Here is a 72,089-nt window from a genome sequence, read left to right on the forward strand (position 1 = left end):
TTTTGGAACCATTGTCTAGTTACGACTATGATCTAAGAACCCCATCTTGTTGTAAGACGACAAAACTAGTTTTCGGTTAGGTTACGTAAATAAACTAGCAATGTTTCTTATGGATCTAAAGTATATACTATGTTAGTAAGCATCAAAAGACAATAAAAAATATTATTTTATTAACATAACTAAAAAAAGAATTCATTTTGTTCAATATTCTTTTTCTTTGTATCAAACAAATTAAGGCTAACAAATCTCCCCATTGACTTAAACTCTTCCAAATACTTCCCTAGATTCTTTAATCAATGCCCATATGTTTTATCTTATATATCTCTCTGATCTAGAGTTGCCTTATGACAAGTTAACTATTTCTAATATTAAACAAGTCCAAAGAATGTTGGAAACTTACTATAAGAAACCAACTTGGTGAACATATTGATATATTTGTTAAATGTTCCTACTTTCTTCATATCTATCATCTTTTCACAAATTTCCTAAATACACTAGTCAATGTCAGATAACCTAGATACATTACTCAATGCCAATATAATTGAGATGCATTAATATCATATGACTCAGATGCATTAGTCAATACCAGATTGATGAGATGCATTAGTCAATGTCGAGTTGGTCGAAATGTATTAGTCAATGTTAGATGACTCACATTAATTAGTCAATGCTAGATGACTCAAATCTTTTCAAGAAACTGGGAGTATAATATTTATCTATATGTGGTGTCATTTATCTCATCTCCATCTATTTCAGAATGTTGTAGTCATTTAGTTCATCTTCTTGACTAATTCAATTAAATTCCACAACCACGGCTCGATGTCCTTTTTTTTGTCCACGATATTATCCATCTTTCATCTGAGTAATTTGTGAACTGCTAATCCCTCCAAATAGTAGGCTACATAACTCACCTGGTCATCATTTTCCACGTGATGATTATCAAAGAATCTCGTAACCTTGGTTATCTAATCCCAGAGATTACTACTGCCAAAATGAGCAAATTTCATATTGAGTTGTTTTGTTATAGACCCACACTGAGTTCGATTAGACTGTCCCGAGAAACTTTCTTATAAAGGTTGTCAACAAAATTTCAGAAAAGTTAAGTCTTGGTCCACTTGAATATTGTTTCTTGATTTTTTTGCACTATTTTAACCGATATATGCGTTCTTGGACCTTCTTGTCATTTGTAATGAGAAAATTAATTCGATCTTTGATTTAACGAGAGTTATATTGTTTTGTTCAGATTCACCATGTTCTTACAAATTTAGCTAAGATTTGAAGTTTGTCTCAACTACTCATTTTCAATTTTCTTGAATCTTTGAGATATTTCATAAACATCTTTCCTCAAATCACGGTGCTTTTTTTAAATGTGTTCAATTGATTTAGAATTTTATCCGCACCCTTCTTTAAACTTATTGATCTTCTAATCATCATTAGAAAGAAATGGTCTAATACCAATTGTTGTGACCTGTTAAGAACGTAAAATTTAATCGTGACCCACTCTAATGGAATGTTTTTGGAACTAGCATAGTGGTTTAATATCATTATAATACGAGGAATACATCACAAACATTATGATACTCTGAGGACTATAATCATAGTTTAAAACTATGAGGACGCAATACAACGGAGAACGGCGGCGAGCACAGCAACAACGCTGGTTCGCGGAGCCTTGAAGGCTGGTCGTCGACAGGATGTGACAGGTAATCGCGAGGGTTGAAAGCCCTTCTAATAGCATCAATAGGCAGCAAGGAAGAAGATAGTTGAATTTAAGGTTCACTTTGGTTTCTGCAGTTGATAGTAGAAAAAACCCAGAACAAAAGACTATATTTTTAGTCTATTGTAGCCCTCCCTCCATCAATGGCTACAACAACCATTTTCTAGGAACCAGCTGAAGACGATTGAACAGAAACCCCTAAAATGACACCTAAAGCTCAGATACCATGTAGAATTTTGAAGAGAAGGGGACTTTCTTCATGTATTTTTTTATTCTTAGAAGCCTATCTCAAGTGATCATTCTCACTCAAGGCACCAATGCGCCACTTGACACACACCATTCCTGGTCAGGAGTCAGGACACTTCAATGGATACATGGGAAAGAGAGGATTATGTTAATGACTACACATAATGTCTCTTGGAAAGACAAATATGTGCATTGTAATTGAAATATGCTCACAATCACAATTTATAGAATAGTTAGCATGCAAAGTTTATTTGTATATCCAAAGTAATTAGTCATTGTGATTCTGGTTTCTCAATGATACCCTTTTCTTGTTGATTTTTACTCTGGTTCTTTACAAATCAATTCGTTTGCAGATAAAATGGTGTCCTGCTCCAGGCTGTAAGTATGCTGTAGAATTCGTTATTGGTAGTGAAAGCTATGATGTTACATGCCTTTGTTCACATAGATTCTGTTGGAATGTAAGTGGTGGCTTGTTGCTAATTAATAGTGTAAGATGCATGATTTCTAGATCCCATCTCTTGTGATTACCCAGTTGTTTTTTTATGTCCTTAAATTGCAGTGCACAGAAGAATCCCACCCTTCTGTAGACTGCAGCACTGTTGCAAATTGGTTTTCAAACGTTAATTATTATTTTAACAGTGTAAACTGGTAAGATTTTTATATTTTCTTGGTGCTGCTGGTTATCTTTTGTTGTTTATCTTGAGTTTGTTAAAACGTCTATGTCATTTTATTACCAACAGGATAACTCAAAATACCAAACCATGTCCCAAGTGTAAGGTCCCAATTGAGAAAAGTGTTGGGTGTATGCGCATAATGTGTAGGCCACCTTGCAACTTTATTTTTTGCTGGTATAGATTTCTTATCTCTATAGACATGTCCATCGTTGGATAAAGCACCATTTTAGGGATAATCTTGATATTTTTCTGTATTTTGTTCTTTATGCAGGACGTGTCTTGGGAAATGGTCAGACCATGAGAATGACCACGACATTGCTTGTAACAGTTATAAGAGAGACAAGCAAAGAGTAAATGTTTGCGATTTAATATCTATCTCATTGTGATTTAAATGTATATTTTTGGAATATGTTAATGATTCTGATGTTTACCTCTGCAACCTAATAGCATGATGACACAGTGAGGAAGCAGACACATGATAAATCATTGGAGATGTATAATCATTACCATGATCGCTGGGCAGCAAATTCAATGGTATAACTTTTGAATTTAAGTTGTGGTATCACACTGACATTTTAAGCGATTATTATTATTATGTTTCTCCTTATGTCAACTTCATGACATATGTCTAAAAGATTTTAATGATGGCAGTCGAGGAGGAAGGCTCTCGTTGATCTACATGAGTTGCACACTGTGAATGTAAGTCCACTTGAGCTGCTTATTCACGAGTTTATTTGTTATCATGGCTGATTTCAAGGCAGCTGTTCTTAATGTATCAAAATTTAATGTGGGATGTTGCTTAGGCCAACATTATATTTTTTTGGTTTCCCATAATTTCACGTTTGGTTTTGATGTTATTTCAATGATGTTATATAGTGTAAATGTTTAATCTTCTGCCTCCTCCTTTTATTAATAAGTAGCTGCAGTTTGATAGGGGTTACAAGAATCTCTCATATATGTTTTATTATATATGTTTTTATATTAGTGTAGCCCTAAACTAGAAAGGTAACTATTATCCTACTTATTTTGGAAAGATAAAAAACTAGAAAGGTAACTACTGTTATAATACACTGGAAGGATAAATACTGTTATTAATTTGCCGGCCACGTGTCGTTGTGTGATTGACCCTTCGGAACCTAGTCTCCATTCCTTACCAATACTCCCTCCTTCCAAAACCCTCGATGTTGAGTGTTGAAGAAAACACCATCTTCCTCTTTGAAAGACAATTCGGAAAATACCTTTCATTTATGTGCATCGTGTGGGGAAATAGTATACCTTTCATTTATGTGCATCGTGTGGGTAATAGTAAGATGAATCAGTCGAAATATCTAGTTAATCTCCAATAGTACAAGATGGAAAAATCGACTTCCAAGCAATGGAGCTTCTTCAGCCATTTGCTCGAAAGATGTATTGCTCCTCTGCACACTTTAGCACAAAAGAACTAGGTTGCTCTTCTGATGGCTTCCTATGTGAATTGTCGAGAACTCTTGAACATGCTGCAATGTTCAAAGAAAGATCATCAGAAATCTTGTCAACAAATGTAGTGACTCCAACAATTTAGCACAAAAGAACTAGGTTGCTCTTCTGATGGCTTCCCGTGTGAATTGGCAAGAACTCTTGAAGATGTTGCAATGTTCAAAGAAAGATCATCAGAATTATTGTCAACAAATGTTGTGAACTCCAATGGACATCTCCAATGGAATAGGGTATTTGGTACCTTTAAGTGCTTGTATTATGGAATTATGGAATAATACGAGAATCTAGAGCCAACAATTCATTTGATTCAACACACGCATCTTCATCTAGGGCGTTTCTTCTGTCATCGTTTCAAGATTGGTTCTTAATTACGTGGAAATAGAAATTTAGATTAATCCCGTTAACTCTTGAAAAGTCTCCGGAGCTCTTGAGTCTTGACAAGTACCACAACTTAACTTATTTACTATTATCAATATTGGCTATTTACCTTTTATGTATTTATATGGGTGTTTATCCTATCAAAGACATGAGAAAATAATTCCACAAACATTCCCCTTTCGTTCTTCATGATATCAGAGTAGTGTTATTGTTCTTGAGAAAAATCATACGTCCTTCTATACCTCCGCTAATAATTGGAGTAGGCATAAGTAGATGGTTCCAATAGTTTCATCTCCACAAAACAAATTCATCTAACATATTTCTTTCTTTCCAAACCAAACAGATCAAACATGCCCTCTTCCTTGTTGCTTTTGTTCACAACATCTCGGCCAAATAAATCCAATTGCCTTCGTATTTTCAACATGTTGGTCCAAGTTGGAAAATGAGAATCAGGTTGGCTCTTTTGAAGAACAAACTTCTCGCACCAAATTGGTCCTCATTAAGAACCTCCTTGCCACAATCCCAACATTCACTATGTCACTCTTCCCTATCCCTACATTGGTGGCCAGCAGGATGTACACATTCATTAAGAATTTCCTTTGGGGCAGCTCGAACTCTTATAAAATCACTCACTTGGTGATATGGGACTCAACGAAGTTTGACGTTGTTGACGGCGGACTCAGAATTAATGACTTCTCATTTTTCAACACTTGCGTAAGGATTGTCTCAGGATTCGCGCGTTCGCCTCAATCCGAAAAATTAGGCTTGTATGGGATGAAATTTTTTTAATCTTATTGGAATTTAAAATTCTTACGTTTGAACACATCTTTCATTTTTTTTAAATAGAAGTAGATATTTAAAAAAATACTATTAATTTGCTGGCCTTGTGTTGTCGTGTGAATACCTTTCATGACCTTTGTATCATTGATTATAATTGAATATCCTTTTCTGCAAAACAGCTTCAAAAGCTTATAGTAAAACAATCACAACCTGAGGCCCATCTGAAGTTCATCATAGATGCCTGGCAACAGGTACATTTCTTGCTCTATCATCTTTCTTTATACAAAGTTCAAAAAAATTAGTGCCCTGGCATAGCTGAGAAGCCTTTTCAGGCATTTGTGATTTAAAATGTTATAGTATGAAGCAAAAGTTAAGAGATCATTATGGTTCAATATTTAAATATGTTGATACTAGTTACTCTTAACTCAATCTTCTCCTTTCTTTCCTATCTGTGTTTATGCCGGTAGATAGTTGAATGTAGACGCATTCTTCAGTGGAGTTATATTTATGGATTCTACCTACCATATCGTGAACATGCTAAGAGGCGGTTCTTTGAGTACTTGCAAGGTATGTAGATTGATGACATATAATACAGTTTAACAGCTATACTTGCATTATTGTCTGTTTTATTAACAATCATATGGTATTTTTCTGCGCAGGTGAAGCTGAGTCTTGTCTCGAAAGGCTTCATCATTGTGCTGAACATGATATACAGATTTTTCTTAGAATTGTATGTCCTTCACCTCCACCTAATTTTAATGATTTCCGAGCTAAGCTTGCAGGATTAACAAGGTAACACAAGATAAAAAAATTATTTGTTCTTGCTTCTGTTTTGGCAGCTCCACCCCTCAACCTTATAATTTGATATTTTTACAGCATTACCCGGAATTACTTTGAGAACTTGGTTAAAGCACTAGAGAATAATTTGTCAGAAGTTAATCCTGAAAGTCAAGGGGATTGTAGCAAGAACACAGAAGACAGTGCAGGAGACAGCTAGCATAAGAGGTGAAAAAACTAGAGCTTTAAAGAATCGTGAAGCTGTCAAGATTCGATTAATCGTTGAACTTCAATTACATTCCAGATGTGCAATCATCGCCATTGTTGAAACTTGGATATTGATTTCTTTTCATATATAGTTTCAAATTTTCAATACCGGAGATTTGAATATTCCCTTCAAACGTTGGTTATACTTTTCGATGTTTCAAATTTTCGATGCAGAAGACTTGCATATTTCCTTCAAAAGTTCCTTAGCCTTTTGGATTTTGCAATCAGTCTAAACTTTAGAGGATTAATTTATATATTTAGTTTTAAAGAAAGGAGAATTTTAATTTTAATTTAACAAAAACAGGGCTTTACAATGTGAAGGAAACACAAGAGGTGACAAAAAATCAATCTTTAGTATCATGTTTGCATTCTCTCTTTATATTTGATTAATTTTAAATGTGTTTAATTTGGTTTATCAGTACTCTTATGACTATCATTCTTGTTGTTTGCATTATATTTTGATTAATAAGAGACCCACGAAGCATGACGATGAGAAATCTTGTCCTGACCACCAAGATGCTTGAGGGAATCATGATCCGTATATAAGACAAACTCCCGCTGAAATAAATAATGACGCCAGTGTTTGACTGCCTGGACAATAGCATAAAACTCAATATCATAGGTACTGAAACGAAGTTTAGCGCTAGACAGTTTCTCACTAAAATAAGCAACAGGACGCCCAGATTGGCTAAGTACAGCCCCAATACCCAATTTCGAAGCATCACAATGCAGTTCAAATGGCTGAGAAAAATCAGGAAGAACCAAAATAGGGGCTGAAGTGAGTCGGTGCTTGATCTCAACAAAGGCAGCCTCGGCATCATCCGTCCAGAAGAACTTAACCCCCTTCATACAATCAGTGATAGGAGCCGTAACACTGCTGAAGTGAGGAATAAAACGCCGATAGAAGGAAGCCAAGCCATGAAAACTGCGAACTTCAGTGATCGAAGAGGGGCGGGGCCACTGATTGACAGCCAGTACCTTACTCGGGTCCACTTTCAGGCCCTCCCGAGACACCACATAACCGAGGAACTGGGTAGAATCAGTAAGAAATGTGCACTTCGAGGAAGCAGCATAGAACTTGTCACGCCGGAGAACAGATAACACCTCACGAAGATGGGAGAGGTGTGCTACCTCGCTGTTACTGTAAATCAAGATGTCGTCGAAGTAAACGACTACAAACTTCCCAATGAAAGGGCGAAGAGCCTGGTTCATCACACGCATAAAGGTGCTAGGAGCATTCGACAGACCAAACGGCATAACCAGCCACTCATATAAGCCCTCACGAGTCTTAAAGGCAGTCTTCCACTCATCACCCAAGCGAATACGAATCTGATGGTATCCACTCTTGAGATCCAGTTTGCTAAACACAGAAGCACCACCCAACTGATCCAACAAGTCATCCAACCGGGGAATAGGAAACCGATAACGCACTATAATCTTGTTGATAGCACGACTATCAATGCACATACGCCAAGACCCATCCTTTTTTGGGGTAAGAAGGGCCGGGACAGCACAGGGACTAAGGCTCTCTCGAATGTGTCCCTTAGCCAGCAAGTCCTCCACATGTCTACGCAACTCTTCATGTTCTTTGGGACTCATGCGGTAATGAGGACGGTTGGGTAGGGCAGCACCTGGAACCAAGTCAATGTGATGCTGGATATCACGCAAAGGAGGCAAGGCACAAGGCAGATTCTCAAAAAAAACATCTGCAAACTCCTGTAACAGCGGCTGCACTGGAATAGGCACCTCAGAACTAGCACCACAGGTAATCAGCGAACAAAATAGAGCAAACACCATGCCAGATTCGACCATGGCGGTCTGAAAAGGACCCCGAGACAACAAGGTGGTAGGGGGGAACGCATGATGAGTGGGGGCAGCACCCTTCTTGGGCTGATTTGGCATCAACACAATCTTGGTACCATGAAATAAGAACGCGTAGGTATTAGCACGCCCATCATGTATAACAGAATGATCAAACTGCCAAGGGCGACCAAGTAAAAGGTGACAAGCATCCATAGGAACCACATCACAATATACAGCATCACGATAATGGGAACCAATGGAAAAATTAACAAGTACGCGCTTGGAAACTGTAACATCCGTACCTTGACTCAGCCAGGACAAGCGATAAGGCTTGGGGTGAGGTTCAAAGGACAAACCCAGCTTCGAAACTGCAACCTCAGAAATCACATTCTCACAACTCCCAACATCAATGATGAAGGTGCAAACTTTGCCACCGATGGTACAAGTGGAATGGAACAGATTATTGCGTAACCACTCGTTGTCAGGAGCACGAGGGGTTAAACATGATCGACGAATCACCAAAAGGGGGCCAACATCACCAGAAACATACTCCTCCGCTGCCTCATCATCATAAACATCATACACCGGGGCTGAATCTGAAGGAAGAGCAGAGTCAGGATCATCCACCTCAATAAAAAGACCACGATTGGTGGACTTTGGGTTGCGACACTCTGCTTGGTGATGGCCAACTTCACCACAATTGAAACAACGCAAGCCACCGGGACGTCCCTGCGGGGAGGCTGTAGTGCCGCGAGGGGGGGCTGGGGTGGGATGGGCCGCCTGGGAAGAAGAACCAATGCCACTAGTGGGGACAACCTGTTTTCCAAAGCTACCCGAACTGCGCCTGGCTAGCTGTTTCTCAGCCTGTGAAGCACGCTGATGTGCCTCAGAAACAGTCAAGGGATCAAACATATTCAAAATATCCTGCAACTGGAGGCGAAGGCCACCAATACAGCGAGAAACCAACTGGAGAGGGGACTCAGACAGGTCAACACGAGCCACAAAGGTGTAAAACTCAGTGGAATAGTCATCCACAGAACGAGAACCCTGACGAAGATTCTGGAACCGCTGGTACAGGTTACGTTCGTAATTATATGGTAGAAACGCAGCCCTAATATGCTTCCTGAATTTGTCCCAATTCGTGAGCTTTGCCTTACCATGACGAACACGTATCTGTTTCAACTACTGCCACCATGCTTGTGCACGATCATGTAAGCGGATCGTAACAAGGGGTACACGACGATCTGCAGGAACTTCTTTGAAATCCAGAATCTCTTCAACCTGAGAAAGCCAATCAATAAACTCTTCCAGTGGTAGACTACCATCGAACTTAGGGATGTCCACCCTGAAAGCCTGCTCCCAGCGATGATTCCGAAGACCACCGAGAGGGTTTTCATCTGTCACTGTAACATCATCTTCAGGGTGGTGCATGTGCATAGATGCATCCATCCGTTGCGTCAACCATTCAACCTGCCGCCTCAAATCGTCGTTATCACGGCGAAACTCAGCGTTTTCACGTCGCAACTCAGCAAGGTCACCATCATCAGCACCAGGGGTAGGGTTGCGCGGCTGTCTTCGGGGCGGCATACCTCAGGGTCGACTGGGCTCTGATACCAACTGATGCAGCGTGCGTGGCTAGGATGAACCTTTATCAAGATTCGTTGATTCTTACGAATACCGAAAGTTGATAGATATTGAGGAAACCTCGTTTTCTGATTAATAATCTTCCCATAACAAAGTGTTTTAAGATTCTTTAAATACTCAAACCCTAGCTTGCAAAAGAAATAAACAACTTTTAATAAATTGCAAAAAACACCCGAAACTAATAAAAATGCGATTTTGAACCCCTAAACGTCGTCAGATGGCCTTAAACCATCACACCTCATGGCAAAGCCATGACTTCTTCACAACACCACGTTTCCGCCCGAAAAAACACTAGGCAATCGTCGAAATCTGACACTTGCGAGATATTTTCGGATGCTGTAACTTTCGCATAAACGCCTCTTCGACTCGCACCGCATCAAATATCCATAGAGAATTTGTTCTTCATTCTCCTCTCTTTTTTTATCTTGTTTATGTATTATGTGGTTTTATTACTGGTTGATATGGTATTGATTTATTATCCTTAAACAACCTTTGACTAAGTGCATTCAGCATTGCCCTCGAGTATTGCCTCGATGCCATCTTCCACTCTACTTCGGTTGTCATCCTAGTTCGAAATTCCTCATAGCTAATCCTTCCATCCTATGTATTTATTTTTAATCATTTCCCGGCAAGGTCATACATAATTATAACTTATTTTTACCTTGTCTAGATCCACGTCGAAGATGATATCTCGAATGACCTCATCATTTATAGAAGAAACAAGATTGTCTTCTAACAATCCTTGTCTAAGTTCTTCAAATTCAATGTAACCGCTTCCATTCTTGTCAAAACACTTGAAAGCTAACTGAAGTTTTTCATATCATTATTATAAATTTTTTTATAAGTCATGTCAAGACTTTATAAACTTTTCTTTCTATTTATTTCATAAAATCATTTTGAAGACATTCGTTATTCAAATATTTATGAAAGTATTGTCAAAATATGACACGTTTCTTGATTTCAAAATTCAAATTTATAATATCAATTTGAGCACAAACTTAGAAAATACAAACAAGACATCTTCTTGTTATTTTATTTCTTTTTGTAAAGTTACGCAACTTTATCTTTTGTACATAACATATTTCTCTAACAATAAATTATCTTTTATTTATCATAATATACACAATTATTTTTGTTTTATTATCAATAAAATATTTTCCCCCAAATTCGTGTTGGTACCATTTTTTTTTTAAATCACACACATTTATATGATTTAAATTAATGATTTTTTAATCAAGAATTTGTCACACAATTCTTTTACAAATTTCTTTTTTTTATACTTATCATACAATGAATAAGATAACTATATTATAAATATTTAATTGTAGAAACCATAATTTCTATACAAGAGATTAGAATGTTTATTAATATATAAATCATTCTTTACATAATCTCTACATAATAAATTATAATATTTAATCAATTAAATATTTATTTCATTACATTATTTTTATAAAAGAAATTAGTATATTTAATCAAATAAATATTCACCATGTCACATTATTTCTACAAAAAAAATCATAATGTTTCAAGCATCTTTGGCCGAAGCCGCTTAAACATTTATTTTCGGTTGCACGTTTGCATCCAGTAATATTGACACGTTTGCCACATTATTCTCAAATCAAACAAGACTTTCCTTGTAATTATTTGATTTCAAAATTATCAAATTAAGTAAGTCTTAATGATGCATTGAACAATGTATATCAAATATATTATATTAAACCAAAATTAATATATCCATATATATATATATGATATTGTATATTATTAATTCTTTAATTTTAGTCCCCACGACAAAACAACTATAATATATATAGTCAATAACATAGAAACGTAATCAAATAAATAATATGTCATATATTATTAAACAAATATATATACAATTTCATTTATCAAGAAAAATACGTTTAAAAAATACATGATAATTAATTAGAATATTAATTATTATACTTAATTAGAATGTTGACCATTTATCTCTAATCAAATAAAAAACTAACTAATTATATAAATAAATATTCATGTCATCAATTATTCGTTTCTTAATTAATTAGATTACCTTTAACATTCTATAACAAATCTTTGTCAATCAAAGAACACATAATTTTTGACAAATTTCAAAATTATCTATTAAAATAAAATAGATAGAAAAGAAATCTTTATTTATATATGTATATAAATTTCTAGGTGATCATACTTATTATGAATGAACATGAATCATCCTATTATTAGTTAATATGCGTGATTTATATTAATAATCAAATTAAATATAACTACAAATATATTTCATGTCTTAATCGAAGCACTCACATTGCCATGTTTTGAACAATAATCGACGTGAAGTGAGTATGCACTCTCAAAACATATATGAGTAGATTATTCTCACCGAGACTAATTTCCATAGCCGTGTCTCTTTAAATGCATGATTAGAATAAGTTCTAACACAAACAACTTATTTAATCTCAAAAATTAAAATTTCTCAAAATATTAATGTCAATATTATTTTGACAAATTAAATTTCTACATAAGAAATCGTTAGGATACCCCATTCATTTCATAATTTCTACATAAGAAATTATAATGATTTCAACATTGATGATTAATGTCATTTAGACAAATCATATTTTATATATATATATATATATATATATATATATATTATAAAAATCATTATCAACCCATCAATCTCATAATTTTTACAGAAGAAAATTATAATGATTTTCACATCAAGACTCATGTCTGATTTCTATAAAGAAATCATTAACTACACCATTCATCTCCAACATCAATGAATATAGTCATTTACCGAGTCTGATTTATACCAAGACATCATTGACTACCCATTCAACTCATAATTTCTACACAAGAAATTGGAATGGTTTCAACATCAATGACTTTAACAAGTCTGGTTTCTACAAAGAAATCATTGACTATCTCATTCATCTCATAATTTTTACACAAGAAATTTGAATGATTTCAATATCAATGACGACTAAAGTCATTTTATCTAGTCTGATTTCTATAAAGAAATCATTGACTACCCCCATTCAACTCATAATTTCTACACAAGAAATTGGAATGATTTTTAACATCAATGATCACAACCCCCCATTCAACTCATAATTTCTACACAAAAAATTGGAATGATTTTTAACATCAATGACCACAGCCATTTTAGCAAATCTGATTTCTATAAAAGAAATCATCTCATCAGCTGGATTCAAACACATGACCTCCCTTTCGCCACGCACAATTGCGTCTGAACTTTGAACAACTACGCCAATGCACCTTTTTATCGTTGTATCACTTTTATGACCTTTTGTCTTTTTCCGGAGACAACTTATACTTCATATTTGACTAGATTCTGTCAACAAATGAATATATACACATTTAAAATGATAACTTAACATCATAATCAAAATGTAATATATAAGAATATATATACTTATATAAATAAATATATTATCTCTTCTTAATTATCATATTCTTATTAATTATCACGTTTAATTAATTTAAGAATGTATATATTTATAATTAATTATTATACAACTGAAACCATATGTTTCAATTATAATTAATTTTAAATAACACAATTAATTAATTTTATTAATTAAAACTTTTTTTCCATTTTGTATCCAATATATATAATATTATCTCAGCATTATATATATATATATATATATATATATATATATATATATATATATATATATATATATATATATATATATATATACCCTTTTTAAGTTTAGCGTCATTAAACAATAACCATTGTCAACTCTTTTTAAGGATTTAGATTCGGCTTCATCCTTCAAGCAGCGTTCATCATCTCTTTTGTAACATCACATCTCGTATTTCAGAAACATCAAAGACAACAAATTTCGATAGCGCAAACTACTAAATAGTTTAGCACAATGAGACTGTTTTAAGATTGCTAGATATCTTGTCTTGAAATAACAGAATATATATATAAAATGATATTACAAATAAATTAAAGAAATACAATATTACAAAGAACGAAATCACCAGATTGAGATGTTGATTCGAGGCATTTGTTAGACACATTTCCCTTAAAATAGTTTCATCGTCTCCCGTTTGTGCAGGAGCTTATCGTAGATGGCTGTCTCTCAGGGTACAACGAATCCAATAGTGATTCTGCACTAAAATCACTACTCGTCGAACTTGACCAGCGTGCCTGAACTATCACCGGGTTTCAACGGAAATATCGAGCAAAGAACTCGAAGAACAATCACAAAACAAGAAGAGGACTTTTGGAATTCTAGAGTGAGAAAATATAAGATGATTTAGTGATGTAAAATGAATAATTAATGAGTATATATGACTGAGAATTAAACTTTCAAATAAAACCATCCAAACGTTTATTAGCAATAAATATTGCTCATTCATTTATTAATTAATTCATAACTAATTAACATCAGTCTATACATTCATTTGCAGAAATGCAATGTTAGACCTTCAATGCTAGCTAATTGAAGAGTCCATATGTTAGCCAATAGGCCAATTAAAGCTAAATGTTATCATAACATTATGCTTTAATTTTCTAATTAGGCATTAAATATTAATTAAACAATTAATATTTAATTATAATTTGGATTAAATTCATCGTTAATTCACGTTTGAATTTGTGTGAATTTTATTTGATTTCATTCATTAATGGAATTGGCTTAATTCTAACATGTTATAATTATGTTATAAACAAAAATTGAAATGTATACCTTTCATGTGTTCTTCAATATTGCATGATTATCTAATTATTTCATTTGAATTTGATAATAAGATCATTTGCAAACATTTTGTCGAAATTAATTTTCAACGATCAACCTCAAAAAATATACCCAATTTTAATTTTAAAATTTTAGAAAATAGAGTTGTTGTTCTTGAGTTCTAACTCAAAAATGACGTACAACTGAATGATTATCTCAATCGTAATTTTAAACAAATTCCAAGAGATTTAATGCATGTTTGATCGAAATTAAAAAAATTCTAAAAAATCTCGAATTTCAATTTTAGAAATGGTGAAAAAATTGAGCGAGTTGATGTCAATAAGTTGTTTTCAGTTCTAACAAGCTTCAGGAAGCTTTCAATAAGGTTAAAATTTGAATTGAAAGCTTAAATCACAAAAATGATTTTTTTGGCAAAAAATTCGTTTTTCGTTGAAGATTTGACGACCCCTACACGAAGAATGATGATCCCATACCCAGGGTCGACCCTGGGGTAAGCCTGACAAACCTTCGGGCTAGGGCATCCCACTCCCCAGGGCAGCCCATTTGTTAAAAATATCAAAATATTTAGTTATATTTATTGTAATTTTAAACATAAATGGTTGTAGCTTAGTGGTTTAAGATATGCATTTAAAGTTTCAATGTGGTTATGAGTTTAAATCTCACCAAAAATGAATTTTTTTTATTAATTTTTAAAACTAGACTTAGGGAAAAAAAAGTTTATTGATTTTTTTCTACCGAGGCACCTCGGGATCGACTCTGCCCATACCATTATAGACATGCTCTAAATGGTTTTCAAAAGCCACCCATATGTTTGGTTTAGAGTTTGAGGATTCCAAACCCAAAACCTGCAGTTTTAACCTTAGAGAAGTTGAAGTCGAATTTCAACTCAGCCAAAACTCGACCTCCGACCCCTGAGTCATTTTCGTGTCGCGCTTGGTCCACTTGTGCCTCACTCTGCATTGACTGCAGACCATACGGCATTGACCCCGACCTAGACCGCATCCAAATCGCACCAAGAGTCGCTCCTGATCCGTGTCCAATAACCGACGTCATATTTTGCGCCCGGTCCAAGTGGCCTTTAGGCCTTTTGTTTTGTTTTTTATTTCCAATGTTTTAACATTTTAAAGACTCCAAATTATTTTTAAAAAATAAATATATATATATATAAATGCGTTTAAAATATTTTTAAAACAATAGAATTTTATTTATTTATTTAAGACTTGTTTGGATTTATTTTTTTAAATCTATATCTTTTAATCGATATTTTTAGGTGCATTTTTCTACATTCAATATTAAGTATTGACATTATTTTAATGCTTTAAAATTAAAATGTCAAACTTATATATATGTCAAAGATTTAGAAAAATAATTGGATATATGAAACATGAAATCCAAATTTTTAAATGGCTAAAATTTTATAAATTAGAGAGCATTCTTTAACACGCATAGAGGCATAACGTAAATGCTCTTTTTTGAATGTAACCAAACAATAAACTCAAAATTGATATCTAAATTTACGTTTGTAAACGTAAAATATTATATGTTTGTATACAGTAAACACTTATTTTTTACTCCTAAATTTTATAGTTTATATATTTTAATAAATCTCGATCTTATTATTTTTTAAAATTCATATACGAGCTTGTTACATGTATTCGTAAATAAATAATTATTTTTAGAGTCATCGTCATGTTTGGACTCCGAAAATAATTAATTTCGGACTATAACTAATATGATAGATAATAGATTAGATTTAAATAATTTAATCTATTTATTTATTTCGTAATTTTATTAAATAAATAATTATTTTTTAAGTCATTCTCGTGTTGATTGGACTCCAAAAAAATTTATTTTGAGTTGAATAAACCTAGATATATAAAATGAGTAATAAGTTCATATATATAAATTTTATGAAATTTTATTTTAGAAAATGAAAAAAAATAACAAAAGAAATGGAAAAAGGAGATGTAACCATTGAGAGGCGAACATTGGAATTCACCTAGATGGTAGAACACATCGCTACGTCTAGGAGACTTATTTTTCGCGTGCAACAAGTCATTTTTTTTGAGAATTTCAAACGATCATAACTTTTGATTTAGTATCAAATTGAAGCCACGTGACAGGTGAAACGTGTGAAATTCAAATATATGTTGAGTTATGGAGCTTACACTTTTTTTGGGGGGGAGGGGGGGAAACAACTTAGTGTAAATTCATTAAAAAAATATAAAAGAGGGAAAAAAAATACAAAAGTTTAGGATCAGATCTAGACAATTTCTAGATTTGACAATGAAACAATAATTGAATTACAGACAATAACAATAATCAATTAAAGCTTACAGCGTTTTACTTTTATTCTACTTGTGATTTTCTCAAACGAAATATCCCATATCTGGCAGAGCTTTCTATTCTCTTCATTCCTTTCGATTCCTCTCCAAGATTGAATGAGTGCATTTCCATCTGAAGTTATATCTCTCCAAATATCTTCAGCGGTTCTACTTCTTCCACTGTGAGTTCTTGAATTTCTCTATTTCCAGATATTGTAGATTACTGTTCCAAAATAGCATTTCAACATACTTACATAGAATGATCTTCCTTTTACTTTATTCTTCATCCACTCTTGGATTTCTTCCCATATTCTTGGAAAGTTGATGATGTTCATGTTTGCAGCATACATCCTCCAGATTTGTATTACAAAAGAGCATTCCCCAAATAAATGGTTTATGTTTTCCTCAACTCCCGAACATAGAACACAGTTGATATCAGGAATGTTTATGTATTTTCGAATTCTGTTTTTTGTTGTCAACCTTTTCCTATATACCAGCCAGAGAATAAACTGGTAACGAGGAATAATATTTGGAGACCATACCATACTTTGCCAATCTACCTCCTATCTTCTTGTTCTAACCATTTCCCATGCCTTTCCTATAATAAACTCCTCATTGCTTTCTATTTTCCAGGATATTTCATCATTACTTTCATTGAGTTGCTTCTACCTCATTAGGTTTATGATTCTATCACCTTCTGGAATACGCCTCAAAAGTGAATCACATTTACCTTCATAGACGTCTCTAAATGAGTACTTGATGTATTCTCTTCTAACTCTGTTTCCTTGCATTTCTTCTTTGAATATAATGAGAATATTATCCAGCCAAAGATCATGCCAGAATAGTAACCCTCTTCCATTTCCAATTGTTGTTTTCACCATTTGAAAGGCATATTTTCTTGTTTTTAGGATTTTCTTCAATGACCATGACATTCTTTCATTGATGCTTCGTGTCCAGATACTCTGTTCTTCTTTCATAAATCTTGTATGCACCCATTTGACTCATAGGGAGTCCGATTTTTGCTCCAACTCCCATAAGTTCTTGATGGTGAGGGCTTTGTTCCATTCAGCACAACTTTTTATTCCTAGTTCGCCTTCTTCTATGGGAGTACAAACATCCTCCCACTTGACTTTTTTTTCTCCTCTGCCTTGTATTCCCCAGATGTAGTCTCTCATGATTCTATCGAGTCCAGTCATTACTTTCTTTAGGATGACTATCTGTTGTGCCCAGTAGCTAATAATTCCAAAGATGACTCTTTTAACGAGCTCGATTCTACCTGCATAAGATAATTTTTTCGTAGTCCAACCCAAGAAAAAATTTCTAACCTTTTCTACTAGTTGTCTGAAGTGATTGTATCGAAGTTGTTTTGATGACAGAGGTACTCCAAGGTATTTTACTGGTAGTTCACCTTCCTTGATTCCCATAATATTGAATATGTTTTCTTTTCTTTCTTCATTAACCCCTCCATAGAAAGCCTGACTTTTGTCCTCATTGATGTATAGACCTGTAATACTCGAAAAGATTATTAGAGCTTCTTTGATTATACTAACAGATTCAACATCCTCATAAGCCACAAAAAATAGATCATCTACAAAACATATATGGGTTATTGCTTCTTCTTTGCAGTACGGGTGAAATTTGAAATGATGACTTCTCAAAAGCATTTTTAAAATGCATTCAACAATTTCCATTATTAAGACGAATAGGTAAGGAGATATAGGGTCTCCTTGCCTTACTCCCCTTTCACCCTTGAAAAACCTCCATGAATACCATTCACGCTCACAAGAAAGTGAGGAGTGGAAACACATTGCATAATCCAATCAATGAAAATAATTGGAAAACCTGCAGCAAGGAGGAATTCGTGGATTGATCCCCATCTGATCGAGTCAAAAGCTTTTTTAATGTCAATTTTGAAAGCCACACGCGGCGATATGTTTTTCTTGCCATATTCATTCAATAAGCTCTGCATGAGTAGGATGTTATGGGAAATAGAGCGTTTAGGAATAAATAATGATTGCCCTAATCCTACAAGCTTATCAATAACTGTTTTCAAACGTTGCGAAATAATTTTTGAAATAATTTTGTAATTAACATTGCAGCATGAAATAGGACGAAAGTCCTGAATTTTTTACGGAATTGAATTCTTAGGAATCAAATTCAACACTGTGACGTTCCATTGCTTCAACATTTTCCTGTTTTGGAAGAATTCTAAAACCCCTTCGCTTACATCTTTACCTACTATTTCTCAGTTTTCTTTGAATAAGTTCGCGTTGAAACCACCTGACCCTGGACTTTTATCCCCTTTCATCGAAAATACAGCTTTTTTGACTTCTTCCATACTGACTCTTGTAATCAATTGGTTACCACTTTCTTCACTGATTTTTCTTTGCACAATCTGTTGAAGCAATCTTTGGCTGTCCTCTATTATTGTGCTCATTTCTGTTCCAATCAGCTCTTTGTAGAAACTTATTGCTTCCTCATGAACTGCCTTTTGTCCCTATAAAACATTTCCATTTGAGTTTGTGAGCCTTAGGACCTGATTTCTAAAATTCTTTGATGAACATTTTTTATAGAAGAAAGAAGTATTCTTGTCTCCTAATGAAAGCCAATTTTCTCTAGATTTTTGCTTAGCAAAACTTTCCTCTTTAGAACAGAGGTCTCTGAATCGCGTAAGAGCCTCTTTTTCCTCTTCTCTATTATAAGGTAGATTTGGGGCTCTTAGTGCCTTGCTTTGTATTTCCTCTAGTTTTGTTTTGGCTTCCTCTACTCTTTTAGAAATCCCACTATATTTTTTCCGGTCTAACTTATTTAGTTTCCCTTTCAGTAATCTTAGTTTCTCACAAACTCTGAACATCTTTGTTCCATTAATTTTGATGTTCCAAGTTTCATTAAGAATTTCATTAAATTCTTCATCTTTCATCCAGAAGTTGAAGAACTTAAAGGGTCTTTTCTGTTTTTTCTCCTTCTCCCAAAAGAATTTCAAAGGGCAGTGATCAGATATACTTGGTTGCAAAACATGGATTTGGCTTCTTGGGTAAAACTCCACCCATTTTTCATTCACTAGGCCTCTATCAATTCTGTTATTTCTCATGTTGTCCGCCCCTCTTGTAGTTGACCATGAAAATAGATTACCTGAGGAAGATGGTTCAATGCAGCTTATGTCTCGAATGCATTCATTGAAATCCTGCATGTCTTGTGTTATGTCTGTCTCAGGCTCTCTTTCATTTCTTAATCTTGTAACGTTAAAATCTCCCATAATAACCCACGGTTTGTCGTCTGTAATTCTTCTTCTCAAATCATTCCAAAGTGTCTTCCTCTCTGTCTCAGAGTTGCTTACATAGACTACCGCAAAGAATATTTTTACCCTTGTCACCAGATTGATAACCTCTGTCAAAATAACTTGATTGCTTTCAAAAAATTTCTTGATTTCAACCCTTCTTTTATCCCATCCTACCCAGATTCTACTTTTAACCTCATCAGAGTTATGAATAAATTCTCATTCTTCTTTGAAGCAACCTTAGGCAACATTCTCTATTTGACTTTGTCTGACTTTTGTTTCAATAATTCCAAATACTGTGATTTCATTCATTTCTTTTATTCTTCTAACCTCTTTTCTTCTTATAGGGTCATTTAACCCTCTAATATTCCATGTCATTAAATTCATTAATGAAAAGAAGATGTTCCAACTTTACTTCCCCTTCCTTTACTTTTTCTTCCTTTCTGTTTTTCCCATATAGCACGGCTATAAGGAATTGTATTTTCTTTAATTTTCTTACCTTGCTGTTTTGGGAGCCTACACTTATAATAAACTCTACATTGTTAATTAGAGTTTATTGAGTTTGTATTTGGTTTTGGACTTGGGCCAGACCAAGAGTTATTTAGGTTTATTACCTGAATGTTTACCCTATAAATATGTGATTATTAAGGGTTTACATTGGGAAAACAAAATTCTAAAGAGATAAAGTGTGTGGCACAAACTATGTATTCCTTCTTCTTCTTCATAGTGAAATCTAGTGGCGGCTGAAGTGGACGTAGCTCAATTTGAGTGAACCATTATAAATCTTTGTCTTCTTTTGTTCTTCTTTTTGCGATTTTTTACAGATTGTTTCCAGCAGGTCGAATTTGGGAAATACAAATCCTAACAATATACCAGCGAATGAGAGCCATACAATTCTGATTTGTGCTCACAAATTTCTCTACATATAGAGTTTTCCTCAATTATCTAGGTTAAATATAGAATTGGCTCAATGTCTCTTTCTATAATTTATTTATTTAAAGAGTAGTTTATTTATTTACTTTAGAAATAAAAAAAGAGATTGATCAACATCCCCTCTCCAGGTTTCTAAAAACTAATTGTTTTTCTCCTTTAAAGCAAACAAGTTTGTTTCCTTGATTAGAGATTTAATTTTTAGGCTGGTTACTACTTATAACTTGTTTCTATAGTGTATGTGTTGTCTTAGGTCACTTATATATTTATATCTTACGTGTTAAGATTCGTAAGTGTGGAATGAATGTATGTTTTTTTTATTGAACGATGTTTGGTAAGTTTATGAACTTAGGAAAAAAGTTAAGGTTAACCCTTTCTTTCATTCAATGAACTCCCTTAGGAATAGGGGATGGGTCATTATTGGAGGCAAGTGAGACAGTCCAATTGAGAAACTTTCTTACATCGATAGCCTTCAGATCACCCTTGGTGGGACACTTTTCTCTTTAAAATTTGGTAATCAAGACCCTCAATTTATTTAAATTCGGTAGTTAAATTATTGATATATATTTTTTATTTATTTATAAATGTCACAAAAAAAATAAGTTAACGGCGTTTGAAATCGTTACTTCGTTTTTGTATAACTTTAACCATAATTAAATCTAAATTGTGAGATTTGAAAGAAGAAGTCTGGAATCTTTCGTTAAGGAATCTCAATTTGACAATTGGGCTTATAAAATTAAAAGATCGTGAACTATTATTTTAAGTAATTAGCTTATTTTGTGTCACAAGATCATCCTAACGCTTAATGAATTAAATAAACTTTGTCCAATTATGAAAAATGAGATATATCAATTATTTAATTGCTGGTAACTTATTTGTTGTCACACAATATTCTCAATTAAATTTTACCCAAATATCATAAGAATTGTGATTAAATAATAATTAATTAAGTTTTATTTTATATGACATTAATTTTTTTTATAAAAAAAAAGAAAATTAATCTTAGTTTTTTTTTAAAAAAAAATTAAAATAATATGGTCAAAATATGTTTATATATTTATAAATAATAAAGGAATGTTAATTTAAAACACAATTAAAAAAATGTTTTAAAAATAATGATTGGCTGAATTTTCATATTGAGAATCCTTATTAGGCCTCAATTGAGATTTTAAACCTCTTGTTTAAGTTTCATAATTTAGAGATTATGTTAAAGTTATACAAAACAAGATTTTATCTTAACAGTTTAAATATTGTTAACTTATTATTTATATAAACATTTATAAATAATTAAATAAAATATTAATATTCCTTAATTTAACTACTAAATTTTAGGGAATTAAAATGTTTTAACTACTTAATTTTAGAAAATTTGTAGTCAATAATTTTTGCGGAAATTTGGTAATTAAAGTAGTGATATTGATATTTTAGTTATTTATAAATATTACGTAATGATAATTTAATGACATTTGAAATCGTTAAGACCAAACATCATTTTGTATAATTTTAATAATAAAAAGTTTCACACTTTGAAATTTCAATTCACACCAAATAAAGAGTCCAAATTGAACTGTTAAGCCAATAATTAATAATAAAAAAAGTAAAATGTGAATTATGTTTCCCACTTGAACTAATTTCATATAATGATTTTTATTCTTTTCATTCTTTTACTAAAAGTTCATTTATCATATTTTTAACTATCCAAATCACTCAATTCGTTTGTTAATATATTGAAATATTTTTATTTTATTTATATAGCATCTAAGTTTTAAATAGAAAAAATATTATAATAATTGAACCAGCTAAAAAATAATTAAATTTTATTTAACAAAAAATATTTATTTTTCCCAAAAAAAAAGTAATTCTAAATAACTTAAAAAATCTCTTAATCATAACACCCATTACCCAACCAATAATCACAAATTACTTGACCCAAATATGGAAAATGATTTGAAATAGTAAGGCAGTTTGATTTGGAATTATTTAATTAATGAAGATTTTTTTTAGACAAGAAAAAAACGTTGTTTATGTTAAAAAAATAATTAATTATAATAAAAGTAAATATTATTATAAATATTAAATAAAATAAAATAAATATGATTTGAAAAAGTTAATAAAAAAATAAATTTTAAAAATAATTATTACAAAATAATACCAATATTTTTCAAATGTTAAAAATAACTTTCTTAATGTAAAAAAAGTTATTTTATAAGATTTACAAAATCTTTATTTAAATAATAATAAAAAAAAATAAGTAAATATATTGGTCCCACCACCAGCATGAATTTCATTAATGAATGTGATAATCTTTACCTATTTGAATACAAATAAATACAATTATAATATTAAATAAAATATAATAAATGTGATTTGAAAAAAAATAATAAAAAAAGATTAATTACAAAATAAGTAGAGTACCAATATTTTTCAAAGGGAAAAAAATAACTTTTGTTAGGTAAAAAGATTATTTAATAAGATTACCAAAATCTTATATTTAAAATAAATAAATAAATAAATAAATAAAACAATTAAGTAAATATATGGGTCCCACCAGCAACATGAATTTGATAATCTTTACTATTTTCGAGTCTTGTTTGTTTGGGCTTATTCATATCAACCATTTCAATCAAACTCACATTGTTTAAATCAAATCTCAGATAATCCAAATCAAACAAGTCTTAGACTACTAAAAATTGAGTCAGCATGAGATATGAGAAATGAAGAATCATTTTTCATATATCCCTTGTCTACAATTTCTTCTACCTCCCAAAACATTGAAGAAGCTATACTAGACAAATTTAGGGTTTTGATATTGATTGTTCTTTACAAATGGATTCCAATGACGATACCCATCATCATGATCAGTCACTTGATTCCTTTGGCGGCGACTCCGCTGAGCAGAACAACTTCGACCACCTCTATGACGATTTGATTGACAAATATATGACCCTGTCTCTTAGGCAGGAAGAGGTGAATTATATTGTGGTGATTGATCTGAAAACAGATCAAATGGTTTTCAAATAATTAATTCAAACTAATTACTCAATTTGTTTCAGAAAAATTATAATGTCATAGAAGAGGCAGATATTCGAATTCGTCAAGAGGAGGATATCACAACTCTCGCTACTATTCTTTCGATACCAAGAGCAGCTGCAAGTATCTTACTTCAATATTATCACTGGTAAAATGTTCAACGTTGATCCATTGCCTTATTTGAAAACTCTGTTTTCATTCTTCTAAAACTTTTAGTTGCATGCACAAGGATTTAATAAATATTTATTTGAACTGCCCAGGAGTGCCACCAATGTACATGACGCATGGTTTACTGATGAAAATAGTGTTCGCAAGGCTGTGGGCTTATTAGAAGAGCCAATTGTTGAATACCCAAATACTAATAAAGTAAGTTATGCATTATTTATGATCATTTTGTAACTTACAAATGTGTCATGAATGTTGGATATTTTGACAGGTAACTTGTGATATCTGTTTTGAGAGTTACCTTTTGCGACAATTTCGTTCAACTTTTTGTGGTCACCTTTTTTGTCGTACTTGTTGGAAAGGTTTGTTTTGATGTCTATACAAAGTATTGAACACGTAGACATTAATTGCGACATTAAACTGGGGCGCAATTAAATTTATTAGAAGAAAATCTTAATATGTTCTATCTTTACATTTGATTGTTTTATAGCTTACATCAAGGTTTCTATTGGTGATGGTGCTGGGTGCTTGATGTTGAGATGCCCCTATCCAACTTGTATAGCTGTTGTTGATCAAGATATGATAAACTCTTTGGCATTAAAAAAAGATAAAAAGAAGTATGCTCAATTCCTTGTCAGATCCTATGTTGAAGAGAACCCTAAGGTACTATTTTTTTTTTTTTTTTTTTTATGTTGTGATAAATATTTTCAATTGAAAAGTATTTGTAGAATTTTGATAAGTAAGAGATTTATTCATATAAATGATAACAGTTTATTAAAAATATAGATTTTGAACTTAGTTTATTACATAATTAATTAGTAGATTTTGTACTTAGTTTCAAAAAGATATTAAGGTCAACTACTCATAAACAACCACAATGCTAGATTTGTGGGTTGATATCAAATAAAAACATTAAGTAAATAATAGTTCGCAAACATCCCATCGCTAAAATAAATTCTCTAAGTTCAGGAAACTATTAGATGAACTCGTGATTTTGGAACCATTGTCTAGTTACGACTATGATCTAAGAATCCCATCTTGTTGTAAGACGACAAAACTAGTTTTCGGTTAGGTTACGTAAATAAACTAGCAATGTTTCTTATGGATCTAAAGCATATACTATGTTAGTAAGCATCAAAAGACAATGAAAAATATTATTTTATTAACATAACAAAAAAAAAAGAATTCATTTTGTTCAATATTCTTTTTCTTTGTATCAAACAAATTAAGGCTAACAAATCTCCCCATTGACTTAAACTCTTCCAAATACTTCCTAGATTCTTTAATCAATGCCCATATGTTTTATTTTATATATCACTCTGATCTAGAGTTGCCTTATGACAAGTTAACTATTTCTAATATTAAACAAGTCCAAAGAATGTTGGAAACTTACTATAAGAAACTAACTTGGTGAACATATTAATATATTTGTTAAATGTTCTTACTTTCTTCACATCTATCATCTTTTCACAAATTTCCTAAATACACTAGTCAATGTCAGATAACCTAGATACATTACTCAATGCCAATATAATTGTGATGCATTAATATCATATGACTCAGATGCATTAGTCAATACCAGATTGATGAGATGCATTAGTCAATGTCGAGTTGGTCGAAATGTATTAGTCAATGTTAGATGACTCACATTAATTAGTCAATGCTAGATGACTCAAATCTTTTCAAGAAACTAGGAGTATAATATTTATCTATATGTGGTGTCATTTATCTCATCTCCATCTATTTTAGAATGTTGTAGTCATTTAGTTCATCTTCTTGACTAATTCAATTAAATTCCACAACCACGGCTCGATGTCCTTTTTTTTGTCCACGATATTATCCATCTTTCATCTGAGTAATTTGTGAACTGCTAATCCCTCCAAATAGTAGGCTACATAACTCACCTGGTCATCATTTTCCACGTGATGATTATCAAAGAATCTCGTAACCTTGGTTATCTAATCCCAGAGATTACTACTGCCAAAATGAGAAAATTTCATATTGAGTTGTTTTGTTATAGACCCACACTGAGTTCGATTAGACTGTCCCAAGAAACTTTCTTATAAAGGTTGTCAACAAAATTTCAGAAAAGTTAAGTCTTGGTCCACTTGAATATTGTTTCTTGAATTTTTTGCACTATTTTAATCTATATATGCGTTCTTGGACCTTCTTGTCATTTGTAATGAAAAAATTAATTCGATCTAATTTAATCGTGACCCACTCTAATGGAATGTTTTTGGAACTAGCATAGTGGTTTAATATCATTATAATACGAGGAATACATCACAAACATTATGATACTCTGAGGACTATAATCATAGTTTAAAACTATGAGGACGCAATACAACGGAGAACGGCGGCGAGCACAGCAACAACGCTGGTTCGCGGAGCCTTGAAGGCTGGTCGTCGACAGGATGTGACAGGTAATCGCGAGGGTTGAAAGCCCTTCTAATAGCATCAATAGGCAGCAAGGAAGAAGATAGTTGAATTTAAGGTTCACTTTGGTTTCTGCAGTTGATAGTAGAAAAAACCCAGAACAAAAGACTATATTTTTAGTCTATTGTAGCCCTCCCTCCATCAATCGTCTATTGTAGCTGAAGACGATTGAATAGAAACCCCTAAAATGACACCTAAAGCTCAGATACCATGTAGAATTTTGAAGAGAAGGGGACTTTCTTCATGTATTTTTTTATTCTTAGAAGCCTATCTCAAGTGATCATTCTCACTCAAGGCAAATATATGGGAAAGAGAGGAGGATCCACGAACCATAGAGAGGATTATGTTAATGACTACACATAATGTCTATTGGAAAGACAAATATGTGCATTGTAATTGAAATATGCTCACAATTTATAGAATAGTTAGCATGCAAAGTTTATTTGTATATCCAAAGTAATTAGTCATTGTGATTCTGGTATCTCAATGATACCCTTTTCTTGTTGATTTTTACTCTGGTTCTTCACAAATCAATTCGTTTGCAGATAAAATGGTGTCCTGCTCCAGGCTGTAAGTATGCTGTAGAATTCGTTATTGGTAGTGAAAGCTATGATGTTACATGCCTTTGTTCACATAGATTCTGTTGGAATGTAAGTGGTGGCTTGTTGCTAATTAATAGTGTAAGATGCATGATTTCTAGATCCCATCTCTTGTGATTACCCAGTTGTTTTTTTATGTCCTTAAATTGCAGTGCACAGAAGAATCCCACCCTTCTGTAGACTGCAGCACTGTTGCAAATTGGTTTTCAAACGTTAATTATTATTTTAACAGTGTAAACTGGTAAGATTTTTATATTTTCTTGGTGCTGCTGGTTATCTTTTGTTGTTTATCTTGAGTTTGTTAAAACGTTTATGTCATTTTATTACCAACAGGATAACTCAAAATACCAAACCATGTCCCAAGTGTAAGGTCCCAATAGAGAAAAGTGTTGGGTGTATGCGCATAATGTGTAGGCCACCTTGCAACTTTATTTTTTGCTGGTATAGATTTCTTATCTCTATAGACATGTCCATCGTTGGATAAAGCACCATTTTAGGGATAATCTTGATATTTTTCTGTATTTTGTTCTTTATGCAGGACGTGTCTTGGGAAATGGTCAGACCATGAGAATGACCACGACATTGCTTGTAACAGTTATAAGAGAGACAAGCAAAGAGTAAATGTTTGCGATTTAATATCTATCTCATTGTGATTTAAATGTATATTTTTGGAATATGTTAATGATTCTGATGTTTACCTCTGCAACCTAATAGCATGATGACACAGTGAGGAAGCAGACACATGATAAATCATTGGAGATGTATAATCATTACCATGATCGCTGGGCAGCAAATTCAATGGTATAACTTTTGAATTTAAGTTGTGGTATCACACTGACATTTTAAGCGATTATTATTATTATGTTTCTCCTTATGTCAACTTCATGACATATGTCTAAAAGATTTTAATGATGGCAGTCGAGGAGGAAGGCTCTCGTTGATCTACATGAGTTGCACACTGTGAATGTAAGTCCACTTGAGCTGCTTATTCACGAGTTTATTTGTTATCATTGCTGATTTCAAGGCAGCTGTTCTTAATGTATCAAAATTTAATGTGGGATGTTGCTTAGGCCAACATTATATTTTTTTGGTTTCCCATAATTTCACGTTTGGTTTTGATGTTATTTCAATGATGATATAACCACGACATATATAGCGTAAATGTTTAATCTTCTGCCTCCTCCTTTTATTAATAAGTAGCTGCAGTTTGATAGGGGTTACAAGAATCTCTCATATATGTTTTATTATATATGTTTTTATATTAGTGTAGCCCTAAACTAGAAAGGTAACTATTATCCTACTTATTTTGGAAAGATAAAAAACTAGAAAGGTAACTACTGTTATAATACACCGGAAGGATAAATACTGTTATTAATTTGCCGGCCACGTGTCGTTGTGTGATTGACCCTTCGGAACCTAGTCTCCATTCCTTACCAATACTCCCTCCTTCCAAAACCCTCGATGTTGAGTGTTGAAGAAAACACCATCTTCCTCTTTGAAAGACAATTCGGAAAATACCTTTCATTTATGTGCATCGTGTGGGTAATAGTAAGATGAATCAGTCGAAATATCTAGTTAATCTCCAATAGTACAAGATGGAAAAATCGACTTCCAAGCAATGGAGCTTCTTCAGCCATTTGCTCGAAAGATGTATTGCTCCTCTGCACACTTTAGCACAAAAGAACTAGGTTGCTCTTCTGATGGCTTCCTATGTGAATTGTCGAGAACTCTTGAACATGCTGCAATGTTCAAAGAAAGATCATCAGAAATCTTGTCAACAAATGTAGTGACTCCAACAATTTAGCACAAAAGAACTAGGTTGCTCTTCTGATGGCTTCCCGTGTGAATTGGCAAGAACTCTTGAAGATGTTGCAATGTTCAAAGAAAGATCATCAGAATTATTGTCAACAAATGTTGTGAACTCCAATGGACATCTCAATAATAGGACTTGGAATAGGGTATTTGGTACCTTTAAGTGCTTGTATTATGGAATAATTCGTGAATCTAGAGCCAACAATTCATTTGATTCAACACACGCATCTTCATCTAGGGCGTTTCTTCTGCCATCGTTTCAAGATTGGTTCTTAATTACGTGGAAATAGAAATTTAGGTTAATCCCATTAACTCTTGAAAAATCTCTGGAGCTCTTGAGTCTTGACAAGTACCACAACTTAACTTATTTACTATTATCAATATTGGCTATTTACCTTTTATGTATTTATATGGGTGTTTATCCTATCAAAGACATGAGAAAATAATTCCACAAACACTCCCCTTCCTATCTTCATGATATCAGAGTAGTGTTATTGTTCTTGAGAAAAACCATACGTCCTTCTATGCCTCCGTTAATAGTTGGAGTGGCATAAGTAGAGGGTTCCAATAGTTTCATCTCCACAAAACAAATTCATCTAACATATTTCTTTCTATTGGTTCTTTCCAAACCAAACAGATCAAACATGCCCTCTTCCTTGTTGCTTTTGTTCACAACATCTCGGCCAAATAAATCCAATTGCCTTCGTATTTTCAACATGTTGGTCCAAGTTGGAAAATGAGAATCAGGTTGCCTCTTTTGAAGAGCAAACTTCTCGCACCAAGTTGGTCCTCATTAAGAACCTCCTCGCCACAATCCCAACATTCACTATGTCACTCTTCCCTATCCCTACATTGGTGGCCAGCAGAATGTACACATTCATTAAGAATTTCCATTGGGGTAGCTCGAACTCTTATAAAATCACTCACTTTGTGAGATGGGACTCAACGAAGTTTGACGTTGTTGACGGCGGACTCGGAATTAATGACTTTTCATTTTTCAACACTTGCGTAATGATTGTCTCAAATGATTAATGTTACGCGCGTTCGCTTCAATCTGAAAAATTAGGCTTGTATGGGATGAAATTATTTTAATCTTATTGGCATTTAAAATTCTTACGTTGTTTTCTTTTTTATTGTTTTGTTTTTTCTCTTCCCTTGCGTAACGTTTGAACACATCTTTCATTTTTTTTAATAGAAGTAGATATTTAAAAAAGTACTATTAATTTGCTGGCCTTGTGTTGTCGTGTGAATACCTTTCATGACCTTTGTATCATTGATTATATAATTGAATATCCTTTTCTGCAAAACAGCATCAAAAGCTTATAGTAAAACAATCACAACCTGAGGCCCATCTGAAGTTCATCATAGATGCCTGGCAACAGGTACATTTCTTGCTCTATCATCTTTCTTTATACAAAGTTCAAAAAAATTAGTGCCCTGGCATAGCTGAGAAGCCTTTACAGGCATTTGTGATTTAAAATGTTATAGTATGAAGCAAAAGTTATGAGATCATTATGGTTCAATATTTAAATATGTTGATACTAGTTACTCTTAACTCAATCTTCTCCTTTCTTTCCTATCTGTGTTTATGCCGGTAGATAGTTGAATGTAGACGCATTCTTCAGTGGAGTTATATTTATGGATTCTACCTACCATATCGTGAACATGCTAAGAGGCGGTTCTTTGAGTACTTGCAAGGTATGTAGATTGATGACATATTATACAGTTTAACAGCTATACTTGCATTATTGTCTGTTTTATTAACAATCATATGGTATTTTTCTGCGCAGGTGAAGCTGAGTCTTGTCTCGAAAGGCTTCATCATTGTGCTGAACATGATATACAGATTTTTCTTAGAATTGTATGTCCTTCACCTCCACCTAATTTTAATGATTTCCGAGCTAAGCTTGCAGGATTAACAAGGTAACACAAGATAAAAAAATTATTTGTTCTTGCTTCTGTTTTGGCAGCTCCACCCCTCAACCTTATAATTTGATATTTTTACAGCATTACCCGGAATTACTTTGAGAACTTGGTTAAAGCACTAGAGAATAATTTGTCAGAAGTTAATCCTGAAAGTCAAGGGGATTGTAGCAAGAACACAGAAGACAGTGCAGGAGACAACTAGCATAAGACGTGAAAAAACTTGAGTTTTAAAGAATCGTGAAACTGTCAAGATTCGATTAATCGTTGAACTTCAATTACATTCCAGATGTGCAATCATCGCCATTGTTGAAACTTGGATATTGATTTCTTTTCATATTTAGTTTAAATTTTCAATACCGAAGACTTGAATATTCCCTTTAAACGTTGGTTATACTTTTCGATGTTTCAAATTTTCGATGCAGAAGACTTGAATATTTCCTTCAAAAGTTCCTTAGCCTTTTGGATTTTGCAATGGTTCAGTCTAAACTCTAGAGGATTAATTTATATTTTGTTTTTTAAAGAAAGGAGAATTTTAATTTTACTTCAAAAAAAAACAGGAATTTACAATGTGAAGGAAACATAAGAGGTGACAAAAAAAATCAATCTTTAATTAAGTTTATTTTGGTATCATGTTTGCATTCTCTCTTTATATTTGATTAATTTTAAATGTGTTTAGTTTGGTTTATCAGTACTCTTATGACTATCATGCTTGTTGTTTGCATTATATTTTGATTAATTTAACTAGGTTTATTTTGATTAGTGTAGGTTAATTTAGTTTGGCAATGATTAATTTTAATTAAGGTCTTGTTAGTTTTGGGTTATTTCATAACTTGTTTTTTCAAAAACTCTTATCTGAATAAGGTCTAAAATAACCAACGCCGTTGTTGGGATCGAACCTCCGAACAAGATTTAACAAATAACTCCGTTTTTTTACAAAACTCTTATAGAAGAAGGTCTAAATTTTTTAAAACTCTTACTCAAATTCAAAAAGCATTTTTTCACTACTCTTCTCTTCGATCATATCAACCAAAATATTATATATTCTAAATTATTATTTTTCAAATAAGGTCTAAAATAACAAACGCTATTGTCGGGATCGAACCTCCGAACAAGATCTAACAAATAACTCCATTTTTCTAAAAAATTCCCATCAGAAAAAGGTCTAAAAACAAACGCCGTTGCCGGGGATCGAACCCGGATCACCCGCGTGACAGGCGGGAATACTTACCACTATACTACAACGACTTAGTGTTAAGTAATTTTTATCAAAAGATATTCAAATAATTTGATATTCTCTCTTATAACAAAAGTACTTGGGTCTATATGTATAATGTTTTGTTAAAAAAAATTGAGAATTTGAACTTTACATATAATATCAAAAACAATTCTTTACAACTAAAGAAACAAAAAGGAAAAGACAAAATTTAATCTAGCTTATAATATCATAGAGAATTTGTTTTTCATTCTCCTCTCTTTTTTATCTTGTTTATGTATCATGTGGTTTTATTACTGGTTGATATGGTATTGATTTATTATCTTTAAACAACCTTTGACTAAGTGCATTCAGCATTGCCCTCGAGTATTGCCTCGATGCCATCTTCTACTCTACTCCGGTTGTCATCATAGTTCGAAATTCCTCATAGCTAATCCTTGCATCCTGTGTATTTATTTTTAATCATTTCCCGGCAAGGTCATACATAATTATAACTTATTTTTACCTTGTCTAGATCCACGTCGAAGATGATATCTCGAATGACCTGATCATTTATAGAAGAAACAAGATTGTCTTCTAACAATCCTTGTCTAAGTTCTTCAAATTCAATGTAACCGCATCCATTCTTGTCAAAACACTTGAAAGCTAACTGAAATTGTTCTTCATCGTCGTTGTTGTTTATCCTCTTCAAGTGAACAGACATTGTCACAAATTCCTCGCAGTTCAGCATTCTATTCCCATCAATGTCAGCCTATTCGAAAGAACGACAAAAATGTCTCATATTTTTATTTTTAATGACTAATGATTATCATTTACAGCTTCCATTAACATATGAACTTCATTATCAGGAACATTATGACCAATCATTTGTAAACCATCTTTAAGTTCTTCTAAACATAAATGTCCATTTTTATCGATGTCCATCATATGAAACATTTGCTTCAATCCATCTACTTGTTCATCTGGTAAGTTATCTGCAGAAACAATTCAAGTTATTCAACCCTTCTTCTTCAATTGGGTAATCAAATTTCACTTACACTGAGAGCCAACGCCCAAGTCATGCGACGCTAAAAATGAACCGACGGAGCGCCCAATGGTCAAGCCTTCGTCTTCTTCCTCGCAACAAGAGGATAAGAACGATCATTTCTTAAAAAAAAATTAGATGAACTTATCTTCCTCATTCATTGACCAAATGTTGAAATTAAAAAATATAAATGATCATAGTAGTTGTGTTATCATTTTACATACAAGCTTAGGTCGTCTTACTCGACAAAAAGATAAAATTTGGTTAAGCAAGTGGACAACCATTAATTAATGGCTTTTGTCCGAAATTAGGTCGACTTAAGCCACTTGCTGGCTTGGGCCTCCTATAAAAGGAACCCCAGTGAAGACTATTAGAACAAGCCATTAAAAAGAACCCCCAGTGAACAAGCCATCAAAAAGAACCCCCAGTGAAGACTATTAGAACAAGCCATCAATCATTCTCTACATTAATCAGCCAATCCGCCATTAAAATTTCTTTTAAGTTTACAAGTTTTTAGAAAATTTTGTAGAGAGATTTTAAGCTCGATTTTGGTTCAACCAAAAACATCAACAAGTGTCTAGGAGTATTCTCCAATTTAATGTAAACAATCATTAATGTTGTGTTAGATATCTTCTCTTGAAATAACAGAATATATATATATATAATGATGTTACAAATAAATTAAATAAATACAATATTACAAAGAACGAAATCATCAGATTGAGATGTTCATTCGAGACATGTGTTAGACACATTTCCGTTAAAACAGTTTCATCGTATCCCGTTTGTGCTGGAGCTTTTCGTAGATGGCTGTCTCTCAGGGTACAACGAATCCAATAGTGATTCTGCACTGAAATCACTACTCGTCGAACTTGACCAGCATACCTGAACTATCACCGGGTTTCAACAGAAATATCGAACAAAAAACTCAAAGAACAATCACAAAACAAGAAGAGGACTTTTGAAATTCTAGAGTGAAAAAATATAAGATGATTTAGTGATGCAAAATGAATAATTAATGAGTATATATTGCTGAAAATTAAACATTCAAATAAAACCATTCAAACGTTTATTAGCAATAAATATTGTTCATTCATTTGTTAATTAATTCATAACTAATTAACATCAGTCTATACGTTGATTTGCAAAAATACAATATTAGACATTCAATGCTAGCTAAATGAAGAGTCCATACGTTAACCAATAGGCCAATTAAAGATAAATGTTTATCCTAACATTATGCTTTAATTTTCTAATTTTGCATTAAATATTAATTAAAAAATTAATATTTAATTATAATTTGGATTAAATTCACCGTTAATTCAGTTTGAATTTGTGTGAATTTTATTTGATTTTATTTATTTACAATCTTATTTTCATTCATTAATGAAATTGACTTAATTTCAACAATCTCTACGTTAATAGAAATTGAAAGATAAACATAGTGAAAGGTTTAACAGTTGAATTGTACATAGGATATGTAAGTGTAACCTTTTGAACATTTCCTCATGAAAGTATATAACTTCACTAGTCAATTAGTAGATTGGATGTCCTTGAATTATTCTGCCATTTGTGTAAACGATAACACACTTTCACATAAAATTCTCCCTGATACATGTCATGCACTCATGGTTGTGTCCATTTTGGCCATGGAACACGTGCCTGGTTCTGTAAGAGGGTCTAGAATTGAGCCGTGCAATTCTTTCAAAGTGGCCCCATTTCTCTCTCACATAGTGATCTATTTGCTCACAAAGAATCATTAAAAGCGATATGCTTATCCTCGTCAAAATATATATTGTTTCGTTATAGAATTAATCCTCAACAATAATTTTCCAAGTTAGTACAATTAGGTTGTCCCATTAAACCTAGTTTTGGGATCTCCAGTCTGCATAGGTTGGGTTTTCCTTCATACCAACTTATAGTAGGCTGATGTCTTAAAATACTTTCAAACAAACTCTTTATTCAATAATTTTATTAGTGGATCCAGAATGTTATCTTTGACTTACATAGTCAAATTTGATAACTCCATTAGAGAGTGTAGTCTAATGACATTATGTCTAAGACGTGTATGTCTAGATTTTTCATTGACTCTAAACTTATCTAATTTAAAATTATTATTTTCATAATTAGAAATTTATGGTAATCTTGGAATATCTTCTAATAAGAAGCATAGTCATTCGTACATGCTTACCATTTAAACATTTTTTTATGAAAATATTGTTTACTTGGCTAACTAGTAGACAAAATGTCTTTGAACTATTCTGCCTTAGTGTAAACGATTATATATTTTGCATAAAAACATTTTATTTTTTTGACATAAGTCAAATTATAGATTATAACGTTTAATCTATCAATCATAGTTTTCTTAGAAATTTTTTATACGTCGATTGCACTTTCAAGTGTAAACATATTCACTTGTACACGTAAAGTCTTTCATTTAATAATATCAATATATTATTTGATAATAACATGATAATTCGTGTAGTGCAATTCATATCATTAATGACTTTTAATTTTTATTGTAATTTTCAACGATATAATATCGTACAAAAAATACGTAATGAAACAATTTTCATTGTCTTCATGATATATAATTGTCACATCCACTTTATAATAAAAGTATGATCAATTTTTCATATCATTATTATAAATTTTTTTATAAGTAATGTCAAGACTTTATAAACTTTTCTTTCCATTTATTTCATAAAATCATTTTGAAGACATTCGTTATTCAAATATTTATGAAAGTATTGTCAAAATATGACACGTTTCTTGATTTCAAAATTCTCAAATTTATAATATCAATTTGAGCACAAACTTAGCAAATACAAACAAGACATCTTCTTGTTATTTTATTTCTTTTTGTAAAGTTGCGCAACTTTATCTTTTGTACATAACATATTTCTCTTATAAAATTTTTAATCAAGAATTTGTCACACAATTCTTTTATAATTTTTTTTTTTTATACTTATTATACAATGAATAAGATAACTATATTATAAATATTTAATTGTATAAAACATAATTTCTATACAAGAGATTAGAATGTTTATTCATATATAAATCATTCTTTACATAATCTCTACATAATAAATTATAATATTTAATCAATTAAAATATTTATTTCATTACATTATTTCTATAAAAGAAATTAGTATATTTAATCAAATAAATATTCACCATGTCACATTATTTCTACAAAAAAAGCATAATATTTCAAGCATCTTTGGCCGAAGCCGCTTAAACATTTATTTTCGGTTGCACGTTTGCATCCAGTAATATTGGCACGTTTGCCACATTATTCTCAAATCAAACAAGACTTTCCTTGTAATTATTTGATTTCAAAATTATCAAATTAAGTAAGTTTTAACGATGCATTGAACAATGTATATCAAATATATTATATTAAACCAAAATTAATATATCCATATATATATATATATATATATATATTTAATAACATAGAAACGTAATCAAATAAATAATATGTCATATATTATTAAACAAATATATATACAATTTCATTTATCAAGAAAAATACGTTTAAAAAATACACGATAATTAATTAGAATATTAATTATTATACTTAATTAGAATGTTGACCATTTATCTCTAATCAAATAAAAAACTAACTAATTATATAAATAAATATTCATGTCATCAATTATTCGTTTCTTAATTAATTAGATTACCTTTAACATTCTATAACAAATCTTTGTCAATCAAAGAACACATAATTTTTGACAAATTTCAAAATTATCTATTAAAATAAAATAGATAGAAAAGAAATCTTTATTTATATATGTATATAAATTTCTAGGTGATCATACTTATTATGAATGAACATGAATCATCCTATTATTAGTTAATATGCGTGATTTATATTAATAATCAAATTAAATATAACTACAAATATATTTCATGTCTTAATCGAAACACTCACATTACCATGTTTTGAACAATAATCGACATGAAATAAGTATGCACTCACAAAACATATATGAGTAGATTATTCTCACCAAGACTAATTTCCATAGTCGTGTTTCTTTAAATGCATGATTAGAATAAGTTCTAACACAAACAACTTATTTAATCTCAAGAAATTAAAATGTCTCAAAATATTAATGTCAACATTATTTTGACAAATTAAATTTCTACATAAGAAATCTTTAGGATACCCCATTCATTTCATAATTTCTACATAAGAAATTATAATGATTTCAACATTGATGATTAATGTCATTTAGACAAATCATATTATATATATATATATATATATATATATATATTATAAAAATCATTATCAACCCATCAATCTCATAATTTTTACACAAGAAAATTATAATGATTTTCACATCAAGACTCATGTCTGATTTCTATAAAGAAATCATTAACTACACCATTCATCTCCAACATCAATGAATATAGTCATTTACCGAGTCTGATTTCTACCAAGACATCATTGACTACTCATTCATCTCATAATTTCTACACAAGAAATTGGAATGGTTTCAACATCAATGACTTTAACAAGTCTAATTTCTACAAAGAAATCATTGACTATCTCATTCATCTCATAATTTTTACACAAGAAATTTGAATGATTTCAATATCAATGACGACTAAAGTCATTTTATCTAGTCTGATTTCTATAAAGAAATCATTGACTACCCCCATTCAACTCATAATTTCTACACAAGAAATTGGAATGATTTTTAACATCAATGACCACAGCCCCCATTCAACTCATAATTTCTACACAAAAAATTGGAATGATTTTTAACATCAATGACCACAGCCATTTTAGCAAATCTGATTTCTATAAAAGAAATCATCTCATCAGCTGGATTCAAACACATGACCTCCCTTTCGCCACGAACAATTGCGTCTGAACTTTAAACCACTACGCCAATGCACCTTTTTATCGTTGTACCACTTTTATGACCTTTTGTCTTTTTCCGGAGACAACTTATACTTCATATTTGACTAAATTCTGTCAACAAATGAATATATACACATTTAAAATGATAACTTAACATCATAATCAAAATGTAATATATAAGAATATATATACTTATATAAATAAATATATTATCTCTTCTTAGTTATCATATTCTTATTAATTATCACGTTTAATTAATTTAAGAATGTATATATTTATAATTAATTATTATACAACTGAAACCATATGTTTCAATTATAATTAATTTTAAATAACACAATTAATTAATTTTATTAATTAAAACTTTTTTTCCATTTTCTTTTCCAATATATATAATATTATATCAGCATTATATATATATATATATATACCCTTTTTAAGTTTAGCGTCATTAAACAATAACCATTGTCAACTCTTTTAAAGGATTTAGATTCGGCTTCATCCTTCAAGCAGCGTTCATCATCTCTTTTGTAACATCACATCTCGTATTTTAGAAACATCAAAGACAACAAATTTCGATAGCGCAAACTACTAAATAGTTTAGAACAATGAGACTGTTTTAAGATTGCTAGATATCTTGTCTTGAAATAACAGAATATATATATATAATGATATTACAAATAAATTATAGAAATACAATATTACAAAGAACGAAATCACCAGATTGAGATGTTGATTCGAGGCATTTGTTAGACACATTTCCCTTAAAATATTTCCATCGTCTCCCGTTTGTGCAGGAGCTTATCGTAGATGGATGTTTCTCAGGGTACAACGAATCCAATAGTGATTCTGCACTGAAATCACTACTCGTCGAACTTGACCAGCGTACCTGAACTATCACCGGGTTTCAACAGAAATATCGAGCAAAGAACTCGAAGAACAATCACAAAACAAGAAGAGGACTTTTGGAATTCTAGAGTGAGAAAATATAAGATGATTTAATGATGTAAAATGAATAATGAATGAGTATATATGACTGAGAATTAAACCTTCAAATAAAATCATCCAAACGTTTATTAGCAATAAATATTGCTCATTCATTTATTAATTAATTCATAACTAATTAACATCAGTCTATACATTCATTTGCAGAAATGCAATGTTAGACCTTCAATGCTACAATGCTAGCTAATTGAAGAGTCCATACGTTAGCCAATAGGCCAATTAAAGCTAAATGTTTATCATAACATTATGCTTTAATTTTTTAATTAGGCATTAAATATTAATTAAACAATTAATATTTAATTATAATTTGGATTAAATTCATCGTTAATTCACGTTTGAATTTGTGTGAATTTTATTTGATTTTATTTATTTACAATCTTATTTCCATTCATTAATGGAATTGGCTTAATTCTAACATGTTATAATTATGTTATAAACAAAAATTGAAATGTATACCTTTCATGTGTTCTTCAATATTGCATGATTATCTAATTATTTCATTTGAATTTGATAATATGATCATTTGCAAACATTTTTTCGAAATTAATTTTCAACAATCAACCTCAAAAAATATACCCAATTTTAATTTTAAAATTTTAGAAAATAGAGTTGTTGTTCTTGAGTTCTAACTCAAAAATGACGTACAACTGAATGATTATCTCAATCGTAATTTTAAACAAATTCCAAGAGATTTAATGCATGTTTGATCGAAATTAAAAAAATTCTAAAAAATCTCGAATTTCAATTTTAGAAATGGTGAAAAAATTGAGCGAGTTGATGTCAATAAGCTGTTTTCAGTTCTAACAAGCTTCAGGAAGCTTTCAATAAGGTTAAAATTTGAATTGAAAGCTTAAATCACAAAAATGATTTTTTTGGCAAAAAATTCCTTTTTCGTTGAAGATTTGACGACCCCTACACGAAGAATGATGACCCCATACCCAGGGTCGACCCTGGGGTAAGCCCGACAAACCCTCGGGCTAGGGCATCCCACTCCCCAAGGCAGCCCATTTGTTAAAAATATCAAAATATTTAGTTATATTTATTGTAATTTTAAACATAAATGGTTGTAGCTTAGTGGTTTAAGATATGCATTTAAAGTTTCAATGTGGTTATGAGTTTAAATCTCACCAAAAATGAATTTTTTTTATCAATTTTTAAAACTAGACTTAGGGAAAAAAAAGTTTATTGATTTTTTTTCTACCGAGGCTAGGGCAGCCCAAACCTCGGGATCGGCTCTGCCCATACCATTATAGACATGCTCTAAATGGTTTTCAAAAGCCTCCCATATGTTTGGTTTAGAGTTTGAGGATTCCAAACCCAAAACCTGCAGTTTTAACCTTAGAGAAGTTGAAGTCGAATTTCAACTCAGCCAAAACTCGACCTCTGACCCCTGAGTCATTTTCGTGTCGCGCTTGGTCCACTTGTGCCTCACTCTGCATTGACTGCAGACCATACGGCATTGACCCCGACCTAGACCGCATCCAAATCGCACCAAGAGTCGCTCCTGATCCGTGTCCAATAACCGACGTCATATTTTGCGCCCGGTCCAAGTGCCCTTTAGGCCTTTTGTTTTGTTTTTTTTATTTCCAATGTTTTAACATTTTAAAACCTCCAAATTATTTTTAAAAAATAAAAAAATATATATATAAATGCGTTTAAAATATTTTTAAAACAATAGAATTTTATTTATTTATTTAAGACTTGTTTGGATTTATTTTTATAAATCTATATCTTTTAATCGATATTTTTAGGTGCATTTTTCTACATTCAATAGTAAGTATTGACATTATTTTAATGCTTTAAAATTAAAATGTCAAACTTATATATGTGTCAAAGATTTGGAAAAATAATTGGATATATGAAACATGAAATCCAAATTTTTAAATGGCTAAAATTTTATAAATTAGAGAGCATTCTTTAACACGCATAGAGGCATAACGTAAATGCTCTTTTTTGAGTGTAACCAAACAATAAACTCAAAAATGATTTCTAAATTTACGTTTGTAAACGTAAAATATTATATGTTTGTATACAGTAAACACTTATTTTTTACTCCTAAATTTTATAATTTATATATTTTAATAAATCTCGATCTTATTATTTTTTAAAATTCATATACGAGCTTATTACATGTATTAGTAAATAAATAATTATTTTTAGAGTCATCGTCATGTTTGGACTCCGAAAATAATTAATTTCGGACTATAATTTAAATAAATAATTATTTTTTAAGTCATTCTCGTGTTGATTGGACTCCAAAAAAATTTATTTTGAGTTGAATAAACCTAGATATATAAAATGAGCAATAAGTTCATATATATAAATTTTAAGAAATTTTATTTTAGAAAATGAAAAAAATAACAAAAGAAATGGAAAAAGGAGATGTAACCATTGAGAGGCGAACATTGGAATTCACCTAGATGGTAGAACACATCGCTACGTCTAGGAGACTTATTTTTCGCGTGCAACAAGTCCTTATTTTTTTTTGAGAATTTCAAACGATCATAACTTTTGATTTAGTATCAAATTGAAGCCACGTGACAGGTGAAACGTGTGAAATTCAAATATATGTTGAGTTATGGAGCCTACACTTTTTTTTGGGGGGAGGGAAACAACTTAGTGTAAATTCATTAAAAAAATATAAAAGAGGGAAAAAAAATACAAAAGTTTAGGATCAGATCTAGACAATTTCTAGATTTGACAATGAAACAATAATTGAATTACAGACAATAACAATAATCAATTAAAGCCTACAGCATTTTACTTTTATTCTACTTGTGATTTTTCTCAAACGAAATATCCCATATCTGGAAGAGCTTTCTATTCTCTTCATTCATTTCGATTCCTCTCCAAGATTGAATGAGTGCATTTCCATCTGAAGTTATATCTATCCAAATATCTTTAGCGGTTCTACTTCTTCCACTGTGAGTTCTTGAATTTCTTTCTTTCCAAATATTGTAGATTACTGTTCCAAAATAGCATTTCAACATACTTACATAGAATGATCTTCCTTTTACTTTATTCTTCATCCACTCTTGGATTTCTTCCCATATTCTTGGAAAGTTGATGATGTTCATGTGTGCAGCATACATCCTCCAGATTTGTATTACAAAAGAGCATTCCCCAAATAAATGGTTTATGTTTTCCTCAACTCCCGAACATAGAACACAGTTGATATCAGGAATGTTTATGTATTTTCGAATTCTGTTTTTTGTTGTCAACCTTTTCCTATATACCAGCCAGAGAATAAATTGGTAACGAGGAATAATATTTGGAGACCATACCATATTATGTCAATCTACCTCCTATCCTCTTGTTCTAACCATTTCCCATGCCTTTCCTATAATTAACTCCTCATTGCTTTCTATTTTCCAGGATATTTCATCATTACTTTCATTGAGTTGCTTCTACCTCATTAGGTTTATGATTCTATCACCTTCTGAAATACGCCTCAAAAGTGAATCACATTTACCTTCATAGACGTCTCTAAATGAGTACTTGATGTATTCTCTTCTAACTCTTTTTCCTTGCATTTCTTCTTTGAATATAATGAGAATATTATCCATCCAAAGATCATGCCAGAATAGTAACCCTCTTCCATTTCCAATTGTGGTTTTCACCATTTGAAAGGCATATTTTCTTGTTTTTAGGATTTTCTTCAATGACCATGACATTCTTTCATTGATGCTTCGTGTCCAGATACTCTGTTCTTCTTTCATAAATCTTGTATGCACCCATTTGACCCATAGGGAGTCCGATTTTTGCTCAAACTCCCATAAGTTCTTGATGGTGAGGGCTTTGTTCCATTTAACACAACTTTTTATTCCTAGTCCGCCTTCTTCTATGGGAGTACAAACATCCTCCCATTTGACTTTTTTTCTCCTCTGCCTTGTGTTCCCCAGATGTAGTTTCTCATGATTCTATCGAGTTCAGTCATTACTTTCTTTGGGATGACTATCTGTTGTGCCCAGTAGCTAATAATTCTAAAGATGACTCTTTTAACGAGCTCGATTCTACCTGCATAAGACAATTTTTTCGTAGTCCAACCCAAGAAAAAATTTCTAACATTTTCTACTAGTTGTCTGAAGTGATTGTATCGAAGTTGTTTTGATGACAGATGTACTCCAATGTATTTTACTGGTAGTTCACCTTCCTTGATTCCCATAATATTGAATATGTTTTCTTTTCTTTCTTCATTAACCCCTCCATAGAAAGCCTGACTTTTGTCCTCATTGATGTATAGACCTGTAATACTCGAAAAGATTGTTATAGCTTCTTTGATTATACTAACTGTTAGGATCTAGGTAGCCGCTGGAGGACTGGGGGTTGGACCGGTTAGCGGTTCTCACTCGAAGGGTGGTGGTTAATCCGGTTAGAGATTAACACCGGGGTTTCAATACTACACAACCTATCACAAACCCTTGAACTAGGTTCAAGCGCGGAAGAGGTTTGCTTTCAGGTTGAAGCGGCACACTTATATGATAGGCAGAATCGATTTTAGATGATGAAGATTTGAGATTTGATGGGTCGGTTTCGGTAATCTGGAAATTCGGCTTAGATGGGATTAGGTAGGTTGGAGCGGTATAGATCGGTTAGATAGTGAAACCGGCAGACAGTAAATAACAAGACAGATTTTATGGATGTTCGGAGATAAAACTCCTACGTCACCCCTTCCTCTCGAAACCGCGAGAAGGATATTCACTAAGGAATATAAGTACAATCCGATCGAGACTTATTTCCTGCTCGATAACACTATTACAATTTACACCGAAATTGTAAAACACACTTTAACTTTAGCACTTAGGCTTTCTTAGAACAACACAGTCTTATCACTTGTAGAATAAATGCTCTTAGAGTTTCTCACTTGTCCCACTGTGTCGCGCATTTACTCTTCTTCAACTGCCCCTTTTATAGGTGAAATATGCCAACGGTCATATTTCACTGCCTTGAATCTGATTGGCTGAGCAGAGGTGCAGTGATTCAGTGTTTCAGAGATTCAGACCTGCGGTCGTTTCCTCAGACCTGATGGTCAACCTCAGACCTGGCATTATGTCTCAGACCTGGCGGTCTGTTCTTCCGGTATGTAAGACAGGCCTGCTAGGTTTGTCTTTTACTCAATGTAGGCACTGTCTGTTGAACAGTTGTCTGTACTTGGAAGATCTTCTTTCTGACTTATCCCGAAGTGGAAAGATCCGGTAGTACTGTCTTCTGTAGCCTGCAGACTTTCCTCAGACTTGTATGGATATGGAAGTGTTCAGTCTGTTCCTTTGGTATCATTCTCAACAGATACCCGAATTGTCTTCTTGTACTGGTCGGCCATTTGACTTAACCGGGTGGCTTCCGGTATGGGTGTTATAACCGGACTTCTTCCAGTTATTCCTCTGCCTTGTGACTGATCGGCTGTTTGATGATTCCGGTTTTAAGCTTTGGCCGATCCCTTCTTTGTGCGGTCATGTTCCAAGTATTCTTGGTCGGTTTACTCACTTGACCGGCTAGTTTTCTTTAGCCGGTTCTTATGTTTGTCCAGTCCGGTTCCTTGTTCCTACATGGAAAGTTTATTTAAGTTAGGTTTATTTGAACCGGTCTGATTTTATCTAACAATTTCTCCCTTTTTGATTATTTTATTTAAAATTATCAAAATCATGTAAGTTTGCAACCGTAGGCCGGTTGTTTTGTTTGTCCGGATTTTTGAAACTGACTTAGGAGAATTTTTCGAAAAATTTTGAGAAAAATTTTGAGAAAATTTTTGGAAAAGTCTTATCTTTTATCTTATCAATTTCTCCCTTTTTGATTATTTTATTTAAAATTATCAAAACTAAGTAGAGATGCAAAAGATGGCCGGTTTCAAAAATAGCTTTATATATAAGATAGATAACCGAAAATAACATAATATATAAAAATACTAAGACAAGTAAAGGAAAGAGAGCCCCTATTCCGAGTCTGAGAAGTCATATATGCTCCGCTTTTTCTTCTCCGGTTGCTGTTGACTGGCCGGTTCAGAGACTCGTTGTCTTGTAGACCGGTGCTGCAGTTGTTCTTCAACCTCCTCTTCGACTTGAGCAGCCTGCTGCGGTATACTCGAAATGACCGTTTCAGTGACCTCATTGAGCAGGTCGGCTATTTGAACTTTCTTTGAGGGTTCCCTCTTTCGCTTTTTCGGCGCTGAAACGGAGGAGGCCGCCGAGGCCGCCTTTTTCTTCTTGTTGTCTTCTGCGAAACTTTCCAGCCTCCGTCTTTCTCTTTCCAACCGCTCAGCATCCTTCGCAGCTTGAGCGGCTGCTTTCTTTGTAAGTCCCGGAAACTTGGCCTCTGACCTTCGAATCCGCTCGGCCTCCTCTTCTTCTTCGGTAAGTTGGGATGATCGCAGTGCCTCCTTCTCTTTACTTGCTTCGGTTCCAGCGCATCTTGGACCCTCTTTGCCGCTTGGGCATCAGCCTCTACAGCCGCGGCGTCCGCGTTCATCTTAACCCTCAGCAGTTCGGCAACTTGTTCGGAAAGCGCCTTGAGTTCGGCCTCGAGACCCTCATTTTTCTTCTCGAGTTCGGAGACCCGTCCGAGTGTTGTGCCGACCAGGTCCCCAACAACTTCCGCCAATCGTTGGTCGGTCTCTCTTTAAGCCGGCCAAAGTCTTCCTTTAACTCGGAGGTCGTATCCTCCAAAATTACGGTTCGCTTAAAATATTTACTGCGCAGAGCCGCCTCTTCCTGTTGATCTTCGTCGATTTCTGAGATCCGGTCCCGAGTATTGTTCAAGAGATACCTTGTGGTGTCGGCGAACTTGAGTGCCGAGCAAACGATTCTTTGGAATCTGTCCTTGAATGGCTGAACCGCGGAGTCTTCAAACTCTTGTATGCGGCTATCAATCCGTACTGCTGTTGAGTCTTCAAATCTTTGAAGACGGCCCTCAACCCATTCCTTTGTGAAGTCTGATTCGGAGACTTCCGGTTGTGTAGGATGAGATTGCCCGGTGAGAAGAGGATCCGCCCTTTCATCGGATTCTTTTGATGTCGCATTCTCCCTTGGAGGTGTTGGACAGTGATCCAGACTCGTTTCAATCCGGGGAGCTGTATAGACCGGTATTTCTCTTTGACTGCACATTGCTTCTAGCCGGTCAATTTCTTGAATAAGGTCTCCTTTGGCTTTTTCAAGCCTTTCTAACACCCGCGGTGTTAAAGTGTCTTCTGGTCCCACTTCTTCGAACTTCTCCGTAATCTTCCGGATGCGTGTGATTAGCTTCCGTAGTTGTACCTGTGGTTTTAAGAGGCAGGTTCGGTGTAATACCTCTTCGATTGTATTGGATTTTGTGAGATTCATGATCATGTCCTCCACGTCCTTTAGTCTTTTGATGCATTCCATGTCTGTGTAGCTCGGTAGGATTTGCCTATACGGTTTGCCGAACCGGTGCTCGTGCCATTCCAGGTATAACTCCTCAATCGACTCGGCTCGCTCTTTGGCGATCTTTAGGAGTTTTAGAGTCACCCTATCGGCCTCTACTTCTTCGGCCTCCTCATTGTCTTTGTCGCCGCCTTTATCATCGACTTCTTTATCACCTTCTTCACCATCCTCTTCACCACCCTCGGTGGTCTCAGGATTGGTGTCAGAACCGGTATTATCCAGGCTCTGGGCCGAATGCTCGTCTTCATTGACCGATCTTTCGTCCTCGGTCTTCTCTGTATCGGTTCTTTCAGAGTGGGAAGCCGACTCTTCATCCTCCGTCTGCTGCGGCGGTTCCGAGAAAGTTACTTTCTCTTTTCCTTTGCTTTCGACCTTTGCTTTGGCTGGGGCCGCTTTCTTGTCGGCTTTCTTCTTTCGGCCACCTGTGGAACCGGGGGTCGGCTGCTTCCTTTCTAAGAATTATTTCGATCTGATGAGGCATCTATTTGCGACGATGACGCCGGGACCGATTTTGAGATTGTGGTGAAGGAAGATCTTACCGAGAGGAACGGCGTATCCCCATGACCGATTTGAGTCCGGTTTCACCATATTCATTAAGTTGTTGAACACTGTTTTTTCCCAGTTAACCTTTGTTCCCTCTATCAGGCCGATCAGCATCCTGATTTTGTCCCTTGTTAGGCTGCTATAGTTTCCTCCCCTTGCTAGAATCGCCCTTGCGAAGATGTCACAAATTGGGATATACTCCGGTTTCAACGTTGATTTGCTGCCGGATACTTTTATCGGCTCCTTAGTTGCCGAGAGTATCTGGCATGCCGCCTCAAAAGTCTTGATCTCGATGTCCGCCGTTGCATCCTGGCCGGTTGTTGGAAGGCGCAGGCTCTCTGCCACCGATGCCTCGGTGAGCTCTATTTCAGTACCGCATACAGTTGCGGTGATTTTGTCATTAGAGATAGTTGCGGTTTTGAAAAATTCTTCGACCGCATCTTTGTAGAGAATATGAGGACCGCCAAGGAAATATTCCAGACCGGTTTTGACTACCCGGTCAATAACCTCCTTTGCCTCGGACGTACCTTTCATTTGGATTTCCTCGAAATCCACCTGAGATAGGTGCTTAAACAAAGCCGAATCGCGCCCCATCTTAGAGATTTTGAGAGAGTTTGAGAAATAACTGCTTCAGAGAGTTAGAGAGCTTAGAGAGAGAAAACAGATTCGCGTGAGAATGAAATAAAATGACCGAGAGTCCCTTTTATAGATGCGGTTTGGAAGCCCAACCGTCCCATCAACATTGGGAGGGAAATTTCCCTCCAAGTTGAAAGGAGCGGCAAACCATGGGCGGGAGAGAAAAGGCGCCAAACCATGGGCGGTAAACCGGGGGGGCGGGAGTTTTGGGCGGGAAATTTCCCTCCAAAACTTTTGCTTATGCCATTGATGACGCACTCTTCTTTTTGAGACCGATTGATGGTGCGGTTTCTAAGTTTAATCGGTTATTTTGAATGATCAGAGTGTTTGCAATCTTTTTATTTTAAGCGATATTATGTGACCGGATAAGGGCGCGGTTATAGTTTGAAGATGTTAACCGGTTACTTAGATAAATATTCAAAGTATTAAGAAGACCCGGTTATTTAAACTGAAATGAGATTGAATTCAAGAAATATTGCAGAAAGAAGACCGACAGATAAATCGGCATTGAGATAAGCATACATAAACAATGGAAAAGTACAGTCTATGGAAGAAACATTCTGGAAATCCTTTCCTCCACCGAATCCTTGTTAAGGATGTTTGAAGGGCGGCCGGTGTGCCCGGTCCGAACTCTGGCCGGTATGATAGGATTAGTTTGCTGATGTGAGGTGCAAAACCAAGACCTTTCTTGGTTATTACCATGGATTTCAGACGTTGGAAGATGACCGTGGACCAATTGATGGCCTTGTTGCTAAAGATGTTGGTCATCATGTTGTAGGTGTTCTTTGAGTACCGCTGATTAAGGGACTGACAAAGAATGGACCGAGTGACGATCTCAAGAAGAAGTTGAGCGTGTCTCCCCAAGAGGTTTTTGGGCCCATGGTCTTCCACTGGTTCCATGGTTCCAGAAAAGAGGAGTGAGTAATAGAATTCGTCAAGCCCCTCCAGAGGTGGAAAGTCAGAGAACCCTTATGTGGGCAGGTTGAATAGAGTGGCGAATTCGGCTTCATCGAGCCAGAAAGTGTGGTCCCTCACCGTAGAGACAATGTAATTGCCCCTAATACAGGCGCTTCTGAAGAACGCTTTAACGTCCTCAGTCAGAATCGAACCGGATTCTTCGAGGAACGACCGAAGGCTGGTAAGAATGAGAGATTCGAACATGAGTTTCTTTGCGTGCAACCCGTCCCATTCCTCCATACATGAATCGAAATCGATACTTAAAAAGTTTCCCAAAGTTCGGCTCGGCATGATTACGGTATTGAGAGAGATGGAATTCAAAGGATTTCAGAAGTGTTTTATGCTTTAGGATGTGGTAAATTGATTAGAAGATGGCTCCTTATATAGGATTGGTTTTGGAGGGAAAACATAACCATTGATTGTGAGTTTTGTTTTATTAGACAAAAGAATCTTTATGTTTCCAAGGTGCATGGGGAAGAGGCAGATTGCGGAGCCCGAGGTAGGTATTAGTTGAGAAGTAACCAAGTTAGTTGGATATTAAATGTTCAGGTGGTTGGGGGTTATCTCATTAATTAAGGATTTCTCTTTCATTAATTGCATTAACACAAACGCGGTTAATCAAAAGAGACCGAAAATAACATAGATAATACCGAAAGGCACATATAGAACCGAATAGGGAACAAAGATAACGCCGAATGAAAACATGATAGAAGCCGAAGTGATCATGATGATGTTGGATAAAAGTGCACCCGGTGCATGAAGCAAAACGACCGGGGGCAGGAAGGAGTGACTCAATGTGCTTGGGAGTTGACGACACCGGTAGGATTGTTACGGCGGTTCCTTCTCCTCCAGGCCCTCTCAAACCGATCATAAAATGAGTCGGTTATCTCTTTGGTGAGTACCTGGGCATGGTTCAGACCCTCTCCGGGACAGGTCGGAACACCTAGCTCCACAAGAAGGCAGCTTAGTTGGGGGATGAGGCCGACTGACCGGATGCCGACCATCCAAATGAGGACGTCAAATAGCACCCTGAACCAGTTCACCGGTGTACCGGTGACAATAGCCGCCATCATATTGAAGGTTGCGGCACAGTAGGTATTGGTGACATCCCTTCCGAAGATGCTCCTACCTATCACATCGTTGAGGAGCTGATATTCAGCCCTCAGGTGTGATTTAGTGCCGTGATCGTCAACCGGTTCATCAGACCGGGCAAGAGTGAGTGAGACCTCGGCCTTTGTGTTGGCTGGTAGGTTGAGGTCTGTCAGCCCTTGTTTTGGCAGACTAAAGCACCGAGCAAAATCCTTCTCGGTGAAGTCGAAGATGATACCCCCTACTTTGGATTGAATATGGGTATCGAAATGGGGTGTACCCCTGAATACCCTGGCATTGTAGAAAAACTCCATGATGGTCTCAGGATAAACGGTGTGTTTGTCGTCAAGGAAGTACTGGAGGCCAGTATCTTCCAAAGATTTTATCATTTTATAAATATCGTAGTGCTCGGTGCTGGAGCACGACTGAAAATCAACCTGAAGTGTGTTGGGAAACTGAGACATTTTGTCTTAGTGAGAGAGAGAGTTTTTGACTTGTGAGGATTTTGGTAAGTGATTGCTTCACTTAAATATTAGTTGAGGGGCTATCCTATTGTCCAGGTATTAAATGAGATGATATCTATTAACTGCAGGATAAGAGGTTTTGCATGAAATAGGTAGGTTTTCAGTCTAGGGTGTTGGTCATAGGCCTGGACTGTGAAAGATATCAAAAGATCTTCACGTCTTTTTAGGCGCGACCAGTTACTTTGAAAGGGTAATGTTTCAGAACAGATACCTTTAAACCCTGATAGTTATTCCTCTTCTGTTTGAAATTCAAATAATCTAGAGTAACCTGCTTCCGAACTGGTCAGTTATCAGTTGTTCATCCCGATGCGGTTATTTGGTGCATGCACCAGGTAACCGGTCGGTTTACTCTATCTGATGAACTGGGCGGTTCTTCCACAGGTACCCCGAAAATTTGAAGTTCAACAGGTTAGGAGGAACTACCTATTTTATCTGTCCGAACCGGTTTCCCTTTAAGCATCCTTAGGAAGGATCTGACTAATATCGGTTAGACCGAGAGTAAGTCTAAATTGAGAGAACTTAGCTTCCTGTAGGGGCTTCGTGAAGATATCGGCTACTTGTTGATCAGTCGGTACGTATTCCAGTCGGATATGCTTCAGCGTGACATGTTCCCGGATGAAGTGATGCCTTATGTCGATATGCTTGGTTCTGGAGTGGAGAACCGGGTTGTAGGTGATTGCAATGGCACTTGTGTTGTCACAGAAAATCGGGGACTCTTCGGCTATGACACCGAAGTCCTTCAGTTGTTGTTGGATCCAGAGGAGTTGTGAACAGCAACTTCCGGCCGCCAAGTATTCAGCCTCCGCGGTTGATGTGGCCACCGATGTCTGTTTCTTGCTGTGCCATGACACCAGTCGGTCACCTAGGAATTGGCATGTACCGCTTGTGCTTTTCCTGTCAATCTTACACCCTGCATAGTCTGCATCTGAGTAACTTGTTAGATTAAAGGACGAATCCTTTGGATACCACAGACCGACGTCAGGTGTGCCTTTTAGATACTTCAGTATCCTCTTTGCGGCTGTGTAGTGGGATTGCTTTGGATTTGCCTGGAATCTCCCACACACACCGACTGCAAACAGAATGTCCGGTCTACTCGCTGTCAGGTATAGGAGGGAACCGATCATGCCCCGGTATGCAATTTGGTCTACCGATTGGCCCTCATCATCCCTGTCTAATTTAATCGATGAGCTCATTGGAGTAGCCGCCGAGGAGCACGTGTCCATCCCGAACTTCTTTAGTAGCTCCTTGGTGTACTTAGGTTGGCTGATGAATGTTCCTTCTTTGAGTTGTTTAACCTGAAGACCTAGGAAGAAACTTAATTCTCCCATCATACTCATTTCAAACTTGTCAGTCATCATTTTTGAGAATTTATCACATAGCTTAGGATTGGTGGAACCGAAAATGATATCATCTACATAGATTTGAACAAGTAGGATATGTTCCTTCTTTTCAAATTTAAACAATGTTTTATCCACCGAACCGATGGTGAAATCATGTTGTAATAAAAATGCGGTTAGTGTATCATACCAGGCTCTAGGTGCTTGCTTTAGACCGTATAAAGCCTTATTTAATCGGTATACATGGTTTGGGAATGCAGCACTCTTGAAACCGGGTGGTTGTTCAACATACACTTCTTCACGTAGGTCACCGTTCAGAAATGCACTTTTAACATCCATTTGAAAAACCTTAAAGTTTTTGAAAGAGCAAAGGCTAGAAAAATCCTAATGGCTTCAATCCTAGCTACAGGAGAAAATGACTCTTCAAAATCAATGCCTTCTTCCTGTTTGTAACCTTGAGCCACTAATCTGGCTTTGTTCCTCGTGACCAAACCGTCCTCATTGAGTTTGTTTCTAAATACCCATCTTGTTCCTATGACCGATTGATCCTTCGGTCTTGGGACTAGGTACTAGACTTTACTACTCTCGAACTGGTTTAGCTCTTCTTGCATTCCCAAGATCCAATCCGGATCTGACAATGCTTCATCTATTCTTTTCGGTTCAATCTGGGATATAAAAGCGGAATTAAAGTATCCTTCCAGAAGTTGACCCCTAGTTCGAACAGATTCTGAAGGGTCACCTATAATTTGCTTAGGAGGATGTTTACTGTTTCTTCTGAGGTTCAGTTCAGGGATGTCTACCAAGTTACCGTTTATTTGATCAAGGCTAGACATGTCGGTAGGCTGAATATGATTGTCAGACCGACCGACTTCCTCGGATTGGACCGAAGTATCAGCTTCCTGTTGTGGAACAGCTTGATCCGGCTGGGTTTCAATGTTACCCATTTGGTCATGGACAAACCGCCTGAAGACTGGAGTCTCATCTTCACTATCAGAATGAATATTATTATTTTCCAATCTGTTGTGTAGATCAAAGCATGATGCAGTATTACTTTCAACCGATTCATCGAAAACAACGTGAATTGTTTCCTCCATGGTTGAAGTTCTATTATTGTATACTCTATATGCTTTACTTACTGCTGAGTATCCTAGCATGATCCCGGTATCGGTTTTTGCATCAAAAGCAGTGAGTTGGGTTTTACCATTTATATGTATATAACACTTACAACCGAAAATCCTGAGGTACTTAAGTTTGGGAACCCTGTTAAAATAAACCTCATACGGTGTTTTGTTGTGAAATTTGTTTATTAAAGACCGGTTTTGTGTATAACATGAGTGTTGATAGCCTCAGCCCAGAATTTCTGAGCAATGCCGGAATCGGCTATCATGGACTGTGCGGCTTCCTTGAGAGTCCGGTTTCTTCTCTCGGCCAGGCCATTTTGTTGAGGAGTCCTAGCACTAGACAACTCGTGTCTAATGCCGGATTCATCAAGATATGCGGTTAATGTACTATTGGTAAATTCGGTACCTCGATCACTTCGAATGCTATTAATGCGAGTTGACTTTTCATTTTGCAGGCGCTTAAGAAGTGTAATCAGGTTTGATACGGTTTCACGTTTAGATGGTAGAAATATTACCCATGTAAATCTAGAGTAATCATCAATAACTACCATGGTGTAGAGCATACCTCCTAGGCTAACAACCTGAATTGGTCCAAATAAATCCATGTGAAGAAGGTCTAAGCATCGGCTAGATTGGATATTTCCTTTACTCTTAAAGGTTGACCTAGTCTGTTTACCCATTTGACATGTTGAGCAAACCTTATCTTGATTAAATACTATATCAGGAATGCCCTCAACTAGCTTTTTACCACGAATGTAGTTTAAAGTTTTCATGTTTAGATGGTTTAGTCTCTTATGCCACAACCAGGTTTGGTCGGTCTTAGCTATCATGCATATAGGATATTCTATTCTAGTTTTCCAGTCTACCTTGTAAATGTTACCTATCCTATTTCTGGTTAGCAGTACAATGCCTTGAGAGTTCTTAACTAAGCATGCATGTTTAAGAAATTTTACAGTATATCCAGCATCACACATCTGACTAATGCTTTGTTGGAATTAAACTAATTCCATTAATTAAATGGAAATGATATTTGGGCTAATTAAATTCACACCAAATTCAAATGTGAATTAAAGTGAAATTAATCCAAATGAAATTCACATGAAATTCAAATGTGAATTCAAGTGAAATTAATCCAAATGAAATTCACATGAAATTCAAATGTGAATTAAAGTGAAATTAATCCAAATGAAATTCACATGAAATTCAAATGTAAATTAAGGTGAAATTTCATCCAAATGAAATTCACATCAAATTCATTGTGAATTAAATTTGTTAATTGTTACAATTAACATAAATGTCTTGAATGAGGCAATTAACAAATGATGTTAATTGCCATTGTAACTACAAAATATTTATTGTAGGATGTAACTTGCAAAGATGATGAAAAGGCAAGCAACGATAACCTTTGGATGAATGGATGATGGATTAGTGACCGTTGGATTAAAGAATTGATTATGAGTTTAATTTTCAACTATAAATATCCCTTCACATTGTATTCCTCTCCACACATTATCTTATCACTTCTCTCTCTAGAATTCTAAAGTCTTTCCTTGTTCTTGTGAGTTTTCTTGTGAGTGTTCTTGTGAGCGTTCTTCGAGTTTCTTGTCTCGATCATTTCTGTGCGAAACCCGGTGATTGTGATTCAGGTACTTTTGTCTAGTTCGCTGTTGTAGTGGTTTTTCTGTGCTAAATCATTGCAGGTTCCGTTGTACCCTGGGAAGCAGCCACCGACGAAACTCTCCAGCACAAACGGGAGACGGTGAAACTGTTTTAAGGGAACTGTGTTTCACAGGCCTCGGAGCAAACGAGAAGACATTTTTTCATCTAATTACATAATCTATTGTATCTGTTATATTATCCTTTTATTGTATTCATATAATCCTAAAGGAGGAATCTCTAAGAAGTTCACGGGCAAGTGTTTCAATTGCAATGGCATGGGCCATAGATCTTCCGATTGCAAGAAGCCGAGAAGAGTTCGAGAAGCTAACTTGACTCAAGGATTATCGGACATGGATCTATGTGCGATGATATCTGAGGTTAACTTGATGGGATCTAATCCACGAGAGTGGTGGGTTGATACAGGAGCTACAAGACATGTTTGCTCCAACAAAGAAGTATTTTCAAGCCTCGAAGAAGTGAAGAATGGTGAAAAGCTGTTCATGGGGAATTCTGCCACTTCTGACATACAAGGTGAAGGAAAAGTGGTGTTAAGGTTGTCTTCAGGGAAATATTTAACTTTAACTAATGTGTTGTATGTTCCAGAGATTCGGAAAAATTTGATATCCGGATCTCTTCTAAGTAAGCATGGTTTTAGAATTGTGATTGAGTCGGATAAAATTATTTTATCCAAAGGTGGAATGTTTGTAGGTAGAGGTTATGCTACTGATGGGCTTTTTAAGCTAAATGTAATGGCAGTTAAGCCAAGTATGAATGAAAAGAATAAGTCTTCTATTTATTTGTTGGAGTCTTCCATTTTATGGCATGGTAGACTAGGTCATATTAATTATGATTCGATGCATCGATTAATAAAACTGAGTAGTATACCTACATTCGAAATTAATAAGAAACACAAGTGTGAAATTTGTGTTGAAGCGAAATTGACGAGATCATCCTTTCGAAACGTTGAAAGAAGTAATAGACCGCTTGATTTAATTCATACAGATGTGTGTGATTTAAAAGGAACACCAACACGTGGTGGAGGAAAATATTTCATTACTTTTATTGATGATAACACAAAATATTGTTATGTGTATATTCTTAAAAGTAAAGATGAAGCCATAGAAAAATTCACTCTCTATAAAAATGAGGTTGAAAACCAACTTGGTAAAAAGATCAAGGTATTAAGAAGTGATAGAGGAGGTGAATATGAATCACCTTTTGCCGAGCTATGTGCTCAACATGGTATAATCCATGAGACGACAGCACCTTATTCTCCTCAGCAAAATGGTACGGCTGAGAGAAAAAATAGAACATTAAAAGAAATGATGAATTCACTTCTATTAAGTTCTGGTCTACCACATAACATGTGGGGAGAAGCTATTTTGACAGCTAATTACCTTTTAAATAAGGTTCCACGAAAGAAGCTAGATAAGAGTCCATATGAATTATGGCATGAAAGAAAACCATCATATGAATACTTACGAATGTGGGGATGTTTAGCTAAGGTAGCCGTACCATTACCTAAAAAGGTGAAAGTTGGACCAAAAACTGTTGATTGTATATTTATTGGATATGCACATAACAGTAGTGCTTATCGCTTTCTTGTGTTTAAATCGGACATTCCGGATATTCATAAGAATACGATAATGGAATCGAGAAATGCATCGTTCTTTGAACATGTATTTCCATATAAGTCTAATGAAGAACAACGTTCTCCAAAAAGATTTCTTGAACTAGATGAACAAGAAAAGGAGAATGAAGTTGAGGTTGAACTTAGATGAAGTAAACGAGCTAGAACCGAAAAATCATTTGGTCCAGATTTTATTACTTTCATGATGGAAAGTGAACCTCAAACGTATAATGAGGCAATTAACTCGTTTGAAGGGCCTCAATGGAAAGAGGCAATTAATAGTGAGATAGAATCTATCTTACAAAACCATACATGGGAACTAGTGGATCTGCCTCCGGGAAATAAACCACTAGGTTGCCGATGGATTTTCAAAAGGAAAATGAAAGCTGATGGATCAATTGATAAATATAAGGCAAGACTGGTGGTAAAAGGATATCGCCAACGAGAAGGTCTTGATTATTTTGATACATATTCTCCAGTTACGAGAATAACTTCTATTCGATTGATTCTTGCGATTGCTTCTTTGCGCAATCTAGAAGTTCATCAAATGGACGTAAAAACAGCTTTCTTAAATGGAGACTTGGAAGAAGAAATTTACATAGATCAACCTCAAGGGTTTTCTTCTCAAGGGCAAGAAAATAAAGTTTGTAAATTAGTTAAGTCATTGTATGGCTTAAAACAAGCTCCAAAACAATGGCATGAGAAATTTGATCATGCTATGATCTCAAGTGGATTTAAGATCAATGAATGCGATAAATGTATTTATATTAAAGACACAAAAAATGGTTACGTCATTTTATGTCTTTATGTAGATGACATACTTATCATTGGAAGTGATGATAAAATGGTTAAATCCACTAAAGATATGTTAAATTCAAAATTTGACATGAAAGATATGGGATTGGCTGATGTGATTCTTGGAATCAAAGTGATTAGAACATCGGAAGGGATAGTTCTAAGTCAATCACATTATGTGGATAAAATCCTCGAAAAATTTAACAATGATGATTCTGCATTGGCTAAGACTCCGATAGATACGAGTCAACATCTATCTAAAAATCGCGGAGAGAGTGTTTCTCAATTAGAATATTCTCGAATAATTGGGAGTCTAATGTACTTAATGAGTTGTACAAGGCCAGATATAGCCTATGCAGTAAGCAAACTAAGTAGATACACGAGTAATCCGGGTAATAATCATTGGAAAGCCATTGTACGATTACTTAGGTATTTAAGAAATACTCGTGATTATGGTCTGCACTACACGAGACATCCTGCTGTTATCGAAGGGTACACTGATGCTAATTGGATTTCAGATATGAAAGACTCTAAGTCAACAAGTGGATATGTATTTACACTTGGAGGTGCAGCTATATCTTGGAAATCTTCTAAACAAACTGTTATTGCTAGATCCACGATGGAATCTGAATTTATAGCTCTTGACAAATGTGGTGAAGAAGCTGAATGGCTACGTATATTCTTAGAAGATATTCCAATATGGTCTAAGCCCGTACCAGCAATTTCTATTCATTGTGATAGTCAATCTGCGATTGGACGAGCTAAGAGTCATATGTATAATGGTAAGTCTAGACATATACGTCGTAGACATAATACCATTAGACAATTACTCTCTACTGGAATTATCTCAATTGATTACGTAAAATCAAAAGATAATATTGCGGATCCGCTAACCAAAGGGTTAAATAGAGAGTTGGTGTTAAAGTCCTCACAAGGAATGGGACTTAAGCCTACAATAAGTTAGTATGAAGGGAAACCCAACCTATGATGACTGGAGATCCCAAGAACTAGGTTCAATGGGACAACCTAATTGTACTAAACTTGGTAGATTGCTATGGGTAAAAATCCTACGGTAAAATAGCATTTCGGGAAAGGATAAGCACACAGGCTTTTAATGATTCTTTATGAATAAAGAGATCACCTATGTGAGAGAGAAGTGGGGCCGCTTCGAAAGAATTGCACGGCTCAATTCTAGACCCTCTCACTGAACCAGGCGAGTGTTCATGGCCAAAACGAACACAATCATGAGAACTGACATGTATCAGGAAGAATTTTATGTGAAAGTGTGTAATCGTTTACACAAAAGGCAGAATAGTTCAAGGACATCGAGTCTACTAATCGGCTAGTAAAGTTATATACTTTCATAAGGGAAGGTTCAAAGGGTTACACCTACCTATCCTATGTAAAATTCAACTATTGAACCTTTCACCGGGTTACTCTTTCAATTTCCATTAATGTGGGGGATTGTTGGAATTAAACTAATTCCATTAATTAAATGGAAATGATATTTGGGCTAATTAAATTCACACCAAATTCAAATGTGAATTAAAGTGAAATTAATCCAAATGAAATTCACATGAAATTCAAATGTGAATTCAAGTGAAATTAATCCAAATGAAATTCACATGAAATTCAAATGTGAATTAAAGTGAAATTAATCCAAATGAAATTCACATGAAATTCAAATGTAAATTAAGGTGAAATTTCATCCAAATGAAATTCACATCAAATTCATTGTGAATTAAATTTGTTAATTGTTACAATTAACATAAATGTCTTGAATGAGGCAATTAACAAATGATGTTAATTGCCATTGTAACTACAAAATATTTATTGTAGGATGTAACTTGCAAAGATGATGAAAAGGCAAGCAACGATAACCGTTGGATGAATGGATGATGGATTAGTGACCGTTGGATTAAAGAATTGATTATGAGTTTAATTTTCAACTATAAATATCCCTTCACATTGTATTCCTCTCCACACATTATCTTATCACTTCTCTCTCTAGAATTCTAAAGTCTTTCCTTGTTCTTGTGAGTTTTCTTGTGAGTGTTCTTGTGAGCGTTCTTCGAGTTTCTTGACTCGATCATTTCTGTGCGAAACCCGGTGATTGTGATTCAGGTACTTTTGTCTAGTTCGCTGTTGTAGTGGTTTTTCTGTGCTAAATCATTGCAGGTTCCGTTGTACCCTGGGAAGCAGCCACCGACGAAACTCTCCAGCACAAACGGGAGACGGTGAAACTGTTTTAAGGGAACTGTGTTTCACAGGCCTCGGAGCAAACGAGAAGACATTTTTTCATCTAATTACATAATCTATTGTATCTGTTATATTATCCTTTTATTGTATTCATATATTATTTACGTGTAATTTTTTACGAGATAATATTACCAACATGCTTAGCAGGTTAAAACGTAGGTTTTCAACTAGAAGTACATTATCAATGGTTAGGTTACCATGGACAATCTTACCCTTGCCCACATTTAGGTTTATTTAGGTTTATTACCTGAATGTTTACCCTATAAATATGTGATTATTAAGGGTTTACATTGGGAAGACAAAATTCTAAAGAGATAAAGTGTGTGGCATAAACTATGTATTCCTTCTTCTTCTTCGTAGTGAAATCTAGTGGCGGCTGAAGTGGACGTAGCTCAATTTGAGTGAACCATTATAAATCTTTGTCTTCTTTTGTTCTTCTTTTTGCGATTTTTTACAGATTGTTTCCAGCAGGTCGAATTTGGGAAATACAAATCTTAACAATATACCAGCGAATGAGAGCCATACATTTCTGATTTGGGCTCACAAATTTCGCTACATATAGAGTTTTCCTCAATTATCTAGGTTAAATATAGAATTGGCTCAATGTCTCTTTCTATAATTTATTTATTTAAAGAGTAGTTTATTTATTTACTTTAGAAATAAAAAAAAAGAGATTGATCAACATCTCCTCTCCAGGTTTCTAAAAACTAATTGTTTTTCTCCTTTAAAGCAAACAAGTTTGTTTCCTTGATTAGAGATTTAATTTTTAGGCTGGTTACTACTTATAACTTGTTTCTATAGTGTATGTGTTGTCTTATGTCACTTACATATTTATATCTTACGTATTAAGATTCGTAAGTGTGGAATGAATGTATGTTTTTTTATTGAACGATGTTTGGTAAGTTTATGAACTTAGGAAAAAAGTTAAGGTTAACCCTTTCTTCCATTCAATGAACTCCCTTAGCAATAGGGGATGGGTCATTATTGGAGGCAAGTGAGACAGTCCAATTGAGAAACTTTCTTACATCGATAGCCTTCAGATCACCCTTGGTGGGACACTTTTCTCTTTAAAATTTGGTAATCAAGACCCTCAATTTATTTAAATTCGGTAGTTAAATTATTGATATATATTTTTTATTTATTTATAAATGTCACATAAAAAATAAGTTAACGGCGTTTGAAATCGTTACTTCGTTTTTGTATAACTTTAACCATAATTAAATCTAAATTGTGAGATTTGAAAGAAGAAGTCTGGAATCTCTCGTTAAGGAATCTCAATTTGACAATTGGGCTTATAAAATTAAAAGATCGTGAACTATTATTTTAAGTAATTAGCTTATTTTGTGTCACAAGATAATCCTAACACTTAATGAATTAAATAAACTTTGTCCAATTATGAAAAATGAGATATATCAATTATTTAATTGTTGGTAACTTATTTGTTGTCCCACAATATTCTCAATTAAATTTTAGCCAAATATCATAAGAATTGTGATTAAATAATAATTAATTAAGTTTTATTTTATATGACATTAATTTTTTTTATATAAAAAAAAGAAAATTAATCTTAGTTTTTTTTAAAAAAAAAATTAAAATAATATGGTCAAAATATGTTTATATATTTATAAATAATAAAGGAATGTTAATTTAAAACACAATTAAAAAAATGTTTTAAAAATAATGAATGGCTGAATTTTCATATTGAGAATCCTATTAGGGCTCAATTGAGATTTTAAACCTCTTGTTTAAGTCTCATAATTTAGAGATTATGTTAAAGTTATATAAAACAAGATTTTATCTTAACAGTTTAAATATTGTTAACTTATTATTTATATAAACATTTATAAATAATTAAATAAAATATTAATATTCCTTAATTTAACTACTAAATTTTAGGGAATTAAAATGTTTTAACTACTTAATTTTAGAAAATTTGTAGTCAATATTTTTTTGCGGAAATTCGGTAATTAAAGTAGTGATATTGATATTTTAGTTATTTATAAATATTACGTAAGGATAATTAATGACATTTGAAATCGTTAAGACCAAACATCATTTTGTATAATTTTAATAATAAAAAGTTTCACACTTTGAAATTTAAATTTACACCAAATAAAGAGTCCAAATTGAACTGTTAAACCAATAATTAATAAAAAAAAATAAAATGTGAATTATGTTTCCCACTTGAACTAATTTCATATAACGATTTTTATTCTTTTCATTCTTTTACTAAAAGTTCATTTATCATATTTTTAACTATCCAAATCACTCAATTCATTTGTTAATATATTGAAATATTTTTATTTTATTTATATAACATCTAAGTTTTAAATAGAAAAAATATTATAATAATTGAACCAGCTAAAAAATAATTAAATTTTATTTAACAAAAAATATTTATTTTTCCCAAAAAAAAGTAATTCTAAATAACTTAAAAAATCTCTTACTCATAACACCCGTTACCCAACCAATAATCACAAATTACTTGACCCAAATATGAAAAATAATTTGAAATAGTAAGGCAGTTTGATTTGGAATTATTTAATTAATGAAGATTTTTTTTAGACAAGGAAAAAATGTTGTTTATGTTAAAAAAAATAATTATTTTAATAAAAGTAAATATTATTATAAATATTAAATAAAATAGAATAAATATGATTTGAAAAAATTAATAAAAAAATAAATTTTAAAAATAATTATTACAAAATAACTAGAGTACCAATATTTTTCAAAGGTTAAAAATAACTTTCTTAAGGTAAAAAAAGTTATTTTATAAGATTTACAAAATCTTATATTTAAATAATAATAAAAAAAATTAAGTAAATATATTGGTCCCACCACCAGCATGAATTTCATTAATGAATGTGATAATCTTTACCTATTTGAATACAAATAAATACAATTATAATATTAAATAAAATATAATAAATGTGATTTGAAAAAAAATAATAAAAAAAGATTAATTACAAAATAAGTAGAGTACCAATATTTTTCAAAGGGAAAAAAATAACTTTTGTTAGGTAAAAAGATTATTTAATAAGATTACCAAAATCTTATATTTAAAATAAATAAATAAATAAAACAATTAAGTAAATATATGGGTCCCACCAGCAACATGAATTTGATAATCTTTACTATTTTCGAGTCTTGTTTGTTTGGGCTTATTCATATCAACCATTTCAATCAAACTCACATTGTTTAAATCAAATCTCAGATAATCCAAATCAAACAAGTCTTAGACTACTAAAAATTGAGTCAGCATGAGATATGAGAAATGAAGAATCATTTTTCATATATCCCTTGTCTACAATTTCTTCTACCTCCCAAAACATTGAAGAAGCTATACTAGACAAATTTAGGGTTTTGATATTGATTGTTCTTTACAAATGGATTCCAATGACGATACCCATCATCATGATCAGTCACTTGATTCCTTTGGCGGCGACTCCGCTGAGCAGAACAACTTCGACCACCTCTATGACGATTTGATTGACAAATATATGACCCTGTCTCTTAGGCAGGAAGAGGTGAATTATATTGTGGTGATTGATCTGAAAACAGATCAAATGGTTTTCAAATAATTAATTCAAACTAATTACTCAATTTGTTTCAGAAAAATTATAATGTCATAGAAGAGGCAGATATTCGAATTCGTCAAGAGGAGGATATCACAACTCTCGCTACTATTCTTTCGATACCAAGAGCAGCTGCAAGTATCTTACTTCAATATTATCACTGGTAAAATGTTCAACGTTGATCCATTGCCTTATTTGAAAACTCTGTTTTCATTCTTCTAAAACTTTTAGTTGCATGCACAAGGATTTAATAAATATTTATTTGAACTGCCCAGGAGTGCCACCAATGTACATGACGCATGGTTTACTGATGAAAATAGTGTTCGCAAGGCTGTGGGCTTATTAGAAGAGCCAATTGTTGAATACCCAAATACTAATAAAGTAAGTTATGCATTATTTATGATCATTTTGTAACTTACAAATGTGTTATGAATGTTGGATATTTTGACAGGTAACTTGTGATATCTGTTTTGAGATCGAGTTACCCTTTGCGACAATTTCGTTCAACTTTTTGTGGTCACCTTTTTTGTCGTACTTGTTGGAAAGGTTTGTTTTGATGTCTATACAAAGTATTGAATACGTAGACATTAATTGCGACATTAAACTGGGGCGCAACTAAATTTATTAGAAGAAAATCTTAATATGTTCTATCTTTACATTTGATTGTTTTATAGCTTACATCAAGGTTTCTATTGGTGATGGTGCTGGGTGCTTGATGTTGAGATGCCCCTATCCAACTTGTATAGCTGTTGTTGATCAAGATATGATAAACTCTTTGGCATTAAAAAAAGATAAAAAGAAGTATGCTCAATTCCTTGTCAGATCCTATGTTGAAGAGAACCCTAAGGTACTATTTTTTTTTCTTTTTTGTATGTTGTGAATAAGTATTTTCAATTGAAAAGTATTTGTAGAATTTTGATGAGAAGGAGATTTATTCATATAAATGATAACAGTTTATTAAAAATATAGATTTTGAACTTAGTTTATTACATAGTTAATTAGTAGATTTTGAACTTAGTTTCAAAAAGATATTAAGGTCAACTACTCATAAACCACCACAATGCTAGATTTGTGGGTTGATATCAAATAAAAACATTAAGTAAATAATAGTTCGCAAACATCCCATCGCTAAAATAAATTCTCTAAGTTCAGGAAACTATTAGATGAACTCGTGATTTTGGAACCATTGTCTAGTTACGACTATGATCTAAGAACCCCATCTTGTTGTAAGACGACAAAACTAGTTTTCGGTTAGGTTACGTAAATAAACTAGCAATGTTTCTTATGGATCTAAAGCATATACTATGTTAGTAAGCATCAAAAGACAATGAAAAATATTATTTTATTAACATAACAAGAAAAAAAAGAATTCATTTTGTTCAATATTCTTTTTCTTTCAAACAAATTAAGGCTAACAAATCTCCCCATTGACTTAAACTCTTCCAAATACTTCCTAGATTCTTTAATCAATGCCCATATGTTTTATCTTATATATCTCTCTGATCTAGAGTTGCCTTATGACAAGTTAACTATTTTTAATATTAAACAAGTCCAAAGAATGTTGGAAACTTACTATAAGAAACCAACTTGGTGAACATATTAATATATTTGTTAAATGTTCCTACTTTCTTCACATCTATCATCTTTTCACAAATTTCCTAAATACACTAGTCAATGTCAGATAACCTAGATACATTACTCAATGCCAATATAATTGAGATGCATTAATATCATATGACTCAGATGCATTAGTCAATACCAGATTGATGAGATGCATTAGTCAATGTCGAGTTGGTCGAGATGTATTAGTCAATGTTAGATGACTCACATTAATTAGTCAATGCTAGATGACTCAAAACTTTTCAAGAAACTGGGAGTATAATATTTATCTATATGTGGTGTCATTTATCTCATCTCCATCAATTTCAGAATGTTGTAGTCATTTAGTTCATCTTCTTGACTAATTCAATTAAATTCCACAACCACGGCTCGATGTCCTTTTTTTTGTCCACGATATTATCCATCTTTCATCTGAGTAATTTGTGAACTGCTAATTCCTCCAAATAGTAGGCTACATAACTCACCTGGTCATCATTTTCCACGTGATGATTATCAAAGAATCTCGTAACCTTGGTTATCTAATCCCAGAGATTACTACTGCCAAAATGAGCAAATTTCATATTGAGTTGTCTTGTTATAGACCCACACTGAGTTCGATTAGACTGTCCCGAGAAACTTTCTTATAAAGGTTGTCAACAAAATTTCAGAAAAGTTAAGTCTTTGTCCACTTGAATATTGTTTCTTGATTTTTTTGCACTATTTTAACCGATATATGCGTTCTTGGACCTTCTTGTCATTTGTAATGAGAAAATTAATTCGATCTTTGATTTAACAAGAGTTATATTGTTTTGTTCAGATTCACCATGTTCTTACAGATTTAGCTAAGATTTGAAGTTTGTCTCAACTACTCATTTTCAATTGTCTTGAATCTTTGAGATATTTCATAAACATCTTTCCTCAAATCACGGTGCTTTTTTTAAGTGTGTTCAATTGATTTAGAATTTTATCTGCACCCTTCTTTAAACTTATTAATCTTCAAATCATCATTAGAAAGAAATGGTAATCGTGACTCACTCTAATGGAATGTTTTTGGAACTAGCATAGTGGTTTAATATCATTATAATACGAGGAATACATCACAAACATTATGATACTCTGAGGACTATAATCATAGTTTAAAACTGTGAGGACGCAATACAACGGAGAACGGCGGCGAGCACAGCAACAACGCTGGTTCGCGGAGCCTTGAAGGCTGGTCGTCGACAGGATGTGACAGGTAATCGGGAGGGTTGAAAGCCCTTCTAATAGCATCAATAGGCAGCAAGGAAGAAGATAGTTGAATTTAAGGTTCACTTTGGTTTCTGCAGTTGATAGTAGAAAAAACCCAGAACAAAAGACTATATTTTTAGTCTATTGTAGCCCTCCCTCCATCAATGGCTACAACAACCATTGTCTAGGAACCAGCTGAAGACGATTGAATAGAAACCCCTAAAATGACACCTAAAGCTCAGATACCATGTAGAATTTTGAAGAGAAGGGGACTTTCTTCATGTATTTTTTTATTCTTAGAAGCCTATCTCAAGTGATCATTCTCACTCAAGGCAAATATATGGGAAAGAGAGGAGGATCCACGAACCATAGAGAGGATTATGTTAATGACTACACATAATGTCTCTTGGAAAGACAAATATGTGCATTGTAATTGAAATATGCTCACAATCACAATTTATAGAATAGTTAGCATGCAAAGTTTATTTGTATATCCAAAGTAATTAGTCATTGTGATTCTGGTTTCTCAATCATACCCTTTTCTTGTTGATTTTTACTCTGATTCTTTACAAATCAATTCGTTTGCAGATAAAATGGTGTCCTGCTCCAGGCTGTAAGTATGCTGTAGAATTCGTTATTGGTAGTGAAAGCTATGATGTTACATGCCTTTGTTCACATAGATTCTGTTGGAATGTAAGTGGTGGCTTGTTGCTAATTAATAGTGTAAGATGCATGATTTCTAGATCCCATCTCTTGTGGTTACCCAGTTGTTTTTTTATGTCCTTAAATTGCAGTGCACAGAAGAATCCCACCCTTCTGTAGACTGCAGCACTGTTGCAAATTGGTTTTCAAACGTTAATTATTATTTTAACAGTGTAAACTGGTAAGATTTTTATATTTTCTTGGTGCTGCTGGTTATCTTTTGTTGTTTATCTTGAGTTTGTTAAAACGTTTATGTCATTTTATTACCAACAGGATAACTCGAAATACCAAACCATGTCCCAAGTGTAAGGTCCCAATAGAGAAAAGTGTTGGGTGTATGCGCATAATGTGTAGGCCACCTTGCAACTTTATTTTTTGCTGGTATAGATTTCTTATCTCTATAGACATGTCCATCGTTGGATAAAGCACCATTTTAGGGATAATCTTGATATTTTTCTGTATTTTGTTCTTTATGCAGGACGTGTCTTGGGAAATGGTCAGACCATGAGAATGACCACGACATTGCTTGTAACAGCTATAAGAGAGACAAACAAAGAGTAAATGTATGCGATTTAATATCTATCTCATTCTGATTTAAATGTATATTTTTGAATATATTAATGATTCTGATGTTTACCTCTGCAACCTAATAGCATGATGACACAGTGATGAAGCAGACACATGATAACTCATTGGAGAGGTATACACATTACCATGATCGCTGGGCAGTAAATGCAATGGTATAACTTTTGAGTTTAAGTTGTGGTATCACACTGACATTTAAGCGATTATTATTATGTTTCACCTTTTGTCAACTTCATGACATATGTCTAAAAGATTTTAATGATGGCAGTCGAGGAGGAAGGCTCTCGTTGATCTACATGAGTTGCACACTGTGAATGTAAGTCCACTTGAGCTGCTTATTCACGAGTTTATTTGTTATCATGGCTGATTTCAAGGCAGCTGTTCTTAATGTATCAAAATTTAATGTGGGATGTTGCTTAGGCCAACATTATATTTTTTTGGTTTCCCATAATTTCACGTTTGGTTTTGATGTTATTTCAATGATGATATAACCACGACATATATAGTGTAAATGTTTAATCTTCTGCCTCCTCCTTTTATTAATAAGTAGCTGCAGTTTGATAGGGGTTACAAGAATCTCTCATATATGTTTTATTATATATGTTTTTATATTAGTGTAGCCCTAAACTAGAAAGGTAACTATTATCCTACTTATTTTGGAAAGATAAAAAACTAGAAAGGTAACTACTGTTATAATACACTGGAAGGATAAATACTGTTATTAATTTGCCGGCCACGTGTCGTTGTGTGATTGACCCTTCGGAACCTAGTCTCCATTCCTTACCAATACTCCCTCCTTCCAAAACCCTCGATGTTGAGTGTTGAAGAAAACACCATCTTCCTCTTTGAAAGACAATTCGGAAAATACCTTTCATTTATGTGCATCGTGTGGGGAAATAGTATACCTTTCATTTATGTGCATCGTGTGGGGAAATAGTAAGATGAATCAGTCGAAATATCTAGTTAATCTCCAATAGTACAAGATGGAAAAATCGACTTCCAAACAATGGAGCTTCTTCAGCCATTTGCTCGAAAGATGTATTGCTCCTCTGCACACTTTAGCACAAAAGAACTAGGTTGCTCTTCTGATGGCTTCCTATGTGAATTGTCGAGAACTCTTGAACATGCTGCAATGTTCAAAGAAAGATCATCAGAAATCTTGTCAACAAATGTAGTGACTCCAACAATTTAGCACAAAAAGAACTAGGTTGCTCTTCTGATGGCTTCCCGTGTGAATTGGCAAGAACTCTTGAAGATGTTGCAATGTTCAAAGAAAGATCATCAGAATTATTGTCAACAAATTTTGTGAACTCCAATGGACATCTCAATAATAGGACTTGGAATAGGGTATTTGGTACCTTTTAAGTGCTTGTATTATGGAATAATTCGAGAATCTAGAGCCAACAATTCATTTGATTCAACACACGCATCTTCATCTAGGGCTTTTCTTCTGCCATCGTTTCAAGATTGGTTCTTAATTACGTGGAAATAGAAATTTAGGTTAATCCCATTAACTCTTGAAAAGTCTCCGGAGCTCTTGAGTCTTGACAAGTACCACAACTTAACTTATTTACTATTATCAATATTGGCTATTCACCTTTTATGTATTTATATGGATGTTTATCCTATCAATATCAAAGACATGAGAAAATAATTCCACAAACACTCCCCTTCCTATCTTCATGATATCAGAGTAGTGTTATTGTTCTTGAGAAAAATCATACGTCCTTCTATGCCTCCGTTAATAGTTGGAGTGGCATAAGTAGTGGGTTCCAATAGTTTCATCTCCACAAAACAAATTCATCTAACATATTTCTTTCTATTGGTTCTTTCCAAACCAAACAGATCAAACATGCCCTCTTCCTTGTTGCTTTTGTTCACAACATCTCGGCCAAATAAATCCAATTGCCTTCGTATTTTCAACATTTGGTCCAAGTTGGAAAATGAGAATCAGGTTGCCTCTTTTGAAGAGCAAACTTCTCGCACCAAGTTGGTCCTCATTAAGAACCTCCTCGCCACAATCCCAACATTCACTATGTCACTCTTCCCTATCCCTACATTGGTGGCCAGCAGAATGTACACATTCATTAAGAATTTCCATTGGGCAGCTCGAACTCTTATAAAATCACTCACTTGGTGAGATGGGACTCAACGAAGTTTGACGTTGTTGACGGCGGACTCGGAATTAATGACTTCTCATTTTTCAACACTTGCGTAAGGATTGTCTCAAAGGATTAATGTTACGCGCGTTCGCCTCAATCCGAAAAATTAAGCTTGTATGGGATGAAATTTTTTTAATCTTATTGGCATTTAAAATTCTTATGTTGTTTTCTTTTTTATTGTTTTGTTTTTTCTCTTCCCTTGCGTAACGTTTGAACACATCTTTCAATTTTTTTAATAGAAGTAGATATTTAAAAAAGTACTATTAATTTGCTGGCCTTGTGTTGTCGTGTGAATACCTTTCATGACCTTTGTATCATTGATTATATAATTGAATATCCTTTTCTGCAAAACAGCTTCAAAAGCTTATAGTAAAACAATCACAACCTGAGGCCCATCTGAAGTTCATCATAGATGCCTGGCAACAGGTACATTTCTTGCTCTATCATCTTTCTTTATACAAAGTTTAAAAAAATTAGTGCCCTGGCATAGCTGAGAAACCTTTTCAGGCATTTGTGATTTAAAATGTTATAGTATGAAGCAAAAGTTAAGAGATCATTATGGTTCAATATTTAAATATGTTGATACTAGTTACTCTTAACTCAATCTTCTCCTTTCTTTCCTATCTGTGTTTATGCCGGTAGATAGTTGAATGTAGACGCATTCTTCAGTGGAGTTATATTTATGGATTCTACCTACCATATCGTGAACATGCTAAGAGGCGGTTCTTTGAGTACTTGCAAGGTATGTAGATTGATGACATATAATACAGTTTAACAGCTATACTTGCATTATTGTCTGTTTTATTAACAATCATATGGTATTTTTCTGCGCAGGTGAAGCTGAGTCTTGTCTCGAAAGGCTTCATCATTGTGCTGAACATGATATACAGATTTTTCTTAGAATTGTATGTCCTTCACCTCCACCTAATTTTAATGATTTCCGAGCTAAGCTTGCAGGATTAACAAGGTAACACAAGATAAAAAATTTATTTGTTCTTGTTTCTGTTTTGGCAGCTCCACTCCTCAACCTTATAATTTGATATTTTTACAGCATTACCCGGAATTACTTTGAGAACTTGGTTAAAGCACTTGAGAATAATTTGTCAGAAGTTAATCCTGAAAGTCAAGGGGATTGTAGCAAGAACACAGAAGACAGTGCAGGAGACAACTAGCATAAGAGGTGAAAAAACTTTCGCTTTAAAGAATCGTGAAACTGTCAAGATTCGATGAATCGTTGAACTTCAATTACATTCCAGATGTGCAATCATCGCCATTGTTGAAACTTGGATATTGATTTCTTTTCATATTTAGTTTCAAATTTTCAATACCGAAGACTTGAATATTCCCTTCAAACGTTGGTTATACTTTTTGATGTTTCAAATTTTTGATGCAGAAGACTTGAATATTTCCTTCAAAAGTTCCTTAGCCTTTTGGATTTTGCAATGGTTCAGTCTAAACTCTAGAGGATTAATTTATATTTTGTTTTTTAAAGAAAAGAGAATTTTAATTTTAATTTAAAAAAAAACAGGACTTTACAATGTGAAGGAAACATAAGAGGTGACAAAAAAATCAATCTTTGATTAAGTTTATTTTGGTATCATGTTTGCATTCTCTCTTTATATTTGATTAATTTTAAATGTATTTAGTTTGGTTTATCAGTACTCTTATGACTATCATGCTTGTTGTTTGCATTATATTTTGATTAATTTAACTAGGTTTATTTTGATTAGTGTAGGTTAATTTAGTTTGGTTTATTGCTCAATGTTTAATTAAGGTCTTGTTTTATTTGAATAACCAAATTCAAAAAATGAACTAAAATACTAAAACACAATTTATTTTAAATTATTATTTTTCAAATAACATAGTTTTTTAAAAACTTTTATCCGAACAAGATCTAAAAAAGAAATGACGTTGGATCAACCGCGTCACATGCGGGAATACTTACCATTAAACTACAACGACTTGGTGTTGAGTAATTTTTATCAAGAGATATTCAAATAATTTGATATTCTCTTTTATAACAAAAGTACTTGAGTCTATATGCATAATATTTTGTTAAAAAAATTGAGAATTTGAAATTTATATATAATAACAAAAACAATTCTTTACAATTAAAGAAACAAAAAGGAAATGACAAAATTCAATCTAGCTTATAATATGCATAGAGAATTTGTTCTTAATTCTTTTTTCTTTTTTATCTTGTTTATGTATCATGTGGTTTTATTACTGGTTGATATGGTATTGATTTATTATCCTTAAACAACCTTTGACTAAGTGCATTCAACATTGCCCTCGAGTATTGCCTCGATGCCATCTTCCACTCTACTCTGGTTGTCGTCATAGTTCGAAATTCCTCATAGTTAATCCTTCAATCCTGTGTATTTATTTTTAATCATTTCCCGGCAAGATCATACATAATATAACTTATTTTTACCTTGTCTAGATCCACGTCGAAGATGATATCGCGAATGACATGATCATTTATAGAAGAAACAAGATTGTCTTCTAACAATCCTTGTCTAAGTTCTTCAAATTCAATGTAACCGCTTTCATTCTTGTCAAAACACTTGAAAGCTAACTGAAGTTGTTCTTCATCGTCGCGGTTGTTTATCCTCTTCAAGTGAACAGACATTGTCACGAATTCCTCGCAGTTCAGCATTCCATTCCCATCAATGTCAGCCTATTCGAAAGAACAACAAAAATGTCTCATATTTTTATTTGTATTGACTAATGATTATCACTTACAGCTTCCATTAACATATGAACTTCATTGTCAGGAACATTATGACCAATCATTTGTAAACCATCTTTAAGCTCTTCTAAACATAAATGTCCTTTTTTATCAGTGTCCATCATATGAAACATTTGCTTCAATCCAGCTACTTGTTCATCTGGTAAGTTATCTGGAGAAACAATTGAAGTTATTCAACCCTTCTTCTTCAATTGGGTAATCAAATTTCACTTACACTGAGAGCCAACGCCCAAGCCATTCGACGCTAAACATGAACCGACGGAGCGCCCAATGGTCAAGCCTTCGTCTTCTTCCTCGCAACAAGAGGATAAGAACGATCATTTTTTAAAAAAAATTTAGCTGAACTTATCTTCGTCGTTCATTGACCAAATGTTGAAATTGAAAAATAGAAATGATCATAGTAGTTGTGTTAT

At 33.7% G+C, this 72,089-nt stretch overlaps 5 protein-coding genes and 1 non-coding gene across 6 annotated transcripts in view; 3 read left to right on the forward strand and 3 right to left on the reverse strand.

Annotated features, from left to right (window-relative positions):
- The window catches only part of LOC124925609 (probable E3 ubiquitin-protein ligase ARI8), a 7,737-nt gene extending 1,353 nt beyond the window's left edge, over positions 1-6,384 (forward strand). Inside the window, exons 6-15 of the mRNA XM_047465663.1 lie at positions 2,317-2,421; positions 2,523-2,611; positions 2,704-2,811; positions 2,909-2,987; positions 3,085-3,171; positions 3,289-3,336; positions 5,451-5,522; positions 5,739-5,838; positions 5,931-6,063; positions 6,148-6,384. Of these exons, the coding sequence (XP_047321619.1) occupies positions 2,317-2,421; positions 2,523-2,611; positions 2,704-2,811; positions 2,909-2,987; positions 3,085-3,171; positions 3,289-3,336; positions 5,451-5,522; positions 5,739-5,838; positions 5,931-6,063; positions 6,148-6,268 (942 nt within the window). The 3' untranslated portion in view covers positions 6,269-6,384. The remainder of the gene's footprint in view (positions 1-2,316; positions 2,422-2,522; positions 2,612-2,703; positions 2,812-2,908; positions 2,988-3,084; positions 3,172-3,288; positions 3,337-5,450; positions 5,523-5,738; positions 5,839-5,930; positions 6,064-6,147) is intronic.
- A 17,477-nt stretch (positions 6,385-23,861) lies between these two features.
- LOC124925626 (probable E3 ubiquitin-protein ligase ARI8) lies at positions 23,862-31,355 on the forward strand. The gene is made up of 15 exons (XM_047465686.1): positions 23,862-24,002; positions 24,089-24,213; positions 24,326-24,431; positions 24,502-24,592; positions 24,721-24,893; positions 27,212-27,316; positions 27,418-27,506; positions 27,599-27,706; positions 27,804-27,882; positions 27,980-28,066; positions 28,184-28,231; positions 30,388-30,459; positions 30,676-30,775; positions 30,868-31,000; positions 31,085-31,355. The coding sequence occupies exons 1-15, from the start codon at positions 23,862-23,864 to the stop codon at positions 31,203-31,205; spliced, it is 1,578 nt and encodes a 525-aa protein (XP_047321642.1). The 3' UTR covers positions 31,206-31,355.
- An 821-nt stretch (positions 31,356-32,176) lies between these two features.
- TRNAD-GUC lies at positions 32,177-32,248 on the reverse strand. Its single transcript has one exon. It is a non-coding gene; the product is annotated as a tRNA-Asp (tRNA).
- Positions 32,249-32,603: 355 nt separating this feature from the next.
- Positions 32,604-40,659, reverse strand: LOC124925635 (calcium-dependent protein kinase 24-like). The gene is made up of 4 exons (XM_047465699.1): positions 40,452-40,659; positions 33,033-33,190; positions 32,722-32,967; positions 32,604-32,660 (listed from the first exon to the last, which is right to left on the reverse strand). Exons 1-4 carry the CDS (start codon positions 40,657-40,659, stop codon positions 32,604-32,606), a joined length of 669 nt encoding a protein of 222 aa, XP_047321655.1.
- A 4,397-nt stretch (positions 40,660-45,056) lies between these two features.
- Positions 45,057-45,589, reverse strand: LOC124925644. The gene is made up of 2 exons (XM_047465710.1): positions 45,512-45,589; positions 45,057-45,410 (listed from the first exon to the last, which is right to left on the reverse strand). Exons 1-2 carry the CDS (start codon positions 45,587-45,589, stop codon positions 45,057-45,059), a joined length of 432 nt encoding a protein of 143 aa, XP_047321666.1.
- A 16,868-nt stretch (positions 45,590-62,457) lies between these two features.
- Positions 62,458-70,113, forward strand: LOC124925653 (probable E3 ubiquitin-protein ligase ARI8). The gene is made up of 15 exons (XM_047465722.1): positions 62,458-62,598; positions 62,685-62,809; positions 62,922-63,027; positions 63,098-63,215; positions 63,321-63,493; positions 66,064-66,168; positions 66,270-66,358; positions 66,451-66,558; positions 66,656-66,740; positions 66,831-66,917; positions 67,031-67,078; positions 69,279-69,350; positions 69,567-69,666; positions 69,759-69,891; positions 69,976-70,113. The coding sequence occupies exons 1-15, from the start codon at positions 62,458-62,460 to the stop codon at positions 70,094-70,096; spliced, it is 1,611 nt and encodes a 536-aa protein (XP_047321678.1). The 3' UTR covers positions 70,097-70,113.
- Positions 70,114-72,089: the final 1,976 nt, after the last annotated feature.

Source organism: Impatiens glandulifera, chromosome 1 (assembly GCF_907164915.1).
Source record: "Impatiens glandulifera chromosome 1, dImpGla2.1, whole genome shotgun sequence".
NCBI lineage: Eukaryota > Viridiplantae > Streptophyta > Magnoliopsida > Ericales > Balsaminaceae > Impatiens > Impatiens glandulifera.

Bases quoted from the DNA above. Each gene is read 5' to 3' on its own strand.
- LOC124925653 (XM_047465722.1), top strand. From the start codon at position 62,458: ATGGATTCCAATGACGATACCCATCATCATGATCAGTCACTTGATTCC. The intron at 62,810-62,921 runs GTAAAATGTTCA...TGAACTGCCCAG, and splicing joins TTACTTCAATATTATCACTG to GAGTGCCACCAATGTACATG. The intron at 69,351-69,566 runs GTACATTTCTTG...TTATGCCGGTAG, and splicing joins TCATAGATGCCTGGCAACAG to ATAGTTGAATGTAGACGCAT.
- LOC124925644 (XM_047465710.1), bottom strand. From the start codon at position 45,589: ATGAACGCGGACGCCGCGGCTGTAGAGGCTGATGCCCAAGCGGCAAAG. The intron at 45,411-45,511 runs GTAAAGAGAAGG...GGACTTACAAAG, and splicing joins ATGCGCTGGAACCGAAGCAA to AAAGCAGCCGCTCAAGCTGC.
- LOC124925626 (XM_047465686.1), top strand. From the start codon at position 23,862: ATGGATTCCAATGACGATACCCATCATCATGATCAGTCACTTGATTCC. The intron at 24,003-24,088 runs GTGAATTATATT...AATTTGTTTCAG, and splicing joins TGTCTCTTAGGCAGGAAGAG to AAAAATTATAATGTCATAGA. The intron at 24,432-24,501 runs GTAAGTTATGCA...ATATTTTGACAG, and splicing joins AATACCCAAATACTAATAAA to GTAACTTGTGATATCTGTTT.
- LOC124925635 (XM_047465699.1), bottom strand. From the start codon at position 40,659: ATGACGTCGGTTATTGGACACGGATCAGGAGCGACTCTTGGTGCGATT. The intron at 33,191-40,451 runs GTTTTGGGTTTG...TTGTTTCTGCAG, and splicing joins CTCTAAGGTTAAAACTGCAG to ATAACTTACCAGATGAACAA. The intron at 32,968-33,032 runs GTAAATGATAAT...TCTTTCGAATAG, and splicing joins TTCATATGTTAATGGAAGCT to GCTGACATTGATGGGAATAG.